General features: G+C 25.0%; 3 protein-coding genes and 1 long non-coding RNA gene across 4 annotated transcripts in view; all 4 read left to right on the top strand.

The window, feature by feature from the left end:
• Positions 1-3064, top strand: part of LOC145838479 (uncharacterized) — a 3583-nt gene extending 519 nt beyond the window's left edge. Inside the window, exons 2-7 of the mRNA XM_082946083.1 lie at positions 69-199; positions 468-723; positions 892-1001; positions 1184-1326; positions 2326-2461; positions 2790-3064. Coding sequence (XP_082802209.1) covers positions 69-199; positions 468-723; positions 892-1001; positions 1184-1326; positions 2326-2461; positions 2790-2945 — 932 coding nt within the window. The 3' untranslated portion in view covers positions 2946-3064. The remainder of the gene's footprint in view (positions 1-68; positions 200-467; positions 724-891; positions 1002-1183; positions 1327-2325; positions 2462-2789) is intronic.
• A 31009-nt stretch (positions 3065-34073) lies between these two features.
• Positions 34074-37701, top strand: LOC145838934 (uncharacterized). Its single transcript, XM_082946553.1, has 8 exons — positions 34074-34104; positions 34401-34426; positions 34685-34787; positions 35290-35391; positions 36624-36817; positions 37015-37101; positions 37409-37575; positions 37680-37701. The coding sequence occupies exons 1-8, from the start codon at positions 34074-34076 to the stop codon at positions 37699-37701; spliced, it is 732 nt and encodes a 243-aa protein (XP_082802679.1).
• An 83-nt stretch (positions 37702-37784) lies between these two features.
• On the top strand, positions 37785-38047 carry LOC145839500 (uncharacterized). The gene is made up of 2 exons (XR_014370068.1): positions 37785-37873; positions 37931-38047. It is a non-coding gene; the product is annotated as an uncharacterized LOC145839500 (long non-coding RNA).
• Positions 38048-38321: 274 nt separating this feature from the next.
• Positions 38322-70724, top strand: LOC145838933 (serine-protein kinase ATM-like). Its single transcript, XM_082946552.1, has 22 exons — positions 38322-38471; positions 38729-38920; positions 39106-39243; positions 39494-39609; positions 41187-41336; positions 41498-41660; positions 42002-42118; positions 42199-42310; positions 42604-42765; positions 43101-43249; positions 43456-43614; positions 43883-44079; positions 44483-44607; positions 45328-45442; positions 46007-46130; positions 46272-46306; positions 46583-46762; positions 66453-66577; positions 67582-67717; positions 68345-68463; positions 68848-68918; positions 70443-70724. Exons 1-22 carry the CDS (start codon positions 38322-38324, stop codon positions 70722-70724), a joined length of 3117 nt encoding a protein of 1038 aa, XP_082802678.1.
• Positions 70725-72089: the final 1365 nt, after the last annotated feature.

Below are 72089 nucleotides of genomic sequence, written 5' to 3'. Positions count from 1 at the left end.
CTCAAGTAAAGTTTTTTTCTAACCTAATTGAAATATATTTTTCATTAATAAGCTTAATAAAATTTCAGGTTTCGATCACCGGCCAGCACAAGCTCCAACGGCGTGTAAGACGCCACTTAGTGGATCAAGTTATTCTCGAAGTTACCCAAAAGCTGTTTACTACCCTGGACAACAAGTAGTAATAGTCCATCCAATGAAGGTTATTTGCTTTTGATACTCAGACCACAAATTTTAAAACAGTTACTTTATTTGTCCAAAACAAGCTTCTATTAGTTGAATTTTTAAATAATATAAAAAAATGTTTTAAAGGTAAGCAACGAGTCTTATGCTAATAAAAAAGTATTTCACTAGCATAATTTTTTTTTTTGATAATTTACAAAACATACGTATAGGTTTTAACGTGCAGAGTAGGTTTTATAAAGTTTTTAATGTTTAGATTTTTTTTGTAAATTTCATATTTTTTTAAGAATCACGGGTCTGGAAAAGACTGTCGCGTGCGCAATGTGGACAACGGCAATGCGATTTACCACGGCAAAGAAGGAACAGACACCAACAAGCCTCTTGCGTACTACAAGCCGTTCCTTGTCGCTGACCTCGGAGTGTCGGATCCCGACCAGGACTCCTTCCCGAGACCGGGATACCAGAATGCACCTGCTTTTTGCGAGAACACTGACAAGTCAATGGGAACTTACAGCTTTAACATTCCCGATGATTTTGAACAAGGTTTTAGCTTAATTTGTATTTAAATTGTTTTCACTCCTTTAGTAATAACTACTAAGCATTTTATTTACCTACCATTTACCTTATAACTTTAGTGTTTTTCATCTTCATTAAATATATTCACGATAATAAGTTACCACAAGCTTTTATTATTATTGGTTTTATCACCAGGCGAGTACACTTTTGTGTGGAGATGGGAATTTAACAAAGGCGAGCTCTACTCAACATGTTTTGACGTCATAATAGCAAGAAACAAACGTGAAAGAGATATTACTCTAATGGTAAAACATACCTATTTTAACTTGATAAAAATTTCTGCAAAAAACATGATAAATTTTTTTTGATTTGATTTGCAATATTAAGTTACCGCGTTTCTAACTTTTTTATAAAAATAGGTATATGATTAATAATAAAGAGTAATCGTTTTATTGCTTCTTGTAATTTTTTTTTTTTTTTTTGACAGAGTAACGGATTTAGTGATATGTCTGTTCCTTGCGGAGGAATATTATCAAACCTAGGAGCAGGTAGCACTGTAGGTTGTGATGGTGTCGTACCAACTCCTGGACCTACTGTGACATTCAAACCTGTGACAACAAAGCTTACAACGTAAGTTAAGTTTTAACACAAATTTATTAAATTAGAAATGCTTGTCTAAACTACTTGTATATATTTTTACATCGACTAATTGCAAGACTTTCTTAATTAAAAACGTAACTTTTAAAATTAATGTTTCAATCGAACTACACTTTTTATAAAAACCTTATATAGAATTACAGAAAAACTTTTAAATAAATCTTATATTTTAGATAATATCAAAAATATTGGTCTTGCAATAAGTTAAGTATAAAAGCATTGTTTTAAGTATTTTCATCAAAGCTTTAGCTAATTAAAATTAAATTTGTTTCTGTAGTTTTAAATGTGAATGAATTAAACTCTTTTTTTTCCAGAATAAACTGTTTTATTTAATTCTAACTAATGCTTATTTTTTATGAGATATTTTTTATTATGACTTATTGTTACAAAAAATTAAACCAAATAAGTTACCTATTAATTCCAAATTAACAAAATCTATTGATTGTTGTGATAAATAGACTGAAAATTAAAGATGAACTAACATTAAAAACTTTTGGAAATTTAATGTTACAGAAATATTTTAAATTACTAAAAATACTCTTTTGATTTATACCAATTAATTTAAAATTACTTCAAAAAGCGGAAAAAACTGTAAAGCATATTTTTATGCCTCGTTCATTGCAATACACTCTTAAAATTTAATAGTTAAACAGTTTTAAATTATTTTAACCATTTACCTTGTAGTTTTAAAATACTTAAACAAATTATCGTAATAAACGTTCAATTCCTTTTAATAAAGTTTAAATATTTCAAAAACTCTACGACTTCAGAACTATATAAACTTAGAATCTTATTTTTTTACTGGACAAGCTTTGTTATATTATCTTTATTTTCAAGAAGTAAGCTAAATAAATTTACCAAAAACTATATATAACATTTTATGTAAATAAAGTTTTGAAAATATTCAGTCTTCCAAATATTTAATTTTTACTTAAAGTAGTTTATCTACTTAAAAAACATATTGATGTTCAGACAACCACCAACAAATGGAAACAATGCAATTATAAATTCTTACCAAATTTCTGGTGAATTAGATTTGGGACAGCCTAACAAAGATGAAAATCAAAGATTAGCAAGAATATTTTTCAACTGTAAAGTAGACGCAAGAGTAAGCTTTTTTCAGTACTGTGTAAATTAACTGTATCAAAAGTATTTTTTTTATTAGTAACATTTTTAGGTAAATGTATTTACAGATAAACTTTACTTTTCGTTAAGTTTTTAAAATGAAATTATTCTAAATGATGAACGTTTTCGACTTTTTGTTTGTACATAAGTACACTACAATCAGTGTGTGTAAAATTTTTATTTTAATGATATTTCAAATAGTATTTTAAAGAAAGGTTAAAACAATTACTTGTTCAGCATGTATTTACAAAGTTGTTGAAATAAAAAATTATAAAATAACTCATTTGAAATAAAACAATATTTGTTTTCAGTTTTGGAATGCACGAGTAGTAAAGAGTACTGTAGATTATTATGATTTAGTACAAGAAACAACAAAACAAATTCTATCAGGAAAAATATATTTCTCAGCAACATTCTTGGAAAACTGTAATGTAAAAAACGGTTTTGTTAATGGAATTTTATTATAATAGCTTTGCTTTTTGATAATTTTGAACTATGACATACATTAACAATTGTGCACTTTTTTTTCTGTTAATTTTACTTAGTTCGTAAAATAATCTACTACAATAAACTTTATACCCATCGTCTTTTAAATTATAAACTTATTAAATTATAGTTTTATACTAACATATTTTAATTAAAGGAAAAAATAAATTACTAAAAAATCAAAACGAGCTAATTTCTATTTAGAAAATTTGCTTATACTTACGAGTTGAACTTTTGAAGTTTACTAAATATTCTTAAAACTTCAAGATAATAATTGTTCAGTTAATGTGTTATACTAAAGTTTACTAAGTATGAAACAAAGGTTTTTTTTACGACAACAACAAATTAATCAATTTTAACACGTTTTTAAACAATATAACTTAGGAAACACGTTTTAGCACTTGACTTTAATCTAATATATATAATCAACACAACGTTTTACAAATACAATTGTTCCATTATTCTGTTAAACGGAATTGATCTTCAGTTTGTTTATTGTGATAGTATTTTAAAACGTAAGTCAAAGTGTACATGAAATTAAGCAATAACTTTAAGGATTGTTGCGTCACTAAGTAAATCATTAAAAAATATAAGACACACTATGATTGCATATATGTTAAAAACTGTTTAAAATAAAAGCTTGAAAAATGTTTACAATTACTAAAAAGTTCATTTTGTTTATTTAAAGCTAGATTTGAGTTTAATTTTGAGATCTCGTGTTTTTCCATATTTCAGAGAGTGCAGCCATGTTTTAAATTGAATTTGTTTTTCGTTCGTGCTAGAATTTCCCAGTTAAAGCTAAAATTTTTATTTCTATCCTTCAAATCCCAGATGTATTTCGATAGCGTAGTTTTTAGTCTGTATTTACTGTTGTTAAAAGAACATTTATGCCGTGTGTACCTACTTTTAAACGATAAACTTGATGAGTTTTGTATATATATACATTAATATTAATGAAACAGTTACAAGTATGTGTACAAATACGGTGTTTGTTAGCTATTTTACCGTCACTTAGAACTTTTAAATGTTAAAATGTTAAATGTAAACCTGCATCACTGTTTTTTAGTAAAAATTAAGCTTAACAGTAGAAAAACGTAGCTCAATTAATAACTTTTCAATACTTTAAAAAGTTTTTATCTGCTGTTTAGAAAGCTCTAAATTAGTTCTCTTATAACTCAAGAGATTATTAAACTTTTAGTTGTATGCTTTAAATATAAGTTTTCTTTTTCTTTCAGTATCTAATCAATAAATCTCAGTAGTGTTGTTTAATGAAAACTATGTGAAAAGTAGTTTTTAAAGAAAAAGAAGATTAAATACTTTAAAAACTAAGTTACCAACAAATATATTTAGTAAATATACGTTATAATTTTTAATAACAAAAAATTTTGAAAACAGAACAAAAAAACTTGTTTGATGCATAGTTTTAGCATAGAACAAATAAAGAAGATTAATGTTCAAAACCGAATGTTTATAGTTTGAGTTTTTTATAACGTATTATTTTAAAGTATTTTACACAACTTTTATTTTGTGCTGTTGTGTTTAGACAATTTTTATAAGACCCAGCAATATAAACTTCTTTCTAACATATTAGGTTTATTTTTTAATTTTGTCTTCTATATTATATACATAATATTTAATCAAAATTCTAGTATTTTTTAGTTTTTTTTTGTTATTCAAAAAATAATTCTTCAAGACAGTTTGGTTTTAAAGCATATAATTATTATTTTTTGAATAGAAATAAGTTAGGAATTTTATTTTTGAATAAATTAAAGTTTTGCAGTAGAAATGAATTTATAACAAATGGTACGGCAAATATATTTAGAGGTAGGTTTAATAAGAAAAAAATTGAATAGAACTTAATTAGAAATATTTTTTTTGCATTGAATAAACTATTATCCAGAAATAAAGATGTTTTTGAATGAACTAAAAAATTATAACAAATTAGAGTTGAAACAGGTAGACGATTTAATTATACTTTGTGCAAATGTCTTTAATTGATTATTAGATTAACTTATTTTTTGTATTATTTGTTGATTTCTTGCTAAATAAAAACTTTTATAAAGTTTTATTTGTCTCTAGAATTAACTCTTGCTTAAAAGAAGGGTCAATTTGAAACAATCGTCTGTTAGTTTCCTCGGATTAAATTTATTATCTTAAACATATCAACCAACGTAAATGAAGATAATTTGAACGGGTTTTTTAGATAGATTAATATAATTTTTAAGTTTTATTCTTAAATATAGTCTCGAAGTTGGTATATGCCTTAAAAAAGATTAAATAGTGGCAGTTAAGAACATAAAAATCTACTTTTGATTTGACTTATTGCTTTTTTCAACTTTGAAATAAGATGTATTTTTTTAATAAACTTGACAAAGTTTATCAACTACAGCTAAAGTATACTTAATTTAGTTTTTGTTTTAATTGTTATAAAATATGAAAACATATTATGCTTAAAAGTCAAACACAACCTTTAATAATAATTAACTTATTTCAAGGCCGAAATCACTCGCGAAAACATCATAATGTTTGTTTTAGTTAACCATTAAACAGTTACGCAACAATCAAATGTATAAAACAGAAGGCAATCAACAAATTGCAATGAACACTGCTTCAACGCGAAGGGCAACTGCACAAAGCAGAATCATTCACTCGACAGAAAGCAAAATAAGGAAGGAAAGAACCAAACTCGCTCGCTAAAACTCTTTTTCAAATTGCTTACTTCACCTCTCAAGTAGACTTTCATATCTACTTGACAAAAAGTTCCCTTCGCAACCGGTCCTTAGGTCTTAGATTTGAGCAACTGCGCTGTCACAAGTTATTTTTTGTGCTAGCAGTAAGTTTAGGATCTCTAGGGCCACCAGGTTTTTTGTTTTAGTTTGCACAACGGTTTAATATATCGTTGGCAAACAAGCAAACTTGTGTGGCTTTCAGAGGAAATCAACAATACTTTGTGGCGAACTGAAGTCAATTAGCGTTTTTAGTCAACGTTATAAAAGTATCCTTAAAATCTTAACGAGCTTTTACCGGTTTATTTATAACTGACTGCAAACTAAATTGAAATTCGAATGCGAAGACAAAATGTTTGTTGATTAAAATACTCTGGTTAAAGCTTTAGTTGTTATTAACTTGACCTACTTTAATATATTTTTAAAAAAAAACTATTCATTAGAAAAATATTATCAGGAAATTTCAAAATATTGTTTTATTAAAAGAATTTTTTTAACTTGCAGACTTAAAAATGCTTTAGACGTAGTTTTTATATTAGGTAATTTGTACTTAACATTTTTTCTAAGGCCAACACTAAAAAATTGCAAAGTTAAAGTTGACAATAAGTTTATATTTAAGAACTGAATTTAAAATAACAAAATACAAAAAGTCAATCTTTTTAAAACTTGTTGAAAAATTTAAAATAAATGTTTATTAGGATGCAAAAGCCTAATACTATAGCAATACAATTAGCTAATCCTGTAAATCAAAGCAAATTAAGTTTTAAAAACAGTTCATGTTGCGCAATATTAAGTAGTTTGAGATTTAAAAATAAAATATGCTTATAATCTTTCAAAATAAAATAACCAAAGTCTAAATTTGTGTTTTTAGACATCATTTAATAATGAAAATTATTAATTATTTTGAAATTGTAATAAGTAAATAAATTTAATTTTTGCTTTTGATATATACTTCATCCTTCATAAGTTAAGTGCGTTTGTGTTTGATTTCGTTATTATGATCATTTTGTAGAGATTAAAGTAAGTCAATTACGAAGGTAATACTTGATGTGTTTAAAACCTTTTTGAAAACGAGTGCCACTTCAAAAACAAATCAATGTAAGGGTTTTGATCATTTACGGCCATACCTGAAAGCAACACAAAGAATGAGTGAGCAAAAAAAAATTAACCAAAGTTTATAAGCAAATATACTACAAGTCAGATCAATTAGGATAATATAGAATTAAAGGTGTTTAAATTTTAAAAATAAAAAGTAGAGTTTAAAACTATAAATAGGGTTTTAAATGATGAATTTATCTCTTTTCGATGATGTTTACTGATTTATCTAACTAGAAAACTATTATCAACAAGTTTAGTTTCTATTAGTCAACGATTGTGTAAAAAACAAGGTTGTCTTAATGGGTGTTACATTTTCAATTTCTTTAAACTCTGTTTTTATACAACTTATCAAATAACTTTACAACTTTATATTATTAGTCAAGAGGTATTTTTTTTTTTGCTTTAAAAATTCTACAAAAAAATTAAAGGTTTTTTAAGCAATTAAAAAACCAATAACTGTATAGATTTTAATTTATTAAAATAAATAAGTTTATAGCTTATTTTGAAATTTTAAACACTTTATGTTAAACTAACTTTATTTTTTCGTATAACAATTTAAAAAAGAATTAAATTGCCAAAAGCTTATGTTTATTATAAGCTGTATATTTCAAAAATTTTTCAAAAGATTAAAGCAAAATTGTTTATGCTCAGTAGCTTTTTAATATACAGCTAAAGTTTCATTCGGATAACTTAAATCAAAGTTATTAACACCGGTCGCAACTGCTAATTGAAATTTATTTTTATAAGTTTTGTCTTTAGTTTTGTTACGTTAATCACTTATAAAAAATTAAAGAATTCCGATTTCCAATGTAATACAGTTCTTAGTCGTGTTTTAGAAACTTTTAAAAGTTTTATTTTAAAAAGTTAATAAAAAAATACAAGTTTAATAACCATTTACGGTCGTACCATTTGTACAGTCGTCATAACTGTCTTTTTTGTTAACTTACTTTAATATTTTTTAATATTTTCAATTTAAACGTTGCAACAGTATAATTTTAACATGTGTTTTATTGAATAATTAGATAACTAAATATTATTCGAACACTGGAACTAGGGTTTAAAAACAATTGTTTATAATCTTGACTTTAATTTAGTTTTTTTTTACCATTAAGAACTATAATTTGTTTATATAGAATTTATTTTAAATCACAAAAATAAAAGGTTTTATAGTTTCGATTCGATTTGTTTAAACTAATTGACTAATCTGACTTCTAGGATTTTAAAACAAAGCGGATCTAACAAAAATGCACAATTTTTTCGTTTTGTTAAATTTTGAGCGTCTACAAAGATATATAAACTAAATAATACTTAGTTATATACTTGGTAAAATTTTAACTAAATTCGTTTTATGAAAAGCCTTGTCAGTAACTTTCAGTAGGCCGTAATACCTAGATCATAGCAACAAGTACTTATAAACATGTTTAAAACAACATCTTACTTTTTTATTTTAGAAAAACGATTTTTTGTTGGAGAACTATTATTGAACTAATGTTTTATAAAAATATAGCAAATACAATGTTATTTAGATAGCAATATAAAATATTCTCTATTCATTTATTTTCAACAGTATACCTGTAAACAAAACGTCATTTTTTTTTAAATCAAAACTTTTAACAAACTAACCTTTTATTTTTACGTTGGTATAACGAAATAAAAACAATACATAAAATTTTAAATTCTACTCTCATCAGAATTTCTTGACACAAGTAAGATACTAATCAAATAGTTTGTTATATAGTTAAAATGTTTACGTTTTTTTGTCAATTTTAATACGTTGGTACTTTTTACAAATAATGTATTCTAATTAAACATTTTTACAAAACTTTAATTTCGAACATTTGTATAATAGTAGTTAAGCTTTTTTTAGTTTGTTTAATAATCCAATTTTCCATTTTATGAGCATAATTTTTTGCCTGAAAACGAGTCATTTTTATTTTAAAGTTTAAACATTATTTGAAAATATATTAACTAACACAAAGATAAAAACCAGCTCAATACCATTGAATTTTGTTTTTTAAGCTTTTAATTAATATTATCATGTTATATAACATGTATTTAAACTTTAAAGCTAAAAAGAAACTTTCTTTCGTACAACAGGTTCAAAAACCAGCTTTTTGAGCGCTTTTTTTATCGTTCAATAAAAAGTATTGATAAACTTTACCACTTCCTAGTAGGATAAAAGGTTATCAAAACTGATGTTTATTTCTTTTTTTTTAACCTTGACAAATGCTATAAACAATAAATTAAATTATTTTTAAGTATTTAGTTTGAGCACGTTTAGTTGTTTTCAGTAAACTAGTATATTTCTCAAGCAATGCTTTTTTTAGACTTTTAAAAATTATTTTCAGTAGTTATAGTTTTTGCTTTTAAATTAACTCTAATTAAGAATTAATTTAAAGTGTAACTTTGTAATTACACAATTTACATCTGCGTTTTAATTACAAATAAATGTACTACTGTACTAAATTTAAGTTTTTTTCTGTTTAGTTATTGTGGTTTTTTGAAATTTTTATTTTAATGTAACACAAAGTATAATTTTTTCGTACACATGTACATTTTGTAGAAAACTAAAGTTATAATAGTAACTTTTTTATAGTCTAATAACTTTTTTAATGAAAAAATGTTAGAAAACCAAGCTTTTCGTTAACATACTTATACATTTGAAAAAAATCAAATAACAAAGCTGTTTAAAATGATTGTTTGACATGACTGTTTCTTAAATAAAAAACTACAAACTTTATTTTAAGCATGCACAAAAGTCATTATTTTTATTTTCTACTAAAACAACATAATTAGTTTTAGGCTACTTGTTTTGACAATTTCAAAAGCTTTATAGCTCATTAATGCTTTTCACTAAGATAAAAACCTTAAAATATTAACAATAAAATTACAGTAATAATTAAAAATCAGTTTATAAAATCTTAGACTAAGTTAAAATGAGATATTTAAAACGATTTGCAAAAAATATTGCAAAAAAAAAAAACTCTTTATCACCAGTCAACGCGACTTGGGTCCACCAAGATCCAAACCGCAAACCGCAAAGCAGAAAGCTGTGTTCTTCGACGTATTTTTTAACTGGAAAAACTTGTACAAAAAAAAAGATCGAATATTTTTGTAACAATTGTTTCAAGTCTTTTGTTAGTTTAATTTTTGTAACTATTTTTTTGTAATAGAACTTTTCTAAGATTTTTTGTCATTTTTTGATAAGTCTGATGCACGATTTTTTTTTATAATAAAGTGACTAAAAAATTTTCCCAAAACTTATTTTATTTTTTTAAGTCCTATCTTAAACAAATAAAATGAATTAAGCTCATAATGAATTCGTCTCACTCTTATAAATTGTTATTAGTTTAATTTGGGAAAAATCTATAAATAGTGGTTTTACATTTTTTTAAGTTTATTATTTTATTGATTAAGAAATTTTCATTCAATAGAATAAAAGCTAATGTAAAATTATTCGAACAAAAAATAAAATAAGATGTTTGTTCAGTTTTTAACGTTTTTAGTAGCTTTGAATGTTAAATTTTTCTGTTGTTTTAATTAATAAAGAAGTTTAATTTAAATTTGAACATGATTATTTTAAAGTTTATAAGTTAAAAATTTAAACAAACAGTGCAAAAAAATTTGATATTTATTTAAATTCTTAAAAACCATTTAATTTAGGTATTTTAAATTGTTGTAATATTTTGTATATTTTTATTTAAATTATATTTTGCGAGGTTGAAATTTAACATGCAGAAAATAAAAATTTACAATACATACTTCACGCATTATAATACAATATAATTATAAATACATTTGTCAGTTTGTTTTAACCATTTAGTTTTAGTTTTTTTTTGTTCAATGAAAAAGAGAAACAAATGAAATTTTTAATCAAAAAAAAAAAAACATTTTAACCCAGCGAAATTCAGATTAAAATGTTTGTTGATTATAATTTTTTTTTGTGTATAACTGTTTAGTTTGTTTTAAAACTATCATTAAAAAAAATTTGATTTTTTTAATACAACAATTTTGTATGTCTTTTTTAGTAATATTCCTGCCTATTGATGTAATATCCGCGACTATTCCTGCCTGATGAGTCCTAATAAGGACGATGCTGTTGTTGTTGATCGTGCGGTGAAGTTCATTGTTTATATTTGATGGTATAAAACATCTCAACTTGTTGACGATGGCCGAAATAAATACTGGCTAAAACTGATAAAACGAGCGTGGAGAGTAAAATCTTACATTAAGCTGACAATGTATAAGACGTTGGGCTGTGAAGATTTGCCTGCGTCAATTTTTCGGACTCTACCCACAAACGGTCGCTTCAGTACTTCGTACTTAAGCCCGCTTCGTTAGATCACAACAGCGGTTTCTCGCGACTATTCCTGCCTAATGAGTCCTAATAAGGACAAAATCGGTCGTAGGATTTTTTTGGATGCTGTTGTTGTTGATCGTGCGGTGAAGTTCATTGTTTATATTATCTTTTTTAGTAAAAAAAAAATATAAATATGTAGTTGAAAATATTTTTTAATTTACCTTTAACTAAAAAAAAAAGTATATGACCATTTTAAAAAGAATACTAAATGATTTTCTTTTTTTCTGCACTTCACCGTTACTTTTATATTTCTGATTTTGTAGTTTTATTTAGTTTTAATGGTTTAGGTACATAACCTAATTTGGTACAACTTGTAAATGGCGGGTGATAAGAGAGATGCTAAAATTTTCACATAGTTTTGACAAACATAAATATCTGCCAACATTTAAACATCGACCAAGCTATTTGAAAAAAAGTTATGGCAGACTTGCTTGAAAAACTTTGCAATGCTTGTCATTATCTTGAATCAGAAAAAGCAACTGAAAGGAAAAAAAGTTTTCAACAGATAAAGAACTTACTTTTAAATGAAAAGGTTTTTATTGAAAATATGGTATTAGGTAAAATAAAAAGCTTTAGAATATTAATAATTATAAAAAGTTAAGCAAGTGATTATTACTTCACTTGACAACATTTTTTGCCAGGTTCCATATAATTATAATAAAAGACTGAAAATATATCTTCAAAATAAGATTTCTATATAAATTACAAATGTTATAATCGTTCTCTTTGGCTAAATTTTCCAAGGCTACTGTGATTTACTAATTTAAAAATTGTTGCACATGAGTAAGAACAACAATTAAAATATTTAATTATGGTAAAACATTACACAACGTGCCCCAAAGTTCTTAGTTTATATATATATATAAATTAAGAACTATGAATAGTATGTGTTAGAAGTCAAACAGGATTAGCTAATATTTTTAAAAAGTGATAAGATTACTTTAAATTAAAGTTATAACTGTTGTGGTTTCAAGAATACATAAAATAGAACTAAAAAAAAATCCTTAACAAAAAATTTTTAAAAAATATAAACTGTTAATACAACAAAAAGTTGTTAATAATTGTGGTAATAATTTATATTTTAAAAAGTTAGTATAACAGTTTTTCATGTAAAAGTAAAGTTGCAAGTAGTTTTTAAAATACATAAGTATAACCAAAATAAAAGAATTCAATTAAAATTAAACTTTAAATAACATTCCTTTTTTTATGGTAGAAAAACATTAGACTTCACTTTACTCTTCACTCTACAACAATAAGCGTTTTATGAAGGTCAAGCAAGCAATTTATCATCACCTGTAATTCTACCTGCCCCTTTAAAATTAACATTAAACTAACCAAAAGATAAATAGTAAACAACTTTCTATTCAACTGAAAAAAAAAATCCCTTGGTGATACGTCAATTGGCAAACACCAACAAGGTTAAAATATTAACACTAAAAACCATTAAGTGTGGCAAAATCATGAAGCTTAAATCCACAAGCAAGTATTTGCCAATGCTGCAACAAAAATACATCAACAATCCAATTGTGTGGATCAATTGGGGGTCACACCTGGAAACTTTTATTTTTTTTGTATAAAGAATAATTTGTATTAGAAGTCAAATGGTTTTAGCTAACAAAATATTAGTCTAGGAAAGTGTATCCCAAAGAGAAATCAATAATTACAACTAATAAAAAAATAATTAAAACAGAAATAAATTATTGTTCACTTAATTTTTACTGTGTAGTAACTAAGTGTAGACTGAATAATTGTTAAATGTAATTGAAGTTTTAACAATTGTATAATGAACAAAGAGTAGTTTACCATAGTAGACAAAACTGAAAACTTTGAATAATAAATATGTGCTTTAAATAAATTTACTACAAAAAGACTTTATTAACAAAAAACTAGTTTCTTCTAATAATAAAATATTAAGTAGTTATTCTTAAAACTAACTATGAAGTAGAAAAAAAAAGTTATTTCAATAAGTTTATACATGTGTTAGAAAAGAAATAACAAATATAACTTGTATAAGATTTAGACATTTTTAAAGCTTTTGATGTTTTTAAAATAAATTGATGGTTTTTTAAAAAGTATTTATTAAAACAAAATTAAATTTCTAAATTTGTACAATACTTTATCATTTTGGTAATAAGGCTAAACTTTTTTTTTTTGTTAAATTGATCTTTTGTTTTATATGGGCCCTTTAAAAAATATTGATGTTAGTTTTTTAAATTGAAGTCTAGGATTTTTGTTTTTACTTAAGTTGTAAAATAAAATGTATATTTATTAAGTTTTATTTTGCAGATTCTTTATGTTTTAGAGAAGAGTTCAAAAAGTAAAACTGGACTTACATATTCTAAGTTATTTAAAACAGTTCATAAGTAAGTAGCTCATAAAGTTTTTTTAATTAAACACTATTACTTGCAACAAAATAAAAAGTAAAATAAATACACACCATTTAATAATTATCTTGTCAACATTTTGTTTTTTTAACTAGAAATTTTATTCAAGTAGAACAATTTAACTTAATAAACTACAGTATTACCTTTATATTTTTGTTTTAGACTAATAAATTATGACAAGTGTTATGTACTCAAAAAATAAATTATGCTTAAAAAGTACCAGTTTTTATAAAATATTTAAAACTAATATAGCTTTAGTATAAAAAATTTAACTTAATAAATATTATTAAAAACCATGTCTAAATAAATAAAACATGTTTCAATAACACTATAGCTTTCATGTAGAAAAAAACTATAATGTACTAATTAAATAATATTTACAATTAATTTTTTTCTGTTTTCACAGTTGTGTTTTATTAGAATGTGAAACTTTGATCAAGAAGTTTGAATATGAAGATATTACTCTTACAAGACGACAGCATCTTATTGATTTGTCTAATTTATCAAAAATAATTGTTCATATGTCTTTTCAATCTTGTAAAGCAAGTTAGGAAAGTTTACTTTTCAATAAGGCAGTATAAATTTTTTAAGGAAAGTTCCTACTTCTTTTAATTTTCCTTGATTTCCATTAATATTGCAGTTGTACTAAAAAGACACTAGATTTCTTTTTAAAATTGTAAAAGAATTATAATAACACTAATTCTTACTTTTATTTTTGCCTAGTCCTGTAATTATTTCAATTATACATACATTTTATGGTGTTTTTTTTATTGTGACTAAGAATAAGATTAGGCCGAAAAAAAAAGATTTCAAAAGCCTTTGAAATTTAGAAAATTTTTCTTTAATATTGAATTTAATGAACTCTACTACTGCACTTGACTTATTATTATAGCTGTTTGAGTTTATAGTAATCACTTTTTGTTGTGTTATTATATGTTCTATAAACTATGTAAAATGTTTAAAAAAGCTATTTTTTCCAAAAGTTATTCTATAAAATTAAGCTTAATTTTTTATAAAAAAAAACTAAAATAATATCTTCTTATATACTGCTATTAAAAGTAATTGATAAGTAAATAAGAACAGAAGCTTAAGTTAATGGTTCTTTAATTTTTAATAATCTGTGCACAGTAGATAGTTACAGAAAAAGTCCTGTGCACAGTTTTTTTTAAAGTAAACTAAATACATTTCCTAAATTATTTTATTAAAAGAAAATATAGCAACAAAAAAAAAATAATTATAATAAATTTAGATAAAAACTGTTTTAAAAATCAGTGCTTTCTCGTGGATACAATTTATTATGAACATTTTAAACTAAATTTCTGTTTTTTAATTTGGATTTAATATTTTTAAATTTTAATTGGAACCCTGTTTAAGGATTTAAATGGTAATCTCAGATTTTAATTTTTAGTTTTAAAACTGTTATAGTATTTCTATGGTACTCAAACAAGTTACAGAAGTATAAAAGTTTTTAATATAAAAAATGTAAAATCAATAGGTAGAAATAAAAAGTTTTGAAATACATGTTGTTTAATTGAAAATAAAAACACATGTTCCCGTGTTTTTAAATTGTTTAAAAATTTTATAAAATTTTTGATTAAAATAAAAATTATGTTAGTTTTAAAATAAAAAATAAAAGTAAGATATTTTTATAAGTTATAATTGAAATATTTTAACAAAAATTACATGATTTAATATTTATTTTACTAGATTATTTAAACTATACTACCGCTATTTTATAAGACATACATGATATTAATCAAAAATTAACTACTTTGTGTTTTTGAAACTATAAAAAAACAAAATGAGGAGGTGTTTTGTAAAATTTTTAACTTTACATACCGCTTTATAATTTTTTACACTATACCATACTATTATTGAAAACCTCTTTGTATCTGCTAAGAAGTAATTAAATTGTTTCATGGAAAATTGTTGAAGGGCCAAGGATTAGTTTTAAAGATGTCCTGACAAGTATAATGTATATATTGAAACGCAAATCTTACAAAAGACTTTGCGGCTCAGTTTATTTTTCAATATTTACAGAAGAGATTCTTAAAAACAAAAGGTACATTTCTTGTGTTTCAGTTGAGCAATTTAAAGGTTAGTAAACCATTTTACTAATATAGTATATTTGTTATTATCATTTACTGTTTTTCAACCAACTTTAAAAATCTCTTTAATAATACTATGTTTAGTTAATGCAGCACTACTTGACTACTAAAGTATAAATTAGTTAAAAAACATTTCAGAAATCACTTCATGGTTAGCATCAAGTTTTGTAGATGGGGATTTAAAGTCTTTTCTAGAGGAGAGAAATGTTTTTGAATCAATTGCATTTTTGATAAAAACCACAAGTCAGTTGTACTGCGCAAATTCTTATTACTTTTTGTTTCCATTCTTTTCAACAGTCTTTGAAACTTCCAGGTTTGTTAGTTCTTGAAATAGTTTTTGATCTTTACAAAAAAAATATTTTTGGTAGTTGTGAACAAGTCTTGATTATTTTTCAACTAGCACACATAACATGTATTACTATAATAGAAATAGTTTCTTTAAAGAATTTTTTTTTAAATATATAATCAAATCTTCAAATAATTTTCTATTGATTGATCTGCTGTCAACAACTTTAAAATTTTAATAGTAATGCACTATAAAACAATTAACTTTTATATTGCAGAATTACTTGAATTTAAAAGCAAATCGGTAATGTAATTAAAAAGTATGTATGTTATAAAAAACATAATTATTTTAATTAGTTTCGTCATAACTTTGACAGGTTTAAAGCTTTAAAATGCCAAGAACAACTGTTAACAGCATTCCTTCTTTTCTCAAACTGGCAACTTAAGTCAAATCCACATGCTTTACACGTTGTTGGACTTGATATTTTGCAGCAATCATCACAGCTGATATCTAAAAAATCCGTGTCAATTAATTTAGTTCAAGTTATTCATGCAATTTGTTGTGACCAAGTTAGTTTGAAATCATTGAAAGCATAGGCATAATTAATGAGTAACTCACATAATAAGTTATGTTTAAATATATGTATATATTTTTGAATTATAACTTGTTAGTTAGTTTAGAAAAAAAAATTGGTTTGTATTATAAAATTCAATTTTACAAAATTTTTGACTCTATTTTCATACCATTCTGAATATTATATTTTACAAACAATATCATCATTTTTATTTAATACAAACATATATTTAATTGAATTTTACTTTTAAAAACCCATGTTAGATTTAGTTAAATTGCATCAGACTGTATTGTTATTTTAATTTATCATTTGAACGATTGAATTTCTTCAATTTAAATTAAAAATTTTATGAATATGTAGTTCAAATTACACTCAGTTATTACAGCTGTCTAATATGTTTTATTTAAAAAAAAAAAAACTACATAACAAACTAGAAAAAAAGTAGTAGTAGCTTAATAGTACTATATCATAGGTTTTTATTTTTCATTTAATAAAGCTGTAAATTACTACTTTAAAAATTATTCTGTGAATAATGAAAGGAATAAATATGTTTTTGTTCAAATATTTTTGTCTGTTTGTTTGTTTTTAACTTTCCATCAGCACTCCAGTTGAATATTGAAGTTTGTTTTTTATTGTTTCTTAACCTTGTAAAATAAAAGTTATAAAGCAAGATAAGTTTTTTATTTAAAACAAAAAGGTATCCTATGAACGTAATATATTGCAATATGTTGCTACTTTATAATTTTATTTTGTTCATCTTAAATTAAAACATTGAAAAAGGAATCTATTAGGTTTAGTATATGTTTTTATTTTATCAATACAGTTCAAATAAATTTTCTTGCAGTTTTATTACAAGATTGCAACGGGTTGCCACAAAACCTGAAATCCTGGAAAAACCTGGAATTTGTCAATTTAGGCTAAAAAACCTGAAAAAACTTGGAGTTTGAATTTTTTTTTTAAATACCTAAAAAAACCTGGAGTTTTAAGAATTTTTACATTTTAAGTCGTAAAATTTTGATTTGACACAACAAATTTATCATATAACTAAATTTGTTTTGTCATAATCAAAAAACGCATTTAAAGTATCTATACAGTATCTTTTCATTAATTTTGTACTACTTAACTCAGTTTTAAATCTTAGACTTAACCTTAAACTAAAAGTAGACCCAAAAACGTGTACTTTCAAAAACCTGGAAGAAATTTCTCGAAAACCAGTGGAAACCCTGATGACAAAAATATTTTTGCAAAATCATAAAAAAAAATATTAACTTTTCTTAACTGTGTGAACTTGTTCATATTTAAAAGATTGTTTTTCAAAAATAGTTATCTAAGAAATTTTGTTTTATTCTTTTAAAAATAATTGGAATTTCAATACATTTAACAGCTAAGTATAGTGGAAGAGTTTATACTTCAGCAAAACAAAGTTTTATGGAAGTTTAGAATGAACAGTATAATTTATACATTGAAGTTGTATCTCATTGGGCTCGACTCATACTTTTTAAACAACTCATTATCTTCCCAAAAAGTAAGTCCTATTTTTAATTCAGGTATATTTTTATTACAATTATTTTAATATTTTTTAGATATTTGAACCATGCACAAAGATTTTCGGAAGAGTTTTTCTATCTCTTCTTCAGCTAATTAAGTTAAATTATGGAAAGCAAGTAAGTTATAAAAAAAAGTTGTCCTCAAAAAATAATGTTGCTTTATTTAGACAGAAAAATAAATTCACAGGACAAAACGGCCGATTTAAATGAAAATGTCATTTGTCGAATGAATTTTAAGAACTTTATAGAGATTGAAAACGTCCTACATCAGCTAAGTAATCCAGACGAAAATCCTAAGCTAACTTGTGTATGGATCAAAGTAAGTTTATACACATAAAATTTATATCTTATAATGAAAATTTTATCTCAAACTTATTTTTCTTAGGTGTTTTCATCAATTGACCTTGCAAGTGTTTCAAACGATGACATTAGTAGTTGTGGTGATAAAATCAGTTTTATTATGGGAAAAAGTAGATCAAACGATGTTATATACAACTGTGTTGTCTGCCTGCTTAATTTAGTTAAATCCTTAAAGACAGGTAACAAATTGTTTGTTTTATAAAATTTACTTATTAACTATATTTCGTTTATTGTTTGTAGTTTTATAACTAAATAAAAACTTTATAGAAAAAACTGAAGTAAGTTTTTTAACTTGGACAAATGTATGGAGGAAAACATGTCAGCTAGCCCATCTTATCTTTAACAGCAGCGTTTTTTCTAAAGCAATTTTTCAGTTACTTACTAGTTTATTAGAACTTTTTTGTCTGACAAAAACAGAAATCGAGTTCAATGAAGGTCTGATACCGCTGCTTGTATGTTCGAAACCTGAAAAGTAATTTTTTTTATATACATCCTAGACATTTTTTTGTAAGTTGTATGGTTTGAAAAAAAAAGCTGTAAACCTTTCTATAATTTCAATGGCAACATTTAAAAAGAAAATATTTTGAGAATGTTAATGTATAAGGTCACATACTTAAAAATATCTAATAACAATGTTGCAGGTACAACATTAAGTTTTTGGTCCAGCTTTTCAAGTATCAATCTACTGGAGAGATAAAAAATACTTTGAAAATAATAAACCTGAGACGGTGGCTGTTTCAGTCTTCATCTAGAGAAACAAAAAACTCAAAAAGAGACGTAAGATATTTTAATGTCCCAAACTTGATTCCAGATCAGAATAACAGTGAGCTATCTGACTGGATTGACTCAAAGGACTTGGCTGACATTTTAAATGTGCATTATCTTTCTATGCCAAATGAAAAAGAGTAAGTTGTTTGGGTTGTATTAATTACTATTTTAACTTTCAAACTTTAATAATGTTTAGTACTAGTTTGAATATAGGGAATTGTCTGTTACATATAGCCTTTTTAAGCAACTGTGTATAAATTCTATGAATTTCAAGTAATATTACCTGCAAACCGCATTCAGTTTTAAGCTATCATCAGGGTTGCTACTAAACCTATAAAAACCTGGAATTTGAGAAATTTTGATCAAAACCTGGAACTTTGAACACAATCACTAATAAACTTGGAAAAACCTCGAATTTTAAACAATTTTTACATGTTAAGTTGTAAAACTTCAATTTTACAAAAAAAATCTATTTTATAGATAAAAATATTCTGTAATCATCAGATTTTTTTTTAGTAAAATACACATTTAAAGTAGGTTTACGGTATCTTTTCAATATTGTTATACTATTTACGACATTTTTTACCTTAAACTTAGTTTCAAACTAAAAATATACCCAAAAACGTGTACTTTTAAAATTCCTTGAAGAAATTCAGAAAGCTGAAAGAAATCTCTCAAAAACATGTGGCAACCCTTTATCATTAGCAACTCAGTTTTAGTATTAAAAAGTAGATTTTAAAGTCACAGAAATTTCAAATAGAGCGTTGCATAAAAAGTAAAGTCATAGTTTTGTTCAAATATTTGGAAGCTAATTTAGTTTAAACAACCAACATTTAATTTATTCTAGCCTAAGGGTGGGCAAGTTTTTTAGTCGGCGGGCCAAGTTTAACAGAAAAGTCTTTCGCAGTCAACACATATTAAAAGATGAAAATTAGTGGACTATGTAATTTAAGAGAGTTATGTTATTTTGTTTAAAAAACTGTATTGAATTGATCAATTAGTAAACACTACTGTGGTACTTAAAATCAAACTAGTACTTCTGAAAATATCTGTTATAAAAAAATTAACTTCAGTATTTTTGCACAAGTTAATTTTAAGCTTGAAATACGTCGAAAGCCAGAGAATTCAGCATTACGTTGCCCATATTTAAATAAGTCCATAATTTAAGGGCATAGGGGGGTTTGCCTTGATTTTTACAAGTTGATCTTATTTTATAGAGTTTTATCTGAGCTATCAGAAATTTTTAACCGCTTGAAAAAATTCAAAGTATTTTTTTTTAATAAGAGCAATCAAAGTAGGTGACCTCAATAGGTTCCTAATGGAAGGTGCAAACTTAAAACGCAAAAAAAGACCATTTCATTAAAAACCTATCTTCTCCTTCATTTTTTAAGCAATTTTCTTGAAATTTTCACAGAAAGTGTATTATTAAATTTTAAAAATATTAAAAGCAGGATTTTGTTTAACTTTGGAAAATGAAATTTTTATAAAAATAAAACTACCTATTTTTTTGTTTTTTTAGTCTAAAATTTTAATTTTTAATATTTTTGAAATTCCAACATTCAAAGTCTTTTAAACTATAAAAGGAATGTTTACTGGAAGTTTGAGGTCTCTAGCTCAAAAAATGAAGGAGATGTTAGATTTTTAGTGATTTTTAAATTTTCCAAGAAAATTGACCCCAAAAAATTTGTGGTCCATATGTTTGTATCGGAGACTTTTTATAAAAATTTCAATATCTCAAAAGTTGAATAAGATTCTTCAATTTTATAAAAACTGGCTCGTAGTTTAAACTACAAGCTTTCATATAAGATCCAATGTTATTTTTAGTAAAAAAAAATGTCAGACCCCCCTATGCCCTTAATTTTCATAAAATGAAAGAAACATAGATTTTCACTTTGTATTTAATATATTTTTTCTATTGGTGAACAGTACCTCTATTCAATAGGCCACCAGGTATATGTTGCTATCGTTTAAGTTTTCACAGACTGTCTTTTTGTTGTAGTTTTAGTCTTTTCTGTATTGTCTATTTTTTTCCTAAATCCAGCTAGAACATAGGCGACAAAAACTAGATATATGAAATTTTTTAATAATAAAAAAGTTTATATTTAAAATCTTAAGTTTATTTACATTTAATTTTATTTACATTTAAATTACTCTTAATTGATGAGGATGTACAAAATTGACAAAATAAACTAATTTATTACAAAAAAAATTGTTGAATGAAAAGTTTTATTGATTACATTTATAATGTATAAATTTAAACTAAGAGAATATTTTCATTAAAAAGACTAGTTTCAAATAATATTGTTAAGTATAAAAATAAAACTTTTTTTTCGATTTAGTGGTCAAATGGTTGGAAGTAGAAGAGAAAATGATGAATTATACCTTAAAATTCAAGAAACAATTGAATCAGTTAAAATAGGCTATAGTAGTAATAGTGAAAAGTTTGGATGCTTTTTTGTGTTTTTACTTCATACGCTTATTAATTCAGAAAAGGGTTTAGTTTTAGGTAAGGTTTACTTTATTTCTTTTATAGTAAGAGGTTTTCATAGAATTTAATTATTTTTAAGAACCTCAACAAACTGAAGGAATTTGCACAAAAGTTTCACAGTTTATGACAAATCAGTTAAAATCTAACTGCTCCATGCGCCTGATTGAAATGCTGACCTTGTTTGTTAACGGTGTTAGTTTCGACACAATCAAACTCAACAAGCCAGTTCTGCTGCTACTTCAGCAAGTTCACATGCAAGTAGTGCTGATGATATCCAACCTGCTCTCCAGAAGCCTGCTTTCAACGCAGCAGGCCAAAAGTTTTTCCATGTCAAAGTCGTTGCTGACTGAAACTGATGCTAAAAGTAAGTGTTTTGTTTTAGTTTTCTATTTACTATGTTGATCAGCTATACTTAATACCTAAAAACATGAAATACTTTTAAAACACTTTTTGTAAAGATATTTTGTTAATATTAACTAAGTATCTATAAAGTTTTTAACTAAGACTTAATAAGTTTTTTTTAATTTTTTAATAGTTTTATGTAAATGATTTTAATTTAGCATACTGTAGAAAAATATTGAAAAAAAGTATAGAAGGTGAAGATCTGTTGTATTTATAGTTTTGTTATTTATTATTCATATTTAAATATAATTATTGTACGTAACTTATTATTTGTATAAGGTTAAAGTAACTTTTGAACTTAAAATACTTTCATTATTTTAAGCTTGAATTAGTAAAAACATATATGTAACTAAACAATGATAGTTGATAAATTTTATGATAAATCAGTTGTGGAAAAGTATATTTTTTGATTCAAAAACAAAAATATAATACTATTTATATAGCTACAGAAAACGATCTAAAGGAAAGTAAAGAAAACTTTGAAACAATGATAAGGTACGAAATTTTGGTGTTCAACAAACTAGAAAAAACTGAGGAAATTACTAATATCTTGAAAAAGTTGAACTTGAATGACGTGTTCCAATGTCAGCTCTATTTTTACTCCGTTGAAGTTATTCTAGTTGTTATTTTTTGTAACCCAAAAAGTTAAACATTTACGTCTTTTCTTGTTATAAAAAAATAAAAACGGAAGTAATGAAAAAGTAGTTTAAACAAATGTTATATTAAAAGCTTTAAATTGAATTTTTTTAAATTAAAAATTTTAGTTATAAGTTGTAGTGAATATAATTACATATCAAATCCTGTTGAAATATTGAATACCTCAATTTAAACTTAATTAATTTATTTATTTAGTTTTAAATACTATATGTAACATTTCTTAGATGGTTATCTAAAAACTATTTGGAAATTTGTAACATAACTTCGTTTTATATAGTATCGTTTTTGTTTTATAAGAATTAGAAGTTTTTTTTTTTTTAGGTAAATATACAATTTAATTAAAATAAAAATAGTACACAATTAGCATAGTTTCTATTGCTGTAGTTTTAATACTTTTTAATCTTAAGTATTTGAAGTAGTTTTTCTATAATAAATATATTTTCCTTAATAATGTTTAAAACATAAAATTTTATGAATTTATTTTTTTAAGATTTATTTTACAAACTAAGTTTCGGTCAAAGACCTCGTCAGTGCTTAAATAAATCTTTCAATATATTTGAACAATGCAATAGCTTTCTTAAACCAAAACATATATTACATAAAATTTTATGACAAATTTTAATTTATTGTCTTTTTTGGTAACAGTTAGACATCAACGAAAAACTATTGCATTTTTACAAAATTAAATCATAACTTTTAGTTTACTTAAAAAATACGTTGTAACTTATTTCGCTGATTTCTAGAAATTGCACGCCAGTTGTACAGTCATTTCGTCGAATACAATTCAAGAGTTAACGTCAATACTTACAAAAATTCTTCAAAATCACTATATTGATGCTACATTTTCATTAAAATCACTTCAAACCCTGTGCTATTTAGTTGAGTTATCTTTAGTCAGCCAAACTGAAACTTTTGATGAAATAGATAATCTAAAAAACAAGCTACCGTTGTAAGTTCTATAGTTTGTTAATGTAGATTATAAAAAACAATACAATGTTTCACTCTTATAGTAAACTATAAGAGATTTTTAGTTATTAAAAACTAAACCTAAATAAGTGTTTGGTCAAATGAATGCAGAAAAAAACCTAATCATCTCCTTATAGCTACATAAATTGTAAACTTTTTTTGATAAATTTAAGATAAATTACCATATAATTGTAACTTTTATTTATATCAGTATCAATAGTATCAATTAATTGTATAAATTTATAAATCTATTGTATTGGTTACCTACTAGAAAATTAGTATTGTTGAACCGCAAGATATTAAAAAAATTCAAGTTTTTTAAATAAAGCTAATTTATTAAACAATTACATTTGTTTTATGTATGTTTTTATACTCAAAAACTTATTCAATATGATCACAGCTTTGAAGATGTTATGTTTTTACTAAATACGTTTTCTGAAGAAATCAATGAGCATACAGCAGCTAAAAACAAAATACTTTTCATCAAATGCCTGCTTTTGGTTTCAAAGTTTTTTAGTATAAAACAAAGCGAATCAGAAGTAGAACTGGGAAATAAAACTTCAAGTAATGTTTAAAGTATAAGTTGTTCTCTAAGAATTAATTTTTTATTTTGTTGTTACTAAAAATAGTAAAAAAAGTTTTTTTTTTCTTAATTAGTAAAACAATTCAATCACTTTAAAATAAGCTAATGTAACTCTGCTCAATTCAAAAAACTTTATAGAGCTTCACATAAAAAATTCAGTGATTCTAAGTTGATTCTAAAACTATAGTTTCGCAATTTAAGAGTAGTTTATTAATTAACTTTACATAAAAATATTCAACACAACCAATTAGTTTTCAATATATATGTAGCCATATGTAGTGATTTTGCAAGTTTATTTTGACTGATGAGCACTGGTAGCAATACCACTGCGAAACTGTAATTTTAAAATAAACGTAGAGTCACTGAGTCCTTTAAAACTATTTTGATAAATTTATAATTATAACTTAAAAATAATGTGTTGTACTTAAAAAAAAAACTTAGTTCTTAATAACATATTTTTTTAGGTGTTAAACTTTAATAGCTTAGCTTAAGAATAGTCTGTTAATATTAATCAAAACATTTATATTTTTAAAAGTTTAAATAAGGTCAATAACTTTTTCTTGTAATTTTAAATGACAGTCATGATTATTTTATTTAAATACTTTTTTTGTTTACTTTGCACAAGTTTTAAAAACCTAACTTTTTCTAGTACTCAAGAAAATATACAGTTTTGTTTTGGAATCTGATTTTACTGTGGCGTATAACGCCTGTGTGACCATCAAGAAAATAATTTCTGAAAACGAATATCAAGTTAGCGATGAAAGAAACCAGTTTGAAAAATTAGCTTACAATTTAGCTATTGAAAGTAAGAGAAAACTGATTTGGCAATCATTTTAATGTTAAACTTATTGTCACTAAGTTAAATAATTAAAAAATTGTAGAGAATAAAGTACCGAGTTTAAAAAATAGGCATAAATGTAACACAAATTTTGAATAGTTTTTATATTAAGGGTTCAAAGTCTTTAAAATATGTACCTAGTAAACTTACTTAAAACAAATTCTGTGTAGAGGATAAAATTTAATTTTAAGGTTTAAATTAGCAAAAAACACTTTTCACTTTAGTTTATTGCATAATGAAAAGAAAAATATATAAGTTTTAAAATTGTCTTTTAAAAAATATACTAACTTTTTAGTACAAAGTAAAACAAACTCTGAGTACAGATGCACACTTTGAGAAGCATTGATATAATGTACAATAAAAACAAAATTAATCAACGGATGACGTACCATCCAACAAGCAAGCATAATATTACATTAGCAATGCATTTTCAGATTTGAATCAAGTGGAATTGAGCAGTTTTGGAAACGACGGCTTGGGCATATATTACCAGTATTTCAGCTGCATGTTTGTATTGTGCTCTACAGCGCAGTATGACGGACATTTTTTGGAGAACTGTGTTTTAATGAAAATCTTAGAAGTATCTTCAGGTCAACAGACGCCGACGTTTTACTCTGTAGTAGCGTCTGCATGGCACCAATCAGCAGGTAAGTCGTGCTTTGTTTGCAAATTGTAAAAAGGTAGCTTGCTGGTAGGATTCGGACTGCAAAACAAAAATTTCTGGCCCGAGACGTATTTTCAGTTTGAAAACAGAATATGCAAAACAATTACTATTTAGCTTTTTTATAACAAGCATGTACTCTTGATTTACAGTAAACAGTAGCTATTGTTAAGTGATTATTTCATAGTTAATAGAATAAATAGTTTTTTGTATAATAATTTCTTAAATTACTCTGTGCTTTAAATACCTTTTGTAATAAATCTGACCCGCCGAATAGAAAGTTGCCCATCCCTATTACAGATTATTAATAACCATTTGCATTGAAGAGGTTAAAAACTAAGATTTTGCTAACATTTTGTTTGGCTATCTTCGTAGATAATATAGATTTGTAATCTATTCTTCGATAAAAAAATGCTACTTTTAAGTGTTTTTTATATAATCATTTTTTGATTATTTTTTATTTGTTTAATATATACATTTATTTTTACTTATTTAAACTTAATTTTACAGATCGTTCATGTCCATTAGAAATGAAGCTAAAAAATAGCTTTGATAGTAAAGCATATTATTACAAAAGTGACCTTTTCAAAGATTTTCCATTCCAACTAATAGGCTTTACTGACAGAAATGATTATATAAAAACTTATTTGTCTGATTTAGTTGTGTTTGCTCTGCAAGATGAAAACTTTGATTTTAGAAATATCAGCAAAAGTAGTATCATCCAAAAACTAGATGAAATAGCAGTAAATGTAATTGTTAATAGTATATATCAAGGTAAGAAAAAAAACTTAAGATATGATAAATTTTGATATGTCAATTTATTATTATTTTTTTCATTGATGTGTTAGTTCATAATTAAATATATTCTTACAAATCTTCAGCTATATGGAATTCTTCATCTTTTAACTCGCAAAGCAAAAAAGTTGAAAATCTGCTACAAAAACTATGCAGTGTCGTAGGAAGCGAAAACTTACTTGACAGCTTGCCTAAGTTATTACCAAAAGTTTTATCAACAACTTTGTTTAAGTTTTCAAAAATTGGAGACTTGAAATTAGAAAATTTTAATAGTAAGTATAAATTTATACATATTTATCTACTTATATGTTAAATAAAAATTAATTTCTTGATAATATAAGATCTGCAATTACAGTCGAATGATATCAAAAAGATAACTTCAAGATTAAAATAATTCTTAAAAATATTTAAAAGTTTTTTCACTAGTTAAATAATTTTTTTGAACTACAATCAAAATTATTTTAAGGTTGTTTCTCTTAAAAAAAAATGCTCAGTTTGAATGTGATGAATTAAGTTATTTTTTTACGAATATTCAGTAACTAATGTAATAATTAAGTTTCCACTCTCTTATTTTACTTTAATATTAATTACTATTTTTATATAAATATTACACATACTATAAATAGTTAGTTGATTTAAAAATGTTACAGGTATTTTTTCATTAGTTCTTAAAGTGTGCCGTTATAAAATCAATGTAAAGAACGATGTAGTAAAGAGTTTGCTGTTCAATTTGAATGAAATACCCGAAGGATTTTTGAATTTTTCATCGAATGTTCAAGAATATCTTTTTAATTCTCATGATGTATATGAAACAGGAAGGCGCCTACAAACATTTAAGTTTGATTTCCTAACTTACACAATACTTCTAAAAAAATTTGGACTAATTTATTTTAATATAAAATTTATTTCTTGACATACATTTATTTTTTGATAGGTTAATAGAACTTTGTTAGTCAGTACATGTAGCTTTATTATTTTTTTTTAATGCATTAAAACCCGAAAAATAGTTTTAGTCACGTTTGAAACATTTAGTATTCAAAAAAGCAAAATTTTGAAGATTTGTAGGAGTAAAGTTAAAGAAATGTGACATTCTTAAAAAATACAGATAAAAAATATTTTTTTTATGTTACCTAAATGATCTCTTAAATAGTTCTCAATTTTTTTTTGTTTTTACATGTAAAGTTTTAATAGGATTGTTTTATACAGGTTTTGATGTTAATATACTATTGAAATTAAAGATTAAGTATGTTAACTTTAAAATAATAAGTTTGTCAAAAGATCATTATCATAATTTTTTTTCTATCGTTTTGAGATTTTTTTTGTGATAGCTTTTTTTTGCAGTACGTTTAAAGATTATGTAGTGTTTTTTTATACATACATAATTCAACACTATCAATTTTTAGAGGACTCTTTAAAACTCTATAAGTATTTTATTATGATATACTGTGATAAATTATTTGTAAATATTGAAAAATAAAGTACAAAATTTTATTCATAGAGTGTATGCTAATTGTCTTTAAAGTAAGTAAATGATTTTTTTTAGTCTTTTAATACTTGAAGTTATTTACATTATACAAGGAACTTTTTTTCAGCCCATTTCTAAAGCTTACAGTAGAGGTGTTTAAAAGTACAGCAAGACAAATATCCAACACAAATGGATTTTTTTATTCGGTGGCGTTCATACTTGTACATCAGCTGAACCGTTATGCAGAAATGGTTGGTAGTATAATACGTTTTTTTTTGGTATACAATTCTGTTTAATATACAACATTTTAAAAATAAACACAATTTTATTGACAATTAAATTTAAATTAAATTTTTATTTACAGTTTTAGGCAAAAAATTTATATCAAAACCAAATCCAAACAGTCTATAAATTTTCTAGCTTTTAATTATTTTATTTATAAGTTATTTAGTCAACTGATTTTTTTGACCAGATAAGCACTTCAAATCCACGCGTTCTGAATGCAATTTCGAAAGGAATCGCTACAATTTTACAATCATTTGTGTGTATCATCAATAATTTAAGTTGCTTGAGCATTATGAACAGCAACATGGTGGTAGTAGAACTGTCTGCTTCGTTACTTAACGTACAAGAAAATTTGAACAACCATCGAGCACAAAAACAAGATTTCGACGAGAAGTTTAAAAATTTCTTGGAGGTAGTTTTGCGAGACAGGTTTTTTTTGTTTTTATTTTTGTTTTTAGTTATGTACTTTTTTTATTTGATTTTTTGTCTTTTTTTTTCAGAAATATCAGCACAAGTTACTACAATGTCTTTAAATTTGCACCTCATGTTCTAAATAAGACGCAATTAGTAAGTTGATTTATAAGTCATTGTTTATCTGCAAAATCTTGATTAAGTCCTTACTAGTCTTTAAACTTTTTTCTGAAGGTTTTACATTGCAATACTATTATATTGAAAAAATTCGCAAAGCAACATTGACTTGAAATTTGAATTAGTCTTTAAACAATTTTTTTTTAATTTTATTTCGTTAAAATTATTAATTAGTTTCTTAAGTTCTTTAGTTTTTCTATACTAGTTACAAATGTTCTCTTTAAAAAAATATTTTTTTTGAGTATGATTTTAGTTTTTATAAATTATTATGTCATAACATTAACACAATTATCAGGGAAGCATTAATAAAGATGAACAATGCAAGTATGATTTTGAAAAACTTACTTGTGCAGTGACTAATGTTTGTAAATTGTATCGCTCTAATAAAGGTTTGTTATAAAGTTAGTACGTAAAAATACTATTATTTAACTGTAAGCTATTATAGCTAAATACAGTTTTAGTTTAGATCAGGGTTTCCCAAACTTTTTTTCAAAAGACCCCCTTTAAATAAATTTAAAGATTCAAACCGCTCCTCCAACATGATTTCTCAAAAAAACTACCATTAAAAACGCCTAAGACCTTTTTTTGCTCTTCAGCATCAACTCAAGAATATCTAGTGTAAGTTTCAAATTATGACCTCATAGCCCCTCTGTGGCCCCTTTACTGCTCATGGCCCCTAAATTTCTGTAATGGCCCCCAAGGTGCCACTTGGCATACTTTGGGAGGGAACGGGTCACTTTTGCACGAGGGAAAACTTTTGCACATGCATCACTTTTGCACGAAGGGTCACTTTTGCACGAGCGTCACTTTAGCACGAGGGAAGACTTTTGCACGGAGGGTCACTTTTGCAAGAGGGGTCACTTTTGCACGGCGTCATTTTTGCACGGTCGTAACTTTTGCACTAAGGGTAATTTTTACACGTCAAAACTTTTACAAGACGTTACAATTGCAAGGCGACATTTTTGCAAAGCGTCACTTTCGCACGGCATTATATTTTCACAGATATACTTATAGACGTGAAGAAGTACAGACGTACTTCACTTTTGCACTCTTTTAATTTTTATTTTGTCAAATTAAAATTTAAATAATTTTTTTTTGTCAACTTAAATAGTATTTGCTTTTAAACGCAAGTTGTTTTGAATGAATAAAGTGTGGTAGTTTTTTAATGAAATTTTAGTGTAAAGTTTTTATAAATTTATTCTTCCAAGAAGTTATTTTACAAACTAAGTTTCGGTCAAAGACCTTGTCAGTTCTTAAATAAAGTTCTTAAATAATTTTTTTTGTTTGAAGTTTTTTACGTAGAACAATATTTTAACGTACCACTATTCATTAATTTATATTATAATCTTAATTTAAATAAACTAGATAAGTATACATTTTTTACTTTTAAATAAAAACAATTTTGAATACATATTATAAAAATAATCTGAATCTTGTTAATTTTTTAACAGAAAGATAAACTTAATTTAGTAAGGCTTTAAAACACGAATTATGAGTATTGTTTTTTACTTATACTCTCTTGATGTTAAAATTAGCATTATATAGTTGTTAAAAAAATATTTTAAATTTATTTTAATTTTAAACAATTGTTAAATTAAAAAAAAAATTATTTAATTTTTGAAGTGTAAAAGTTATTCAGATCTTGCTTGATGTTTATTTTTTATTTTTTTCTTAAATTTAGCATGACAATAAAAAGAGCAATAATATAGCGCATTTTTCATGATTTAAACTTGGGTTATTTCATTACTATAATGTTGCATGATCATAATAAGCTAATGAGAGAGTAACACTAGGAAGTTTGAACTTATGTTCAAAGAAAAAAATATACCATATTAGTCTTCAACCGCTGCAATATTTGAATAATGAGACTTGGCAGAATTCTTTTAATTATCAGTCAGTTGAAATATCGAAAAAACTACCAAATGAACTAGTTTCTTGCAAAAAAATTAAAGAATTATATTAAAGTTAAAACAGTTTTGTCTGAATTATATTTATGTTAGTAAAATTAATAAGTAATTTTTATCAACCGTTAATTTAATAAATAAACTATTTGTGCAAATTTTATTTTTCCCTTATGTGTCTTTCAGTTTAAGTGGTCTAGGTTTTGAAGCCTAGGTCCATCATATGGACAATAAACTTTCAACCGTATAGTAAAATACATAAATAGACATAGTTGTTGATTAATATTTTAAAGTTCAGAATAAAATAAAACAATTTACTTACACTTAAAGAATTTTTTTATCTTAGTTTCTAAATAAATTAAATTTTTTGTCCCTGGTATGAGTTTTTCATAAATAATTTTATTTTATCTTTTCGTTAGTTTGTTTCTAACCTTAACTTATACTATTTAACATTTTAAATCTTTCCTTTTTTTTTTGCCTTCAATATAAGTATGGTATAAAATTTTAGTTTCCAGTTTCTTTTTATGGTAAAGATTTGGTACTAGCTAAAAAACTTTTTACCAAAGTGCAAAACTGATATTCCGTGAGAAAAATTCATCGTGCAAAAATGTCGCTGTGCAAAACTTCATCGTAAAAATGTGACGTTGTGCAAAAGTATAGTTGTGCAGAAATACTGCCGTAAAAAATTGTCATTGTGAAAAAACGTCGAATGACGCCGTGCAAAAATTACCCTGAGTGCAAAAGTGACAACCGTGAAAAAATGACGCCGTGTAGAAGTATCCCCTCGTGCAAAAGGGACCCTCCGTGCAAAAGAGTCGCCGTGTAGAAGTGTCCCCTCGTGTAAAAGTGACTCTCCGTGCAAAAGTGACCCTTCGTGCAAAAGTGACGCTCGTGCAAAAGTGACACCCATCCACTTTGGGAAACCCTGGTTTAGGTCATTGTGATTCTGGTCGATTTAATTAAATAGTAACATTTGAATTGATACAAAAGACTTTTATTAAATTGTTACTTTTGGAGTAAAGGAAAAAACACTTTTATGAGTTGTTAACTTTCTGTTTTATATCTTGCTTTCGTTAAGAACAAAGTTGAATATCAAGCGTTGTCAATTTTTGTCGTAAAACTACCATAACTTTTTTTCTCTAAAATTTATATATTAGCCAAGATAGTTGAAAAACGATCAATGTAAAAATCAAAGTAGAACTTAATAAGATCTAAATAACTAGATTTATTTTTTGGTAAACCAGAAGTGTTTTTAAAGGATATGATGTAATTCTAAAAGGAATGATGAGAGAAATGGAAAAAATGTTGCCTAAGTTGAACAAAATACAAACTCTTCAGGCAGTTAAGGCTTTTTCAAAAGTTAACAGACTGTATAAAGATACTCCTGTAAGAATGGTTTTAAAATTAATTTTAACAAGACTTTAGACCAGCGGTTCTTAACCTCTCATGTGTTACCCCATTTGGAATGTTATTTTTAAATTTACCCCCAATATGCAAAATGGTGTTTAATTCTGAGGAAAACAAACTAGATTTTATGAACTTTAATCTTATTGAATATAAAATTCATTAAAACTCAATGAATTTATTCAAATTTAAAAAGATTACAGTTGAATAAATAACTTATAAGTTAAAAATACAATTAATAAACACTAGTTTACATGACTTGTAATAAAGAAAATTTACCCCCTAAAACAAGGGAATATACCCCCAGGTTAAGAATCACTGCTTTAGACTACCTAATCATCAAATTTTTTTTTAATATTAAATAAGTTAAAATGAATATCTTATAGAAATTAAAGAAAGCTAGGTTTGATTGAAAAACAAGTATTATAAAAATTTTGTTTATAGATTTACTTTATGGATTTTCTTCAAAGCTTAAACAAAAGTGAACTGAAGAGCAATCCTATTATTTCTGCCAAAGGTTTCAATAAGCATATTTTTTTAAATATCTTTTTGTTGTTTTTCATTGATTTTTAATTTTTTTTTGTTATAAAAATTAACTAATAAAATGTTTATTAAACAGTTATGGTATATAGTTTTTATGTTATTTTAAGATTGGGTAGATGAAATGGAGATGGAATTTTTACCTCAGTTGCTGATGCATTTGTGTGTCCAATCAATAAACAATAACCCGAAGATGATTAAGTTGTCAAGAATAACAATGAAATCTATAATCAAGTTTAAGGTTGTTCAAAATTGCATTCGAAACAGTAAAGCGAATAAAAAAATTGTTCTGATATTCGCTGAAACGTTTAGGTTAGTTATTTTAGTTTTATAAAATATCAAAAAAAATATTGTGTTAAAAAAAAAGTTTGAAGAAAACTGTTTCATATAAAGTGAAAAATGTTATAGGGGTAAGTAAAGCTATAGCTTTTTATAATATAAGTAAGAATAAGTTTCTTATTCTGTTAAAACTATTTCGTTTACAATTATAGTCTACTTTAATAGGATGCTAAGTTCTTCCTGTTGTTAAATAAACTTGACGGATTTATAAATAGTTTTTTTTTGTGATATACAAATAAACACTATTTAATAGGCGTATACTTTTAATTTGTCATTTATCAAAAGTTTATTAAACAGATTTACTCAGTTGACAGTGTGTCACCTTAAATCCTTAAAGTTAACAAATTCTTACGTTTATGCTGTGAGGATCCTTTTAGGTGAAACATTGTCAGCTGAGTGATAATCTGTTAAATAAACTTTTAATAGTTAAGCTCTTTAGTTTTTATGTTGATTGTTAAGTTTAATTTGTATAGTTTTTTAACTCATGTTTTTATTAAATATTTTTTTTAGAAACGCTGTTATTGAAAAAAAATGCGTTGAAAGCTTAAATCTTGAAAGTTGTGAAAGTAGCTGGGTATACGAACTCACAAGCAATTTGATAGAAGTAACCAACGTTGACTATCTCGTTGCAATTTTACCTTCTTGCAGGTTCTTATGTAGTATGTATTAGAATAAGTGTTGTTTTGTGTTAAGTGTACAGTTTATTTTTATATAAGATTAATAGAAAATAGGAATTATCCAAAGTTTTATTTCTATTCCTGAAGCAGCATTTGAGTCAATTCTCAACGAAATAAGTGCAGTTTTATAAGATAATTTAAAATTATATTTTAATATTACATTTTTGTTGCATTTAAACAACCTCACTAGATTAAAAAATACTTACAAATTTCAGATTTGACAAACGTTTATGCTGGATCGTTCTTCCTTATCTGGTGACTTCAGTTCTTTCGGCTAAAACTTTATCACGATCAGCTTTGGTTCAAAAAATGAACAAGTTTTTGCTTGATTATGCCAAAGGTAAAACAGTTTATTTATTTCTTTTTTACTTATTTATGAGAATTAATTTTTTTGTGTTAATGTTTTCTCTTTTTTTTAAGAATGTATATATGTTTAACGCAGATAACACCGAAAACTTATCAGCAAACTCAGTGTCAAACATGCTAAAACTGATAGAGTTCGCAAGGCAGTTTCAACTTAGCAAAGGTTTTTTTTATGTATTTTGTTAAAGATGGTGATCTAAGTTTAGTAAGTAAACAACAGATTATCAATATATGTTTTTAATTAATTTTTTAAATATCTATATAACTTTTCAGATATCGACGAGGAAAAGGAAGTAGAGGTATGTAAAAATTAGTATTGCATTTATATTATATATATGTACCAAATAGCATTGTATTTGTACTACAAAGTATAGGTAATTTTTAAATTATAAGTTTAAAATAAAAGCTTTTTTACCTTTTTTATCTTTAAATACTTTAATATCTTTTAATTTAATACTTGTAGTAGTTTTTAAGAACCGATAAAACTGCAAAAAGTTATCACAAAGTTATGTTATCCTACATATTTTTAAAATAAATGACCAATTTAACCATGGCAGATAAACATATTGGATGGTTTAGATTTATTTTTGGTTGCCAAAGTAGCAAGCATGTGCAACGAACATGTATTTTCACTTCTATACTTGGAACTCTATTTACAAGGTTTATGATTGTTTACAATCATCATTAAATTAGTTTTCTTCAATTTCGTTCAATAATTAGTTTTGTACTAGTTCAAATATTTTAGTGTTTTACTTTTTGTAAAAAATTAAGTACATAAAATAATTTAATGTTCATTTAAATAAAAAAAATCAACAAACTTTCATTAAACTTTAAAAAAAAGTTTCATAATAATGGAAAGTTTTTGTAATTTAAAAATCAGAATTTGTTACTTTTCATAATTAACTATAAATTATCTGCGTGTGAGTAAAAAAATATAAATGTTCTTAATTTTTTATTAGTCGTACACGTTATAAATATTTTTTCAGTATGATGTAAAAACTATTTAAAGCTAAAATAAACAAAATATTTGTTACTTAAATTTAACCTTATTTCATTATTTACATTATTTTTTCTGTATTTTTGTGTACTGCTTAGAGAACTATAAAGATAAATCTTTTGAAAGTATGCTTATTGTAGTCCGAATTCAAACATTTTAATTTAGGTTCATTAATAAACAAAAGTTCCAAAACAAGCAAAAACTTACATGACCTTTATCTCTACGGAAGAAAATCAGTTCTTCATATTGTTCAACAAAATAAAAATGGTAGTTTCATTTAAATGTTCATTAGTAAATAAACTGATAACTGTTTTTTTTGAACAAGAAAAATAAAACGCTCCATAAGTTTAGGTTTACAAAAAAACCTTTAGCTTATCGAGTCGTACACCATTTGGATACCTTTTAACGTCTTGTAAAGGACCACATGTTATTAGTTTATCACAAACAACATAATAGAATTAGTAAAAATTTTCTAAATCATTTGATATTTATCTAAAAACACTTGTTACTTGTGCGGTTATTTATCAACAGTAATAAGCATAGTATAAAACATGGTACTCAATAATTAAAAAATAAATATTTGTAGTTTAATAGTTTTATTTGTTTATTTTCTGAATTCTTAAATATTTTGCTTGTTTCTTATTATATTAACCTTTGTTTTTCACCTATTAACTATTAATTTCTATGTATTATATGTGTTTTACGAATATCACATACAATAATAATTTATTGAAATTTAGTTGGTAGGTAACAAACTAGAGTAAAGTTAATGTCAATTTATTTTTTCTTATTTTTTTAAGTAAATCTCTTTAGATATTTGTTATAGTAGTTTATCTTAAGTTAATACAAAATAATGTTTTTATTAAACTAAAAACATTTATAAAAATGTTTTCAAACTTGAAAAAAAGTGTTTTAGTTTTTTTTAAATACTTATAGCAAACACATTTTGCTGAAACATACTGTTACAAACGACTTTTTTAAATAAAACTTTAATCAATGAGAAACAGTTCGAAACAATTTCAATACAATAAAAAGTTATTGTAGTTAATTTTTTTTATCAATACACTTAGTTTATTTGCTTTATTATATAAAAGAAATTCGTTCAATTTAAAGCAAACTGCAATATCAAAAAAGTACACAAAAAATATCGACGGAATAAATTTTAGAATGTTTGCCTAGTTTAGTTTGTGCTTCTGTCAGTTTGTAATGATTGTATAAACTTTGAAGGGTATATAACAGACGCTGTGTGCGATTTTTAGAAACGAATTGTTTTATTATCTTTAGTATGATGATTAATTTCAAGAACAATTTTATTTTTACAAAATTCTGAATATCTAAATAAACAGAAAAACTGTTATTATATTTAAAAACCAATAGAGTTGAAATTGTTTTTACTTTAATAATTTAAAGTTATAATGTATAAGCCCAATAAAAAACGATAGTTTTTAAAAACACATTTTGTCGAACTTTACGATTTAACTGACAGTTCAATTATTTAGAAGAGACAATGGATCTTCTCAACTCCTGCTTGCGTGGAGTCAACGACATCGAAGGATGTAGAAGCCTTTTGACCTACCAACCTTACGACCTGAACAAACTCAATAAACTGTACGAAAACGAACAGGAGTGGCAAAAAATTCTTCATTATAAAAACTTGCAACTAGCCTGCAATAAACACTCAACAGGATCTTTTGTGAGTTGTGTAATTGTTTCTGAAATAACGAAAAAGTCAGTTTAATAAATGTTGTACTTTTATGATTTGAAGGCAAAGTTGTATTGTTTTTATTAACTTCAACACAAATTGATTAGGTTCTAACATTAAATAAAGCAGTTTAAAATTGGATATTTTATAAATATACTTACTAATGATCACTATTTGAATTTTTACAGGAAATGATGCAAACCTTACAAAACTGCTCATTAGACCACGTTGCAGAAGTCTATAAACACTCCGTAAAAAGTACCTACGAAAAAACAGTATGCTACTATATATGTTCTAATAACTTTGTTATTAAAATACTATTTTAACAATTTTGCAGTTTATTTATAACCGACTATTTCATTTTTTATAAAACAAAAAGTATGTGTAGTGTATATTCTGATGAGCACTAGTGATAACTGTAAAAAAAAATATTATGTATATTTTTTTTACCTATGTACAGTTAGACTAATATTACACTTTATTTTAGTTGGTATAGAAATTTTAATTTCGAAAAAATAGTGGTTGCGAACTAATATTTATTTATTAAAAAAAAAACTTTATAAAAACAAAGCTTACTGATAGGAATGGAGTTACAGAAATGCTTGGATGAATGGAGATTGGAATTTGAGTACTGGGAGTAAGGAAAAGGAAGGTTTCCAACAACAGTTGTTCAAAACAATGAAAAATCTGAAAAACAACGAAACCGAGTTATACGACGTGACTTCCTCTTATGCAGCTAACCTGTGCTTGTATGTAACTTTTTTATCTGGTGTTCAAAAGTATTTTATTTAACGACATTTAAAGAAATTTTTCGGCTAACACTTCTCAAATACAAACATAAGCAAACAAAAAGAGCGAACGCAACTAGTAACTAGCAAAGTAATGATCTAACAAGTAAATTTGTTGTTTTTTCATGTAATATTTTATATTGTCTGAAAATTGCAGAAAACTCATTGCCAGCGAGAAGCATTTCTTTTCGAGCAAAACTTACCAGGAAGTTCTTTGCAAGCTGACTTCATTACAGGATGTAGAAAACATCAAGAAGAAGTAAATGCTTTTATTTTTTATCAAATATTTAACATTTTTAATTATTTTATTTTACAGGATACATGATCCAACATTTGATACTAACTTGTTCCACTGGAATGAGAATCAAACTGTTGAAGAGCTTGAATTTTGCACTGATGTTAAATTCTCATTGTTTGATATACTCACTAAAGTGTAAGTTTATTAGAATTTGTTCAACTTATGTTTCTAAGTATATTTATTACTTTTATCTTCGAAATCTTGTTACTTGTAAAAAATTGTTTAAGTCAGTTTAAGAAAAAAAAATCTGAAAACTCTTTTTGTTTTTGAGATGAAAGTTGTAATAATTTTAATAAGATATGTATAATCATTACCTGCTTAATTAGTCTACTGTATTTAAATAATTACAATGAACAGAAAAAACAACAAGAATAATAAAGAAAAACTTGATACTAGTTATCAACATTACATGTTCAACTACATAAAAATTCTACGCGAGAACAGTAAATTGTGCAAAGCGCAAAAAGTACTCGATAAAATCGAGAAAACTTGCATCAGCTCAAACCTAACAAGAACAAAAGTTCACTTTGAAAGATGCCAGCAACTGTGGTTTCAAAAAGTAAATATCCAGAAATTTTTGTAAAATAAGTCAATTTCTAAGGACCAATGTTATTTGTTTAATAAAAATTCACAATCTTAAATTTAATTATCAATTCTTATATGTAATTGTTTATTTTCAAAATATTTTCAAATGTAAATTTTATAAACAGTTAGTTAAAAAGTAGTTTTAATGATTAAGTACACTTTCTACTTGAAGTTTTTTGATAAGTTGATATTATAGCAATGCAATTTACTAAGTTATTTATTTAAAAACAGGAGGAAAAACTAGCAGTTTCAATGCTTACCAAAATAAACCGACTGCTGAATGAAAACATAAGCAAAGTTCATGGAAAAAAAAACAAGGAGTACAGTTTGTTTCTGGCCGTTTGCTTGAAAACTCTAGGTTGTTGGTTGAGTGATTCCAAACTGCAGGGTCCGCGATACATTCTTGAAGATTGTTTCAAACCTGTTAGCAACTGAAAATAAGTATTGATATATGTATATATAAATAGATTTCAAATAGAAGTATAGTTTCTGACTCAAATAATTTTATAAAATAATTGGTAAAACTTTGATCAGTTTCTGACTTCAATAAATCTTTTTATGACTTCTAAATTTGATTATCTGTGAAGTGTGTTTAAAATAATTTTTAGGCGGTTAAACTGGCTGATGTAGTTCTGAATTCTTCGCAAGATATGTTTGATGAAAATACAGTGAAAAGCAACAATGTTAAGAAAGCAGTTGAATGTTACCACTGTCTCGCTTTATTTGCTGACAATCAGTATCAACAGGTTGGTTTTTATCTAATTAAATAAAAACAGACTGTATTTATTGAAAATATGTTAAATTAAATTACAGAGTTGCAAAGTTTATAAGATGTAAAAAGAAAATGTTAGTTATATAAAAAGTTAAATATGTAATTAAATAAAAAAAGCGTGTTTATAAAAAGTAAATTGAGTTAAATTACAAAGTTAGCAAGGTTGAAAAGATTTTAAAAGCATATGTTATTTATATGTAAAAATATTTGGATTTTTATTTCAGGTGAAAAATTACAAAAAATCACCAGACTATTTGTTGAAAAAGAAACTAACCAGTGAATATACAGAAGAATTGCAGAATAGAAAAAGATCTGTAAACACAACTAGAGAACTTCAACGGTATAGTTTTTGCATTGTTTAAACGATTTTAATAACCTCACCCCTATAGTTTATTGAAAGAAAAAAAACTCTCAAAGTTTTTGGTCTTGCATGAAGAACCTTTCGGTTATCGAGTCGCACACCTCTTGGATACCTATTAACGTCTTGTTCAGGACCTTACCTAATTAGATAAACTCCATTTTAATTTTTTTTATGGTATAAAATCGTCTACAACTGCATTAAATGTTTATTTTCTAAAAATAGCATAAACAATTAACTAATACTAATATAAAAATACACATATTACAGTTATTACTAAGTAGTTTCGATAGAAACATTATTTCACAAGTATCATTGTTTATTACCTATAAAATGAGGTCAATTAATATATTTTAATAATCATCTTATGTATTAATATCTTAAATGATCAAATGAAGTTTGGTATTTGAAATATTTGTTTTTTTAATTATATCAAATCTGTAATTTTAAAAGTCTTTTAATTTTTTTTCAACTCGTTATACTCTGTAATTTATATTGAATTATATTATACATTTCGTATCACATTAGTTCTAAACAAGTAATTTTTAATACTATAAATAATTTAACTTAATTTGCTGTTTTTTTTGTTCTGTCCTAACATTAACTTTAAGTTTGTCTCATAAAATTTACTACAGTAACCTCTTGCATCTTTACGCACTCGTGACGTTACGCACTCTCGTTTAGTTACGCATTTTAGAATTCTAAAAAATTCAAAAAATGAAAATTTTAATTTTTTTAATATTACACAAATTAGGTTTATTGTATATTTTTGATCTAAAATATGTTTTTAAATACTAAATCAACTCTCTATATCTCTATACCTCAGTATTAACATTTTTCTTATACTTTATATATTTTTGTTCAAAAAAAGAAATCCATTACAGCACTAAATGCATATTTTTGTAAAAGGCTATAGAAACAAATTTTAGTATTGATACCAAACCATTTATTAATTGTAAACAAATGCTTAATTATAAATTGAATTTTCTAAGTAGAGTAGAACATAAATGTTAAGTACCAAATAAGTCACATATAAAAAAAGATAAAATCTTCTTATTATTAAAATTATTAAAATATTTCTACAAGTAATTACTATTGTATATAAACTTAAATTATTTTTTTTACTGTATGTATAGTTTTATCTTTTGTTTTCATATTAATAAATTAAGTAAACAAATTGTTAAAAGTGAGTAAATCCCTAGTCTGTTTTTAACTAAAAGCAATATCAAAAAACAGTCATTATAGTAAGTATATTTGGTACCCCTCGTATCTTTACGATCTCTCGCATCTTTACGCATTTTTTCTGTGGACACAATGTGCGTAAATAAGCGAGAGGTTACTGTTGTTACTTTTTTAATATTTAATCTTGAACATGTAAAGGTGTATATTTTTACCAATATTTACAGTATCAAAAATGAGTTTAAATATCTTGCTATTATTATTTTGATAGAAATTAGTTTCATGCAAAAAAAAATAAAAAAATTATAATTAAATTTTCTTTATGTATAGTCTTTACATTTATTTTGAACTGTTGTTTTCATTTGTTATTTTTTATTTAGAACTGAAGTGATAGTCAAGAAAAATATGAATATTGATAATTCTTCCTTCAACAAAACAGAAGAAAAGTTACTTTCCTTTCTAAATTCAGCCCTTGACAGCTACATATCTTGCCTTCAGTTTTCTTCAAAATACAACCTGGTCATATATAGGTTGGCAATCTTTAAATGTTTTTCAACTTTATTAAGATTTTGAAAACTTAATTTGTTAATAAGTATAGTTAGTATAGTTATTTCACTATTATAACTACCCCGTTAAACATTTTTCTTATAAACTTATTGCTATACCATATAGTTTGTTTATTTGCATGCAGGCTTTGTACTTTATGGTTTGAAAACGACACAAACGGATTGACCAGCAAGTCAATGACGGTGGCAAGTAGCAAGGTGAATGTTAAGAAATTTCTACCGCTGGCATACCAACTATCGGCGAGACTCAATCAAGACGACTCTGGATTTCAAAGAATGTTGAAAAAGGTTATTATTGTATTTTAAAATTATAAATTTTAAGTAGGTAATGTTATTGTTGTTGTTTTTTATATAAATACTTATTTTTCAAATGTTTTCTAAATTTTAGTTAAATTTAAAATTAGTTTAAATTTGTTGAGATTCTACAGTGGTTCACGTTGTTAAAGAAACATGAGTAACTTTTTTTAGTATAAAAAAACGTTGCATTTGTTTAACAAATAAATTGCTTAGATATATAAACTCTACACATTAATCTAAAATTCTATACACATACAATTTTATATGTGTTTAAAGTCTTACACAAAATAAATATAAAAACTTGTATTAGTTATATTTAACATTACTTCCAGATTATGCTAAACTTATGCAAGGAGTACGTTTTTGACGTTCTACCAATTGTTCTTTCTCTTGTAAATTCCAACAAAGACAAGTTTTACGAGGAACCGCCTAAAAAGAGAGCCAAGAAGGTTAAAAAAATAAGTTACACATCATTTTTTATTTTAATCTAATTTATGTGTATGCAAAAAAATACCTGTTACGATTTCAGAACCGAGACCTGTCTCAAAGAGGCGAAGCGGCACAGCTAATTTTAAATCAAGTGGTCAAGCACAACCCGAAACAAGTCAACAATATGATTTCGTTGAGTGATCTCCTTATAGGTATTTTATATTATTGTATGAGCTTTATTATCTTAAAAGAAATTGCTGTATGATATTTTATAACAAATTAGTAGTTGTTTTAATTGAAAAAATTGTTGTTAAAAATATGAAATCAGCACAAAGCAGTCTAAATGTATCTAAATTAAAATTTAACCTCGGCTAACTATTCTTTTATAAATGTTAGTTAAATTTTATAGTTTTTAAAATATTGTATATTAAAGTAAAACCATTAAAATAAATTTGTATGACCTGGATACAAATTTAAACAATTTACCAACACTTATTACCTTTAGAATTTGCTAACTTTGACGCGAGCCCATGGAAGAACCGACCGTTCGAAGAAATTGTCATTCCCAAATCAACGACAATAAGCAAACTGTGCGAAGTTACTTCCAAACTGAATTACCAAATGCAGGGACAACCGTTGCCTTTTGTGAACTCCGAGAATGGATTCGGTTAGTTGTGCTTAAATTATAATTTTTATTTTGACAGGAAAATTAAAAAAAAAATGTTAATTTAATTTAGTTCTCGTTTTAAAAATATTTCTACAACAAGTAAATAATTCCTGTAAGTACCAAGAGGAAACCAAAGACTTTTTGTAATTTTTAAATAATTTTCAATAGATTAAACATTACAATAAAATAAAAAATTTTATTTAATTTATACTTTATTTTTCTGAAAAAACTTTATAACATTCATTTGATTAAATAAAAGCTTTGTTGAAAAAATTACTTAAGTTAAATTAAAAAAAATTGTAAACAATATTCTAAACAGTTAGTTTTTTTTGCAGTTCAGTTTGGGCAACTGAAGCCTCATTTTCAGACAGTCGGAGGTTTAAACTTACCCAAAGTTCTCGTGATAGTGACTACTGAGGGAAAGAGTTTGAAAATACTGTTAAAAGGAAAAGATGATTTGCACCAAGATGCAGTTATGCAGCAGGTAAAAGTTTAAAAATACATTAGATTAAATCAAACATTTTACTTAAGTTTTGGTTTAAAAATATATTACATACGACTAAACTGACTTTTAACAAAGTTTTTTTATACACTCTAACAGGTAAAATTTTGAAATTGCATTAAATTTAACAAATAAATTCAAAAGTTTGCATGCTCTACATTCCAACATTTTTGTTCTAATCTCAACAGGTGTTCGAAACCGTGAACACTCTTTTGCGCAAGAACCGAGCGACGAGCAACTTGAAGATGCGCACGTACAAAGTGGTGCCCCTCTCGCAGAGGAGCGGCGTGCTGGAGTGGTGCAACGGAACAGTTTCAATCGGAAGTTACTTGATCGGATCTCCCAGTGTTAGTGAGGAATTGTTTCTTTACAGGTTGTTTTGCAGAAAAATGTTAAAACATTTGATTTTTTTTCTGTCTGTCACTAAAATAGAGTTTTTCTTTGGCATTCATTGTCAAAACATGTTTTTTTTTTTGTAAAGGATTTGTTAATTTTTTGTCTTGATTGATTTCAATGACGGTAAAATCTGGTTAAAAAAAAAGTAAAATCAAATGATTGTGTCTAAATTTGTTTAAAAAAACTACATAATATTTCTTCAACACCATTCGTTCGCAGGGCTTGGGCGCGCATCAGAGATACCGTCCGAATGATTGGTCGGTTCGTCAGTGCAGAATGGAGATGAGTCACGTGAGAGGTGGCAATTTGAAGACGAAACTGCAGAAGTACCTGCAAATTTGCCTCAACCTGCGTCCCGTCTTCCATCACTTCTTCATGGAAAAGTTCTTGGAGTCCAATGAGTGGTTTTTGAAAAGGTATTTGTTACAATGCAGTTTTTGTGTAGTTAAAGGGAAACATTTAAAATGAATTGTTGTATGACTTTAAAAAAAGTACAGTTTAAAGTTATTACACACATGTGAAAACATAGTATCAAAACGTTTTACATACTTATGACTTTTTAAAGTATGTACTGAGATATAAAAACTTTTACTCAATACGTAAGTCTGTTTGAATTTTTTGAATTATGTTTAAACATATTTTAGTTTTACGTCTCATTTTGTAAAAAAAAAATACTCGTATTTCTAAAAACGAAAGTTTAGACATAACCTTAAATTACAATTGTGTGCCTTTCTAATAATCTAGTGGACTTTTTTTCAATGATATTGAATTGTTATCAAAAAGAACTTATAATTGACTAATTTTCAATACTTTTTGCAGGCGAGTGTACACAGAAAGCGTGGCGGTTTCTTCTATAATTGGGTACATTCTAGGACTAGGGGACAGGCACCTTCAAAATATTCTTATCGATTACACGAGTGGCGATATCATACACATCGATCTCGGTATGTTTCTTCTTTGAAGTAACATTATTTTACTTTTTAAATGTACTTAATAAAAAAAAACACTTATTGATTTCCATGTACTGGCAATCGAGTACCGTAAAAAAAATTAGTTAAAATAGTTTACTTTTTTTTTAATTATTATTACTATATAATAATCAGGGTTGCAACAAAACCTGGAGTTTAAAAATTTAGGCTAAAAAACCATTGAATTTTAAACATTTTTACATGTTAAGTAGTAAAGTTTTAATATGACATGAAAAATATATGATATAGATAAAACATCATCATCTTTTTTTAAATAAAACATTTAAAAAAGGTTAACAGTATCTTTTCAATGTTTTTATACTTTTTAACACAGTTTTTTACCTTAAACTTATCTTTAAACTAAAAACAGACACAAAAACATGTACTTTTAAAATCTTAGAAGAAATTTAAAAAACCTGGAATAAATTTCTCAAAAACCAGTGCCAACCCTGATTAATAAAACAAAAGTATATATTTTATCATATTTAAGTATCAGCGAAGAGATTAAATGTTGACATTTATTTTTTTTTTTGCATAGTAAAATACTGTCAGAAAGTAAACCTTTAACATGACTAAATTTTATTTTCCAGATTTTTTTGTGTTGTTGAGCTGATTGAGCGAACACTGTTTGCCTTTTTTTTCTAAATGTAACAATTATAAATTTAATAACTAACAAAATAAAAATTTTGATAATAGGAGTTGCTTTCGAGCAAGGGTTGTGCCTACCAACTCCCGAAACAATTCCCTTCAGACTGACCCGCGACATAGTAGATGGTATGGGAGTTATGGGTTACGAAGGTCAGTTCATGAGGTCAGTTTGTTTTTGACGATATTATCTCTGCAAGAAGAAAGCAATTATTTTTAAATGATGTTGACAAAGCGAAATCTGAAAAAAAACTTGACCCTGCAATCGTTTTAACTTTTAAGATTAAAAAAACGTAATGAACAAAGTTAGAATTTTTATGATGAAGACAATTTTTAAACTTCCTTTACTATTTGAAATTAAGTATTAAATTGAAAATAAACGACATTAATTATTTTTTTACATTTATAAAACTTAGAAATTACTTTTGACGATATTATCTGTACTGGAGAAAAACAAAATTTCAAATGATGTTTACAAAGCAATAAAAAAAGATACTTAACTTTTTAACTATGTTACTTTTGAGGATTGAAAAAAATGTAAAGAAAAAAGTTATAAGTTTATTAATGAACATAATTTTTTAACCTCCCTTGTTGTTAAAACTTAAATATAAAACTTTTAAATACACGGCCTGTTTTTTAAACATTGGTAAAACTTAGAAATCTGTACACTTGAAAGAATTTTCATTAAAGTTATCCGTGATATTTAGTTCAAACGTTGTGATTCTCACAGATCTTGTGAGCGAACAATGGAACTGATGAGAAAATCCTCACATGTTGTTTCGACCATCGTTGAAGTTTTACTTTACGACCCTCTGTACGACTGGACCATATCACCTGATCTAATACAAAACCAGGTTTGAAGTTTTTATTATTAGTTGTCTTCGTAATACTTAAAACAATTTAGTGGTATTGTGTAAAGTCGTTGTGGTAGATGATTGACAAATTTTGAAATTAATAATTTTCAAGATTTTTTTTTAATAATTTATGTTTTTCAGAAGTCAATAAGTTTCATGGATTCGTCAGAAACAAAGTTAGTTTTTATTAGATATAGTTTTGTAAATTTAAGTTTTGCTAAAATAGTTAATACATGTATATGCAATAATTTTTTTGTATAAAAGTTACAGATAATGAATTATACTGAACAAGACATTTATTTATATTTAAATAAATTTTATAACAACTTATCGTTTAGCGTTTTGAAAAAAAAAATTCTAGATTTTTTTATATACAGTATAATTTTTATTATATTTTTTTCTAAAGTAATAATATAAAAATAGAATTTCTTAATTTAAACTCATGTTAAAAGGAACAAGGAGAAGCAGACAAACAAATTAGCCGAGCGCGCGCTGCTCAGATTGCAGGACAAGTTGAAGGGGATAGAAGACGGATCGACCCTGAGCACGAACGGTCAGGTGAATATGTTGGTTCAACAGGCCACAGACCCGCAGCTGTTGTGCCAGTTATTCAGCGGGTGGCAGGCTTATTTGTGAGAATTTTTATTGTAATTTTTCAAAACTGTTTAATGCAGTATTTTTTGTGATCATACCTTTTTTTTGAATTGTATTTGTTAGGTTATTTTATGTTGTTAACAAATTATACAGTTTGTGAGAAACAAAATAAAGTTGTATAAAAAAGTATTTGTTTTTAAACTACTATCGCCTAGAGTAAATTTAATTAATAAATAAACTGTTGAAGAAGATATTAAACGGTTTAGTGAAATAAAAAACGTTTTTATAATAATTTGTTTTTTAAACAACTAGTAAAACTTACTAAAAAACCGTTAGGAATTAGTAAAACAGTTACTTATGTAGATATCGTCCGCTTTTTTGTAAGTATTCTAAAAGTAAATTCGCTAAATATGTTAATATTTTAAGTTATTTGATATTGACATATTTAGCTTATCTAATTATCATAAATCTAATTAATAAAGTTATCTATTAAAATAATCTACTTAAAATATTATTTTATTGTAATAACTTTTATTTTTATCTGATTTTTTTTTTCTGTAAATATAATCTTAAAACTGGTTAAGAACTGTCAAAAATTTTCACACTTATAAAAACTAAGATACAGAATGGGCCACTTGAACTTATTCAATAACGGTGAAGTAGCAACAACTTAAAAATGTTAAACGTTATCACTAGTGATCTACCGAATCCGAAATGCGGATATTGTTTTATAGATCCGGATACAAATGTGAAAAATGATCCGGATCTCAGTTTGAAAAAAATAATATCAAAATCCCATAGCTAAAATACTAAAATAAAAAAGTTTGTTCTAATAACTACTAAACAAAAGTTATGTTTGTAGTGTTTTAAAAACATATTAAAGCTTGTAAAAGCCAAAGTATGGTAGTAAGTTAGAAATCTTAAAGGTTTACGGAAAACGTAATAGACGTAAAAATACTTATTGAATAATTTAACATTCATGATGAAATTTCGATACATAAAAACAAGAAGTTTCAAAATTTTTAATAAGTTTGTTGATGGAAGACAGAAGCTACTATGCTTTAAATTTTTAAATTAGCTGAGTACATTTAATAAAAACGAAAATGATTTTGCAAAGATTTTAAAATTAAAAGTTTTTATTTTTCAAATTAACTAATAGATTTAGAATTTTATATTGGCTGAACAGCTTATGAATCTAAACTTGGCAGACAATTGCTATTGCTTCCAAAGATGTTTCAATTAGGTTTTTATTAGATACAGGGTTGCCACTTTACCTGAAATTTGACAATTTAGGCAAAAAAAACCTAGAATTTGGGAAATTTTGAAAAAAACCTGGAATTTTGAACATAAATCACTATAAAACCTGTAATTTCAACAATTTTCACATGTTTAGTAGTAAAATTTCGATTTGACTAAAAAAATATATCATAAAAATAAATTACCATCATCAAATTTTTTTTTTGTTAAAAAGCATATTTAAAGTAGCTTTACAGTACATTTTCAATGTTGTTTTACTATTTTACACACTTTTTTACCTTAACTTTAAACTAAAAATAGACCCAAAAATGTGTACTTTTAAAAACCTGGAAGAAATTTAGAAAATCTAAAAAAAAGTTTGAAAAAACGAGTGGCAACCCTGTAGATAGACAAGGTTTTTTTTCAAAAATTTAAACCAGGTTTAGATATTAATTACGCACAATAGTTTTTGGGTTTAACCATTAAAAAAAAGAATTCATACCATTTATCATGTATTTTTTATAATACAACTTGTACATAAGCAATGATTATATATTTTTAGATACGTGAAGTATTTTCATTAAAGTTTTTATTAACACTTATTTTCTATCGTTGCAAATTATTAGTGATGGTTTTTCATTAAAAAAAAAATTATTTAAAACTGCTTTTATGCCTTTTTCAGTTTTAACTAATTACATTTTTACTATCTTTTTTTACATTTTGTCTAAGAGTTATTAAGAATTGTATATTTTAAAGTTTCTTCAAATACTATGCACACTTAAGTTATACTAGCCTATCATAATTAGTTTTTAAGACTAGTTGTAATTTACTATTGGAAACAACTCTTCTATTGATACCTAAGGAATAAGTACTTTGAATCAGTGATGCTCGAGCTGTACAGTGACTTAAAAAGTAAGAAAGCCCAAATGATATAATTTTATTTTAAAACATAACTACAAAATTTGATTGTATTCAATTAAAACTCTAGCTCGAACTTTGTACTGAAAAAAAAAGTTTGATTGAGTAAACTTTTACTTAATAAAATAAGTTTCATTTTAACTATAGTAAAAGTTTGAAGCAGGGTTTCTAAGACTTTTTTTATAAGGCCCTTTTTGAAAAAAATATAAAAAACTATGTTCCCCTCTGATAAAATTTCTTAAAACTACCATTTATACTCATGAACCTTTTTTTGATCTTCATCATTAAGTCCAGAATATCTAGTGTATCTGACTAAATGTTATGACCTTTTTTCTCCCCTTTTAACATGTTATAGCCTACTAAATTTCTAAAACTTTCCAACAATATCTAATAAAAGTTTAAAAACTACGCTTAAAAACACTTATGATCTTTTTTTATGCGCTTTGTCATGAACTCCAGAATATTTAGTGTAAGTTTTTTTTTAAATATGGCCTCATTGCTCCCTGGTGGCCCCTTTGTTGCATATGGCCCCCAAGGGTTGGTTTAACGCATCTTTAAATTTATATAGTTAAATCTTTAATGTCAGTTTTGATCTATGGAAAAACGTTCTCATACATGTGCTATTATTGATTGTATGAAACAAAGTTTACATAAACACAAAGTTTGTTTTCTTTTTATGTACTTTTGAGTTAATAAAATTTAAACAATTAAAAAGTACAGTTTAAAGATGATTTACATATTGTATCGACAACCTTAAGCTTTATACTTACTTTCACAGCATTTAAATGCTATTTCTTACCAAATTGAGCATTAACATCATGGTTGATATTTATTAATTTATGATTTTATGCAGCTTTACCGTTTATAAAACTTCGAAATATTTAAACAAGCCACATTAATAACTTGATTTGCAAGTTTCTGTATTTTGTTATATTTTTTTTTTTAACTTTTTTAGATGATTGCTATTAGTTTGAACATAAACGATGTAGCGTCTCCAACAAGGATTTCACCAACAGCAACCTTTATTGCCTTCTTCTGTTACAGAATTTTCAGAATTAGATCTTTGTAGCAGTTTGCATCTTCGTTTTGTGCCATACCAGGAAAAAGCTAAAAACTGTTCTTTTAGAAGAAGTATAATTTTCTATTGTAGTTTTACTTACAGTGCTTTAAGATCAGGTGCTAGGTTAAGATTTTCTTGTCAAATTTATTATAAAATGAAAAAGTAATCCTAATTTTGAAAAGTACAAGTCTAAAAGTTGATAGAGTAAAAAATATAAATACATAAAAATAAAACAAACTTAGTCTAAATCCAAATAGTAAGTGTAATTATAACATATTTTTAATGATATTTTGATAACTAAGTCGTCAGACTACATTGCATCTTTTATCAAAATGCTTAAACAAATAAAGTTTTTTTTTATCAAGTTAACATTTAAACACAACAAGTATTTCATAAACTGATATCTACAAGTATGAAGCTATAAATGTTATCTGAATAACATTTATGACTGCTTCTAATGGTTTAAATATTAAAAGTTAGGTATATTTTTACTTAAAAAGCTGTTTAAAAACTTTGAGTATTAAGTATTTTGAATATTTTTGCAAAGTAGTGCACTTTTACACCTTAAGCTATAGTTATGTATACAATTATTAGTACACTAACGCTTCTTTTTAAATTAAAACATGAGAAAACCTTGCTAATTTTTAATAATTTTTTATAGCCTTTTAAAACTTTGCAGTTTAATTAGTTTGTTAAAAACTAGGTTTTTGTACTAAGTAAAACTAAGAAGTTTATACGGTTAAAGTTTAAAAAGTTAGTGTTTTAAAAAGTTATGAAAAACTAAAATATGGGTTTGAAAAGAATAAGCAGTTTTTTAAATAACAATTTTAAACTATTTAAAACTAAATTTATGTTGAAATAAAACGAACGAGAATACAATACGTCACCGATGAACATTATTCACTTTATAGTCTTTACAGCACCAACAACATCTTTTTTTAAATAATATTTTTAATAGTTTTGTAATTGTAATTAAGGTGTACGTTGAATAACTTTCAACATTTAGTAAAAAATTGAATTTTTAAACGTATCAATAATCTATATTTAATAATTTAAATCTATGCATTGTTATGATTTATTGTTTCGAACATGTATATAAAATAAAACTAAATGTTTTTTCATATTGTCTATGGAAAAATAAAAAAATTAAAATAATATACTGTCCCGGACTATACTGTTTGGTAAGTAAAAAGTATCCGTGGTATACGACTTAATAACCGAATGGTTTTTTGTTACACCAGGTCCTTGAACCAAACTTTTTGAGCGCTTTATTTGTCGTTCAATAAACTATTGCAGTTATACCAAAACTAAAATAACAAGTTTGACAATATAGGTATAAATTCCTTATATAAGTACACAAGTATGACTAGTAAACGTTAGAAGTTTTAAAATTTTTCTTCATAAAACTTTAAAAGGGAGCTTTAATAATTTTAGTTTTACTTTAATAAATCAAAAATATTTAAAACCAAAAATTGGTAGTCTTAATTCTTAAAAAAAATAAATGAACAATGAAATAAATAATCCATGATCAGTAAAAATAGTTCATATATTTTAACAAGTGCAACCCGTAATTTTTACAAACTAAGTAATGTAATTATGTAGCTAACTGAACAGGGTGAAATTAAAAAAATTAATTGATTAGCATAATTTTCTCATATGCAGTAAAAGATAATATTTAAAAAAATTAGTAACTTTGATAAACATCACTTAGTAGTTTGATAATTTCATTCAAAGCAATTCCTTGGCAAAAACTTTTCCGATATAAGTATTATGTAGATGAATCAGCATAGGACAATAATTTAACTTCAACTAATTATATTTGTTCATAATGTACTAGAGTCCTTTTAGAATTTTAGTATACCAGTTACATATAATTCAAGTGAATATACTTAGTTAAATGTTAAATAAAGTATATACAAAAAATTAAAAATAATAGATTTTTCATATTTTATATAATATGAATAAATCATAATAAACTTATCTCAAAAATTTCATCATCATTAAAACACTAACTTTTTTACCAAATTTTTTTATAAACTGCTTGTAGCTTATTTACACAGTTGTACAGTTTTTCTTAATATTAACTCAAACATACAAAGTTATTTTGGACTGTATAGAATAAACTATCCGCGGGCTTTAGTTATTCTAAATAGTTGTAATCATGAATACAAATACGGTATTTTAAACAAAATATGCTTTTAAATAAGCAGCAGTAAAGCACTAGTTACTAATATATTAAAACCTAGTTGTAAATTTTTAACAGAAAATCTCTTTTTTATACCTTAAAAAAAGTATTTTTTAAATGAAAATTTATTTATTGACCGCAAAATTTTGCTTTTCGGGCTGCAGTCTGGTATTGTGTTTAAGTGTGCTACTATTTGTCAGAGTAAGATTACTGATTAACTGCATAAATTATAATGTTTCATAAGCTGATTGTTAGTTTTTCTATAAAACAGTTTAATTGTATTTTATAACTTTGTACTTTTATTTCAAACCTAAGAATACCTTGTGTAAGTTGTTACCAAAATTACTTTTTTTTGCCACCTTACTAGTTAATGGTCAAAAACTATATAAAAAACTAAAATTAGTAAAACAGCAAGATAAAAGGGAAAATTCGATTATTAATCAAAATTTCAAAGTAGCCCCCTCGACTTACTATAACTGCCCAAAAAGAGGCGATACAGCTCCATTTAAGAAACCCTGGAATGGAGCTGTATTTTCAGGGTGCTTAGTGTTTTAAACTTTTATATGTCGCAAAAAATAAACAAAAAGATTAAAAGGATTTTTTAAATGATGTTTCGTAGCATAATTAAGTTGTAAAACTAAGATTACTTATAATTATATAATAACACATAAAGTTAGCAAGACAATTGTAGTACAGTAAAAATATCATTTAACTTAAAAATAGTAAGTTTTATAGAAAAATATTCAAAAATAATTGAATATTACGTAATATGAAAGAATTATATTACACGTTTTAGATATTTTTTAAAAGCAAGAAACTAACTTCATTGTACACATTAATTTAGTATGATTTTCAGGAAGCGTAAAGTATATCAAAAACAAGCCTAAAGGGAAAAACTATCTTTTAAATACTAGAAACAAAGAATTTAAACAGGAAGTTTGTTTTTAAAAACTCATAAAGTTAGACTTGTGAGTCCATGAAAAAGTTATAAAAGGACTTTCTCACTGCTTTAGAACAAAAGTTTTTTTTTACGCATAAAGTTTCATATTAAAACTCAGAGTATGTATAATGTAACAGCAGTCTAACGTTAAAAAAAATAGTTAGCTTTAGTTTGATATTAATGTAGGTCAAATATATGCTATGAAAATATTGTTTTAAAATGTTTTGCGTAGTATGTTAAGATATAAATGTTGTTCAGTTGCTTTTAAACAACATAAGTCATTTTTTTACAGACAGTTTACTAATATTGGAACTTCTGTAAATATTAAATGTATTCACAGCGTTATAAAATGTTATATAGCTTTCTGCTATAACTTTATTAAGTTTGTTTTCAAGTTACTTATAAGAAATATTGTGCGTAGTGTTGTATTTTTGTTTTACTTTCGTTATTTGTTCAGTTTTTGAGCTTAATAAAAGTTTTCAACAGTAAGTTTTCAACAAATTACAACTTCTGTGTAGTTTAATTTTTTATTATTAACTAGTAATAATAAATATGATAATATTTTGACAACCTAATTAAATGCCTAAAAAATTAAACCACATAATTAAGAAACAACAACTTATAATTCTTATGAAAATTAGTAATTTAAACTAATGAATAAAATTATAATGCTGTTTATTAATCGTTTATTAAAATAACTGTTTGTTCCTTATAATCAATTGTAGTTAGATAATTATAATCCTTACTAAGTGAAATTAAGAACACTAGCACTCACAGTGCACAGCAATTAAAAGTTGTTTCACTTGCATATAAAATAAATCTCATAAAAGTTAATACACAGTACTTGCAGGTTAAAAAGTAGAGCAGTTGCATACTAAAAACGCTTTGAAACTAACTTAGTGTTAGAACTTAAAAAGCTAATTTATTTTAATAAAAATACTTAAAACCCTTCAAAAACTTGTAATTTTGCAGTTTAAATCAGAGTATAAAAGTAAAGAGTTTAATAAAAGTATATGTATTAAACTTTCTTTTTACAAGATTTATTAAGATTTTAGTATAATTATCAAAAAACAAGTAGTGTTTAATACTAGTTTGTTTTTGTTAGTAAATGAGAAGTTAGAGCGCCAAAAGTATGTCTTATGAGGTATTATAGTAGTTAAGGCTTTAAAACTCGAAAAAATATACTTTCCCTTATAAAATTAAAGTCGTTTACATCAATTAACATACTAAAAACTTTTTGTTAGTTGAGTTAGGCTATTTCTGACGACTCTACATTTAAGAAGTCTAGTTTTCTTTTTTGTTATTACTTTAATAAATGTAAATACGTGATAGTGTAGTAAATAATGCATTAGATAAAGTGCCTATCGCCAAAGAAATATTTAAACCTTTTAATTGTTCAACTAAATAAGTAACTGTGAATACAAACTATTTAATCTATGTACATTTTTTAGGCACCAAATTATTATGAATAATAATATTTATTGTTATTATTCTTCAATCTATTTAAAAGTTTCTATTACTTCTATATAATCAGGTTAAAACTAAGAATCATGTGTTACCGTATTATTTAAACTTTAGTGTTATATTATAACTAGCTATTGAAGTTCTTTAATTTTGTTTAATAATTCTGTGTAAGCTACCAACACTACTACAGCAAGATTTATTTGCTTAATTTTAGTTAACAATAATCTATAATGGAATATAACTCACTTGAATTTGTACAATTAAAATTATATAATTAATAATTTTTTATTGTTAAAAATGCTTAATGAAGTAATAATAATTCAAAATACTGATTAAATCTCTAATTTAGTTTACTTAATAAGCGCATAAAACCGTTTAATGCTCATTTAAAATAAAAATTATAATTACAAACAGTTATGGCCAGTTAAACTGCTTATTATCTGAACTTGTTTGAATGATTATTAGTGATAAGATAATTGCAAATCTATTTTAACTTCAATTTTATTAAATTCGTACTCACAGTGCAAATTAATTCAAACCAATTTCGCTAGCATATAAAAACGTTGGAAGAGTTGTAAAATGAACAGAAACAAACAGCAGTTGTACAATGAACAGCTTAAAAATAAGTGTTTATGTTTACTTCTTTAAAGATTTTTATTCTTTATTCAGTACAAATTGAAAAGCAAAAAAAAGAATTTTGATACACATTAATTTTTTATTTAAGATATTTGTTATGAGATTTTTTGAAACAGTTTTATAAAAAAAAACTTTCTAAATTAGTACAAATAAGTGTAAAAGTTATTGTTTATGCAATCTTATATGTTTCTTTATATAAAATACAAATTATTAGTCACTAACAGCTTTTGAGTAAAAGATAGTTTTTTGTTAAATATAACCTTTGTTGTAAAACTTAATTTTCTTATTTCTTAAATTGTTTTTAACTTTTGTTAAACTTATAACAAAACTGGTAGTTCTATGTTAAATTATAGTTAAAATAACTTTAAAAGTTTATATAAATATTTACCACTTTTTAAATTAATGTAAAAACTTAAGTTATAACGGTATAAACAATAAAGTTAACTTTATTATAATAAAGTCGTAAAATTAAGATTATTACCTTAGTAAATTCGAGCCTGAGTTTGTTAAAACAAAGTGTTTAAGGTAGCTTCTACACTATTTAAGTACAATTTAAGCAACATATCTCTCACAGTGCAGTATAATTATAAGCTTATTATGCTGCACTGTTATTTTGCCAATGTATAAAAGCGTAGTTCAAAAAAAATTTCATAACTTTCAGATACAAAGTTGGTGCGGACATGTACTGTAAACGATTTCTAATATATTTTCAAGCTTTAAGTTTGTTGAGTGTATGTATGTTGATATTAAAAAGTGCTTTTAAAGTTTAAGTTTTATGCAAATAATAATAAGAAATTGCTTTAGATAAATAATCAAATAAAGTTAAATTATAGTTTTTGTATTTAGAATTGCTAAAAGAAATGTTTTTTTACATAAAAAAGTATATAAATAAACTCAGTTGTACAAGCAGTGTAACTAATATAAAGCTTAATTTATTTTGAGACATATTCAGCTTACTGTGAAACTACTCAATGTATCTTATATTCGAAATTATAAATCAGTTACCACATTTCTATGAATCTAAAATAACTATATTTTAGCTTATATAATTTTGAGAATAAATAAGACAACTATTTTTGTTATGTAGATAATGCGAAAGAACGAAAGTGAGAACAAAAGATTGGTAAGTAAATCTTTTTTTTTGCTAAATATACACTATTTGATCTGTTTTATACGATTTAAAGTTATCAAACAGGACCAATAGTGTTAATTTAACAAAAACTATCAACAAAATCACTATTTTCTAGAAGAAAAAAACTAATTTTTGTTAAATTTACACTATTTGATCTGTTTTATGTTATAAAGTTATCAAACAGGCCTAATAGTGTTAATTTAGCAAAAACTATCAACAAAATCACTATTTTCTGGAAGAAAAAAAACTATTTTTTGTTCAATTAACGCTATTTGATCTGTTTTATACTATATAAAGTTATCAAACAGGCCCAATAGTGTTAATTTAACAAAACCTATCAACGAAATCACTATTTTCTAGAAGAAAAAAACTAATTTTTGTTAAATTTACACTATTTGATCTGTTTTATACTATATAAAGTTATCAAACAGGCCCAATAGTGTTAATTTAACAAAAACTATCAACAAAATTACCATTTTCTGGAAGAAAAAAACTAATTTTTGTTAAATTTACACTATTTGATCTGTTTTATACTATATAAAGTTATCAAACAGGCCCAATAGTGTTAATTTAACAAAAACTATCAACAAAATTACCATTTTCTGGAAGAAAAAAAATAATTTTTGTTAAATATACACTATTTGATCTGTTTTATACTACATAAAGTTATCAAACAGGCCCAATAGTGTTAATTTAACAAAACCTATCAACGAAATCACTATTTTCTAGAAGAAAAAAACTAATTTTTGTTAAATTTACACTATTTGATCTGTTTTAGACTACATAAAGTTATCAAACAGGCCCAATAGTGTTAATTTAACAAAACCTCTCAACAAAATCACTATTTCTAGAAGAAAAAAACTATTTTTTGTTAAATTTACACTATTTGATCTGTTTTATACTATATAAAGTTATCAAACAGGCCCAATAGTGTTAATTTAACAAAACCTATCAACAAAATCAATATTTTCTAAAAAATATTGACTAATTTTTGTTAAATTTACACTATTTGATCTGTTTTATACTACATAAAGTTATCAAACAGGCCCAATAGTGTTAATTTAACAAAACCTATCAACAAAATCACTATTTTCTAGAAGAAAAAAACTATTTTTTGTTAAATTTACACTATTTGATCTGTTTTATACTATATAAAGTTATCAAACAGGCCCAATAGTGTTAATTTAACAAAAACTATCAACAAAATTACCATTTTCTGGAAGAAAAAAACTAATTTTTGTTAAATTTACACTATTTGATCTGTTTTATACTATATAAAGTTATCAAACAGGCCCAATAGTGTTATTTTAACAAAAACTATCAACAAAATTACCATTTTCTGGAAGAAAAAAAAAAATTTTTGTTAAATATACACTATTTGATCTGTTTTATACTACATAAAGTTATCAAACAGGCCCAATAGTGTTAATTTAACAAAACCTATCAACGAAATCACTATTTTCTAGAAGAAAAAAACTAATTTTTGTTAAATTTACACTATTTGATCTGTTTTATACTACATAAAGTTATCAAACAGGCCCAATAGTGTTAATTTAACAAAACCTCTCAACAAAATCACTATTTCTAGAAGAAAAAAACTATTTTTTGTTAAATTTACACTATTTGATCTGTTTTATACTATATAAAGTTATCAAACAGGCCCAATAGTGTTAATTTAACAAAACCTATCAACAAAATCAATATTTTCTAAAAAATATTGACTAATTTTTGTTAAATTTACACTATTTGATCTGTTTTATACTACATAAAGTTATCAAACAGGCCCAATAGTGTTAATTTAACAAAACCTATCAACAAAATCACTATTTTCTAGAAGAAAAAAACTAATTTTTGTTAAATTTACACTATTTGATCTGTTTTATACTATATAAAGTTATCAAACAGGCCCAATAGTGTTAATTTAACAAAAACTATCAACAAAAATACCATTTCTGGATAAGAAAAATCTAATTTTTCTTAAATTTACACTATTTGATCTGTTTTATGCTACATAAAGTTATCAAACAGGCCCAATAGTGTTAATTTAACAAAACCTATCAACGAAATCACTATTTCCTAGAAGAAAAAAACTAATTTTTGTTAAATTTACACTATTTGATCTGTTTTATACTATATAAAGTTATCAAACAGGCCCAATAGTGTTAATTTAAAAAAACCTATCAACAAAATCAATATTTTCTAAAAAATATTGACTAATTTTTGTTAAATTTACACTATTTGATCTGTTTTATACTACATAAAGTTATCAAACAGGCCCAATAGTGTTAATTTAACAAAACCTATCAACAAAATCACTATTTTCTAGAAGAAAAAAACTAATTTTTGTTAAATTTACACTATTTGATCTGTTTTATACTATATAAAGTTATCAAACAGGCCCAATAGTCTTAATTTAACAAAAACTATCAACAAAAATACCATTTCTGGAAGAAAAATCTAATTTTTCTTAAATTTACACTATTTGATCTGTTTTATGCTACATAAAGTTATCAAACAGGCCCAATAGTGTTAATTTAACAAAAACTATCAACAAAAATACCATTTCTGGAAGAAAAATCTAATTTTTCTTAAATTTACACTATTTGATCTGTTTTATGCTACATAAAGTTATCAAACAGGCCCAATAGTGTTAATTTAACAAAACCTATCAACAAAATCACTATTTTCTAGAAGAAAAAAACTATTTTTTGTTCAATTAACGCTATTTGATCTGTTTTATACTATATAAAGTTATCAAACAGGCCCAATAGTGTTAATTTAACAAAACCTATCAACGAAATCACTATTTTCTAGAAGAAAAAAACTAATTTTTGTTAAATATACACTATTTGATCTGTTTTATACTATAAAGTTATCAAACAGGCCCAATAGTGTTAATTTAACAAAAACTATCAACAAAAATACCATTTTCTAGAAGAAAAAAAATAATTTTTCTTAAATTTACACTATTTGATCTGTTTTATACTACATAAAGTTATCAAACAGGCCAAATAGTGTTAATTTAACAAAACCTATCAACGAAATCACTATTTTCTAGAAGAAAAAAAAAATTTGTTAAATATACACTATTTGATCTGTTTTATGCTACATAAAGTTATCAAACAGGCCCAATAGTGTTAGTTTAACAAAAACTATCAACGAAATCACTATTTTCTAGAAGAAAAAAAACTATATTTTGTTAAATTTATGCTATTTGATCTGTTTTATACTACATAAAGTTATCAAACAGGCCCAATAGTGTTAATTTAACAAAACCTATCAACGAAATCACTATTTTCTAGAAGAAAAAAACTAATTTTTGTTAAATTTACACTATTTGATCTGTTTTATACTATATAAAGTTATCAAACAGGCCCAATAGTGTTAATTTAACAAAACCTATCAACAAAATCAATATTTTCTAAAAAATAATGACTAATTTTTGTTAAATTTACACTGTTTGATCTGTTTTATACTACATAAAGTTATCAAACAGGCCCAATAGTGTTAATTTAACAAAAACTATCAACAAAATTACTATTTTCTAGAAGAAAAAAAATAATTTTTGTTAAATTTACACTATTTGATCTGTTTTATACTATATAAAGTTATCAAACAGGCCCAATAGTGTTAATCTAACAAAAACTATCAACAAAATCACAATTTTCTAGAAGAAAATAACTAATTTTTGTTAAATTTACACTATTTGATCTGTTTTGTACTACCTAAAGTTATCAAACAGGCCCAAAAGTGTTGATTTAACAAAACCTATCAACAAAATCACAATTTTCTAGAAGAAAATAACTAATTTTTGTTAAATTCACACTATTTGATCTGTTTTGTACTACCTAAAGTTATCAAACAGGCCCAATAGTGTTAATTTAACAAAACCTATCAACAAAATCACTATTTTCTAGAAGAAAAAAACTATTTTTTGTTCAATTAACGCTATTTGATCTGTTTTATACTATATAAAGTTATCAAACAGGCCCAATAGTGTTAATTTAACAAAACCTATCAACGAAATCACTATTTTCTAGAAGAAAAAAACTATTTTTTGTTAAATTTACGCTATTTGATCTGTTTTATATCATAAAGTTATCAAACAGGCCCAATAGTGTTAATTTAACAAAACCTATCAACAAAATCACTATTTTCTAGAAGAAAAAAACTAATTTTTGTTAAATATACACTATTTGATCTGTTTTATACTATAAAGTTATCAAACAGGCCCAATAGTGTTAATTTAACAAAAACTATCAACAAAAATACCATTTTCTAGAAGAAAAAAACTAATTTTTCTTAAATCTACACTATTTGATCTGTTTTATACTACATAAAGTTATCAAACAGGCCAAATAGTGTTAATTTAACAAAACCTATCAACGAAATCACTATTTTCTAGAAGAAAAAAAAAAATTTGTTAAATATACACTATTTGATCTGTTTTATGCTACATAAAGTTATCAAACAGGCCCAATAGTGTTAGTTTAACAAAAACTATCAACGAAATCACTATTTTCTAGAAGAAAAAAAACTATATATTGTTAAATTTATGCTATTTGATCTGTTTTATACTACATAAAGTTATCAAACAGGCCCAATAGTGTTAATTTAACAAAACCTATCAACGAAATCACTATTTTCTAGAAGAAAAAAACTAATTTTTGTTAAATTTACACTATTTGATCTGTTTTATACTATATAAAGTTATCAAACAGGCCCAATAGTGTTAATTTAACAAAACCTATCAACAAAATCAATATTTTCTAAAAAATAATGACTAATTTTTGTTAAATTTACACTGTTTGATCTGTTTTATACTACATAAAGTTATCAAACAGGCCCAATAGTGTTAATTTAACAAAAACTATCAACAAAATTACTATTTTCTAGAAGAAAAAAACTAATTTTTGTTAAATTTACACTATTTGATCTGTTTTATACTATAAAGTTATCAAACAGGCCCAATAGTGTTAATCTAACAAAAAATATCAACAAAATCACAATTTTCTAGAAGAAAATAACTAATTTTTGTTAAATTTACACTATTTGATCTGTTTTGTACTACCTAAAGTTATCAAACAGGCCCAAAAGTGTTGATTTAACAAAACCTATCAACAAAATCACAATTTTCTAGAAGAAAATAACTAATTTTTGTTAAATTTACACTATTTGATCTGTTTTGTACTACCTAAAGTTATCAAACAGGCCCAATAGTGTTAATTTAACAAAACTTATTAATAAAATCACTATTTTCTAGAAGATAATGACTATTTTTTTTTAATTTACACTGTTTGATCTATTTTGTGCGATTACAAGTTATCAAACAGGTCCGATAGTGCTTACTTAACAAAAACTATCAATATAAATATCAATTTTTAGAAGAAAATAACTAATGTTCGTTAAATTTACTTTGTTTAATCTGTCTTATGCGAATAAAAGTTATCGAACAGGCCTAATAGTGCTAATTTAACAAAAACTGTCAACAAAAACATCATTTTCTAAAATAAAATACTTAATTTTGGATGAGTTTCTTGTTATTGATCTGTTTTATAGGACTAAAAGTTATCAAAAAAGCCCAATAGTGTTAATTTAACAAAAACTATCAACAAACAATCATTTTCTAGAAAAAAGTAAACATGTTTTGTTAAATTTACAATATTTGATCTGTTTCATACAAATTGTAGTTATCAAAAAGACCTGATAATGTTAACTTAACAAAAATTGTCAATTTGGCTACAGATATGTTGTCAAAAAAAATGAAATTCAAGTACTTTATGAACTTTTGGTATAACTTAAAAGATCTTGCTCGAGTAATCTTTGGCCAAACGGCAAATGGCAACTAGCAGTTGCGTTGCTTAGAATTTTTGCTAGGGGGTGCGAAAAATTAAAAATTTTCTCAAACCTTGATTCAAAATAATTAAAAATTCAATATAATTGCATGTACTTTCTTAAACTTTAAACCCTGAATTTACAAAATAAAAATGTCATTAGAATAGAGTACCTGGCAATCAGTTGTAACTTTTAATAGAAAATATCTTGTTGCTTCATGATAATCTAATAGTTTATGAGAGAAAATTTGTAAAAGAAAACCGTTCACTAGTTAGCATAAAGTTTTGTACTGAGAGTGCGCAGTGGCTGAAAAGGGAAGAGGGGGTCAAGCGTCAATCTATAAAAGGTAAAAAATTTTAGTTAACAAAAACCAAGACCAGGTGTCATAGAGATTTAGATAGATAACAATTTTAGGTTTTCAAAACAACTTTTATTTCTTTTTGATTTTAGTTACTTAAGAATTTGTTTAAGTATAAATTTTACAAGTTATCTCTATTTTTAGCTAAAAAATTACTAGAAATTCTTCATATTTTTTGTCAAATGGTGAGCTGCAAAATTAAAATACAACTATATAACTATGTACTTAGCTATAGCTAATCTTTTCACCGTTTTTATTATTTGTGGTGTAGGTGTCTTTAAAAAATTAATATTAGATGTTTAAAAATACAAAGTTTAATAATTTTTATTCTTTTAAAATTATTTTTATTCATAAATAAATGTAACTATTCTTCAAAAGATTGCTTACAAAATTCTTAAAAAAAGATTTTTTCTTAAAAACTAAAACTTGTAAAAAACTTCGCTGTAGCTTCTTTACAGTATTTGTTCTAGCCTGATCGAAATAAAAAGAGATCTTTTTTAGGTTTTTGAGATATATGACCCTTAGTATTCCCTAAAAATTCCCAAGAAACTCCCCTGAATTTTCCATAAAAAATGGTAGTTTTAAAGACCTAAAAAATTTAGTATACTCTTAGTTTCTAAATAGTTTTAGTTAATGTTAAATAGATACCACACCATATCATATAAAACCGGTAAAAAATTGTATATGTGATATTTCAGGTAATTTTGTGCAGTTGTTGTAAGCTTCAATTTTAAGTTATAATTAAAGGATACTTCAAGTACGTTTTAAACAAAAAGTTACAAAAATTGGCTGCGTTTAGACTTACAGAAATTTTAAAACATTTAAAGCAGAAAAAAAGTTAAAAAAAAAAGAAACCAAGATCTATTCAACAATGTATAACTCTAAGTATTTGCCTCAGCCTATTCGGGAAGATGATGCACTTCTGGCCAGCGACATAGTTTTTTGTCCAATAAGACTTGGAAATAACCAACGTAAATTTTTTTTTTGAACAAAATACCATATTGAATAGTCTAAATATTAACTAACTTTTTTTTTGTTTTCATACTTTTAAAAAAAATGTGTCTATGTTTTACAAGTTATCTTTTTTTTTTCGTTTAGTTGCATTTTTTAAAAACTAAACATTTATATATGTTTTATTTGGCTACTATTAGTAGATATTTGGATTATAGCACACTTATTTTTTTAAATATCTTTAAACTACACCTTTGGCTTTCATAAGCTTAAAAAAATATCTATGAAGTATTGTTATTTTAATAAAATTTCAAAACACAAGGTAATTTTAAAATGAAATGGTTTTACTTTCAGATATTGAATACATATATCTATTCAAAAAATCTCAATTAACAATAAAAAAAATTAAAACAAAGTCCGCACTTTAAAAATATTAACTGTTTTTCGGAGTTGTAGTTTTGTTTACTTATCTTTAAATGTTTACTTCATTATTGTTTAAAGATTGTAAAAGTATTATTCAAATAATGTATCTAAAACATTTTTTTTGCATATAAAAAAATTAGACTTGAGAAACATATTTAAAACTTATAATGTTTTTGTGGACCAAACGTAGTATATATACTTTTGTTACAGATGTAGATTTTATGTAGTTTTAAACTATAAAGTACTCTTATTGTAAACAATGTTTATTTTTACTTTTGTTGCAAAAAAATTGATGAAAAACTTTTTAAACTTTAATATAATAAAAATACTCAAGCTTAACAAAAAAAAAAACACTTTTTTTTATATGGCGTCCCCGAGTGGATAATTGGAATGAGGGGTAACAGAGATAAAAAAAGTATATATACATACATTAAAAAAAAAAGATGTAGAATAAAAAAATTACTGACCAAGGGTAAAGGTTAGTGGTAACAGTAATAGTAAAAATGCAAAAAAAAGTTTAAAAAAAATTTCAACCCGTGCAAAAGTGTCTTCGTTGAAAATTAAACCTTCGTGCAAAATTTTCACTTAGTGCATATTTGACTTATAGTCGGAATAAATATAGATAGCTGTAAGTTTAACTTCACCATTAAAAGTTTGTTTATTTTTCTGCTTTTACAAAACTATTTTTGCTGATAGATTTATTATTTATCGACTTTAAAGCTGTAATTGTTTTCCAATATAAATTGTTATTTATAATTTATTAACTGGTAGCATTTTATATGTTTTCCTTGAGACTAACTTCTTATTTGACTATTTTAATTATAAACATTAAAAGAATTTAACAAAGATTAACAACATATTTTTATTGTTTGTTTTTTATTTTAAGTTGAACTACCTCTAAATAAAGAAAGTCTATAAAATTTTATAGGCAGTACAACGAAGATTACAAACGGTAAAGTAGTGAAACTTATTTATTTGTTTACTGACACAAATCGATTGTAAATAATTTAACTAAACAAAGTTTTTCCTTAATAAAATTTAATTGTACTCCAAACAGGTGCTAGAGATTAGTAAAACACAGTAAATAATATTTTTGTTGCAAATTCAATTTTTTGATTTTTTAAGCTGTTATGTTAGGTGTTGGTTTTGTAAATAAAGCTACAAACTAATTTTTAGAATAGAAATTAGCAAAATTTTATAAACAATGATTAACTTTTTTCTTAAGATGGTAAACCTTAAAACTAAATAACCGAAAGGTTCCTTTGTACACTAGGTCCTTAAACCAAACTTTTTGAGCGCTTTTTTTATCGTTCAATAAACAATATATATGTATACTGTCAGAATATCAGAAGAATTGACATTTTAAAACTGTTTACTATTTTTAAGAGCGTTTTTATTCTTAATTTCGCTTTTAAGTGAATATTGTTGCAATGGCAACTATTATACATACTTTTACGTTATTAGGCGGCTAAGAAAAATCAAAAATAAACTGCTTAAATAAAACTATCTTAAGTTTAAATAAGTCATACATAAACACTTTTTTAAGAAGTTTTCGATCAAAACACATTTAGTTTAAAAATAAAACAAAGGTGAGATGCAAACATTTAATGGTAAAAAATACTTAAACAAATTATTATGTTAAAAATATATTTCAAACATAAGTATTAAAATAAAATAAAAACAAAACATAAAAATATGCTATCAAAACAGTATTTAAGCAGTTAAGTTTTATTGCAAATTGTTCTAAAAGTAGTATTTTGCGTTTTAAAGTTTCGTAACATTTGCTTTAAGTTACCTTAGTTTAAATTTTATTTTTTCTAAATTCAGTTTAAAGTAAAACTTTAAATGAGCAAATAGTAATAATAGTTTACAAAAAATATCAATTTTTCTACTCACAGTAATGTAGGGTTTGATTATGATTTATAAAATAAACAACAACCTAAATTACTTTTTTAAACCTATAGTTGTTTATTAAAAACAATTGACTTTTTCTTTGTAGTCTTAACTAAACGGATATATTTTTAATAATGCTCGTTATTTTTTAGAGAAATGTTGTTTTTTTTAGTTTAGATATTAATCAGAAAAATGACAGATATAGCTTTAAGAAATGCTAACATCATATCCGGTTTTACTACGTAAGTTGATTTTGTTTTATTTAAAATGAAACAATAAGCAAATAATTCAATAAAAACTTTATGTTTTATAAGTTCAAGTTCAAATTTTAATACTCTACTGTAGAACAAAATATATTACATATTTTTGAAGAAATCAACGATTAATTAGCTTTAAGCAATTGATCACTTAACTTTTTAACTCTCAACTTTAGTTTTTTAGCTATTTAATCAATAAGTCTTAATTTTAACCTGTATTTTTAACATGTTAATCCTAACACTTAAATCTAACTTTTTAAACTTAAATACATTTATTCCAAACACGTTATCTATACCACTAGACTTTATAATGTAAAGTGACAACCAGTGTTATACTGTCTTGTTCCTTGCTTTTATTTATCAATTATTACAATCTTACAAAATGTTTGCTTTTTTTTTGATTATTTAGTAATGTTTTTTTTTAAACTACTGTTTAACAGTGGTATTACTGCAGTTGGGATGCTAGGAGTAGGAGCAACAACTGACTACCGAACAATAATAAAATATTTAAAGCAACCTGCATCTTTTTTAACCGGTGTTTTAACACAACTACTACTAGTTCCATGTTAGTTTGGTTTTAATATTATTATATGCTCAAAGTCAAATTTCTTTGTTTGTTTTTTTGATTGTTATTATATATGACTGTTTATATTTTTTGAATATAATTTAAGTGTTTTAAAATAAAAAGTGATATTGAAGATGATTACTACTGCTCTAACTTAAACTTTTATTCAGTTGTTGCTAAATGTCTGATTTAAAACTTTTTAAAACTTATTTTAAATATAAAAAAAACAAAGTTTTACGTTTGATTTAAAACAAAGCTTTTTTCAATGTAGTTATTTTGCACGAATGCATTTTAAAAAAATATTAAAAATTTCGTAGATTATTTTCTTAATTGCTTTTGTTTAGTTAGCTAATGACACTGAACAACTAAAAGAATTTATCTATCGATTTTTTCTAAATTAAACTTAAGTATAGAGCTGTTTAAGAATCAAATTTACTTTTTTTTTCTATTTAAACAAAATTCAAATTTCACACTGTGGTAATCATAGTTTAAATCATTTTAGTTATTATTCAAAGTACTAAAAGCTCCTTTATTTTTTGGAGACAACGTTACAAAAAATAAAAAAGCATATTCTTTAAGCTAATATTGTAGATCACGGTTTCCAATTTTTTATTTCAAATTGCCCCCTTTGAAGAAATTGAAAATGCTACTGCCCCCTCCAACATGACTACCATTTGAAACACCTTTTAAAACACCTTTTTTTGCTCTTCATCTGCAAATCAAGAATATCTAGTGTAAGTTTCAAAATTTTTAAATCGCCCTCCCCCCTCTTTGGCCCCTTTGCTAACTATTGCCCCTCAACTTACTAAAATCTCCGCCAGGGGGCGGTACCGCCCACTTTGGGAAACCCTGTTGTAGATGCTTAAGGTGTAAAAATTTTTAGTTACAGAAAAGGCTAATGATGTAATATTAAAATACTTAGCTTTTAATCATAAAAAGAAAAGTTTTAGTTTGATTATTTGAAGTCTACAAAAAAAATCTATTTTGTTTAACTTTGTAAACAGTAATTGCATGGGGTATAACTGAGTTATTTCAAATGGGAGAAATAACCCAATTGGCAGTCATGATCCAGGGATGCTGTCCCGGAGGAAGCACTTCAAACATGGTTGTTTATTGGATGGGAGGTTTAGTAGATTTGAGGTTTGTAGCACTTTTTTAAACAATTTTAACGTTTCATTTTTTTTTATTTGTTTTGTTCCTGGTGTATTTTTTATATTTGTATAGTTTCGATTGTTTTAATTTCTTTTATACTTTATTACAGATACGTTCTCTTAATTCAAGGTTTGCCTAAAATTTCAAACCATTAAGTTTAAAAGTTTAGCATTTATAGATGAATGTTTTTAAAGAGTTTATACAAAAATGAAAAAACTATCAATCAGTTGATAGTCTCTGTTAAAAATAGTGTAAACTGGATGAATTTTGTTTTTTAAACAACGAATATTGGTGTTTATCAGCAATGAGAAATTACAAAGCAACAAAACAACTAATTATTTGTATTTAGACTATAGTTTGTACAATATTTTATAAAGTTAGTTTTAAGTCTGAATAAAAATGTTACAACAGTAAAATTGATATGTATAATTAAGTATCTACATCAAGAAATATTATAAATAAAAGTAAAATAGCGATTTTATGTTTAAAATTTAAACAGTATGAGTAATATTTTGTGAAATAAATATTTAAAATCAACAAACTCCAGTGTAAGCCATAATTTTTTAAATTTCATAAATTACTCAAAACTATTTATAAAATATTTAAAAATTTCAGTATTGCAATGACAGCTACTACTTCTATACTAGCGTTAGGTACAATGCCTTTTTGGCTGTTCGTTTATTCAAAAGTTTCCAATCCCGATAAGGATCTTGTAATACCTTTCGACTCCTTAGGTTTGTAAATGGTTTATGTTTAATTTTTTGTATGTATTGCCGGGACGTAGATTTATCTGAAAACGCAAAGCTGCAAAAAAAGCTTTTGTATAAAGCTTTTATAACTTATTTTGCAGCGTGTTTTGACGTAATGAAAATTCTTAAAAATTCCAGAATCCATCAAAAATAGTCTACTTTACATATATTTTACAAAACGGGCTTCACAGCTTTTGCTTTTCAACGAAACTTAATTTATTAAGTGTAATAAAAAAAAAATATTAATAAAAGCATAAACTTTATTTACTTGTAAGCACAAGTGACAAACTTAGTATAAGTAAGTTTCAAGTAGATCAAAATCTAGTTAACGGTTTTAAGATTTGCTAAACTTATATACTTCTTCAACAGGTATAACTTTAGGTAGTTTGTTTCCTCCTATTGTGGTCGGATTGCTTATAAACTGGAAGTTTTCTGAAAAGGTTTCAAGATATGTTGCTAAGGTTCTTATTTTTATTTTTTTAATTAACCGACTCGAACTAAAACCTAAATAAACTATTCAACAGTAATTAGCAGAAATCAAGTAAAGTGCTCTAAATTTTTGTTCGACAAGCTAACAAGCCTACTTTAGATAATAAAAGTACAAGTTTTGTTGGATTCAATTTTTTTAGTTTTAACCTAAAGAAAATGTACTATATACTTTAATTTAGTTTTACTTTTCATGCTTTACAGTTTTTTGCCACAACTTTTAGTTATATATTTTTTTAAATAAATTATTTGAAAATAGTAAGGTTGACAGTTTGTTCAAAAATATAGGGTTGCATTACATTCGGATCTATCGGAACATTGATAATAACGATTGCAGACTATACTGTTAACAAGCTCACATGGTATATCGACTGGAAAATTGTAGTAGTAAGTTTACTATTCTAGGTAAGAATTTAAATCAACTTATCTACTTTTGAAAACGTCTTGTATGAAAAGTTTGCAAAAATATTTTTTATTAACCACATTGTACATTCAAAGACCAAACTGCTTAGTTACATTTACTAAAAAACTTAAATATATACACTTTTAAAATTTTTAAGTTTGCCGAAAACAAATTAATCAAAAACATTTAATTTCGAAAAAGTATTGTTAACAGCTTTTGAATTTTTATTTAATTTTTTTTTTTAATCAGTTGTTTACTGAATATTTTTTCAATTGACTTTAATCGTTTAAAATCATTTTAACATTTAAACCAGAGGTCGACAGCCTTTTACGAAGAATGGAAAATTTTTAATTAATAAGATTTTTACTATACATATAAAAACGATAAAGTATTTCCGGGCCATAACATTTTTGAAAAACATACATATTTAATAAAGAGTTATATATAACCAAAGTTGTAATGAAATAAACACAAAAAATACAGCACATAAGCAAAAAAAAGTTACTTACAAAAAAGGTTTTATTACTAAAAGTTAAAATTTGTTTCTCAACATTAACTGCTTTTTTAAGCTTAAATTTAATTTTTGGATAAAAATTTTACTACTATTTTTAAAATTATAACAGAAAACTTACATGTTAATTATTGTACGTTTATAACTTCTTTTTAATTTTGTTTTATATATTAGTTTGTTGAACAAAAACGAAAAATTGCTCAAAAATGTTTTCAATTTTGCTCAAAATTTTTTCAATTTTGCTTCAAAATTGCTAAAAAATATAGCTTAAATGTGATCGAAAAAAGTATAAGTTATTTAACTAATTTTTTTCTGAAGATAAGTATTTAGAAAAATTTGTTTTCTTTGATCCAAATAATCAACTGTTAAAGAAATAAAGTATGTTGACCAAAAATTTAACCCAATCAAGCAAAAACTTAAGGCATTTGTTTTAAAACTTTGAATCTATACTGTTTGTAATTTTTAACATGGTGTCTGTTGTAAAAGTTTCAGTCTTAAACACACTATTAAAAAAACTCTAGTAATATTTAACATTTAGCTAAAATGTGGTATTGAATAAAACAGGTGGCCATAATTTTACCACTAGTTGGCTTTGTCTTCGGTTACCTGCTTACAAGAATTCCGTTTTTAAAACTGTCGACCAAAGTCGGAAGAACAGTCGCTACAGAAGTGGCGCTGCAAAACGTTCTTGTTTGTTCCGCGGTCATCCAGAGGTCTTTTTACGATCCTGAAAACATGAAAACTCTTGAAGTGATGATAGTGTACCCCCTTCTTTATTACGTAACACAGATCGCCTACTCTCTGCTGTTCATATTGCTTTATAAACGCGTTAAAAGGAAGGTTTGATTAATTTGTTTTTACTTAACTTGTAACTTAAAAGTGTGGACCAATTAATATAAAGTCAGTGTCAGTTTGCTGTGTTTAATGTTGGTAAATAAAAATATAAACATTATATGTATGTAGTTTACAGTAGAGTAGAAGGTATGGTTATATGAACTACTTTACAAATAAATATGCGAGTAAAACTAAACATATGTTTTTGTTTTTTTATTTAATATATGATATGTTACAGAATACGTAATATTAAAAGCTGCATCTACTTTTGTGTTTTTAATTAAAACTAGTTGTTAATGTTCAAAATACTTATATTTAAAAAAAAGTATTATTTACTTGTTAAACTACTTTTTAGTATAAAAATATAAGTATAATGATAATTAAATGTATATAAAATTAATGAAAAATAAATCAAACACCTTTTTATTTCGTTTCAAACTGTAGGTAGCGATTATACCAATAAAAACCATAAAATTTACTGTTTAGACTTTATAAAATCTAGCTAGTTTTTGTAGAATCTTTTTATTTCAGCTTAAGACTTAAGCCTTAAGTAAAAAAGGCAACTTTTTTTCTTTAAAAATATAGCATAAAAAAGTACTTGTTGATTGCTTTTCTGGTATGCAATACAAAATATGTGCTTAAAAAAGACGTTAGTTTTACAAAAACCAAAAGCTGTTCTCTAATATCAGTAATACTTTTTAAAACAAAACTATAAAATCTTATTTTATCACCATGATCGTAAGCGTTACATATACTTGTTTTTAAATGTCACAGGAGTAGAGTTAAAACTAATACTTATAAGTAGCTATTGAATTGCAATACATAGCTTTAATCTAAATCTATCAAAGTTTTATATTTATCTGTATAGGCAATTGAAAGAAATGAGAACACAATAGAGACAGAAGATGAAAAAACTGAGAATATCAGCGTCAATACCATTGCTACCAGCTTTTCTAAAAAAAATTATTCAGAGACACATATTTTTTGAAAACCCCTAGCTAAAAAATAAAGTTTAATTTCTTTTTAATTTTATGGGTGATTTGTACAATTACTATACATAAAGTACGTTTAATTGTTGTTCTAATTAAGTCTACAGTATCATTATTACTTAAACCTAGTTTATTTTTAGGAACGTTGTTTTGTATTTTGTTTATTTGCACACTCATGTAATTTTTTTATTAAATTTGTGCTTTAATTATTTTTAATTCAACTTCTATATACTTTGTATAGCAAAAAATATCAATTAAGTAAATTATAAAAGTACCTTTTGTTTGTTTGTTAAGAAAACCTTAATTTGTATAACTTGTGTAATCTAATTATTTTAAATATAATCTAATAAGGTATTGATTTTTTAAATCTGATTTAGTTTTAGTTTTT

Source organism: Thalia democratica, chromosome 6 (assembly GCF_965202585.1).
Source record: "Thalia democratica chromosome 6, ktThaDemo2.hap1.1, whole genome shotgun sequence".
Lineage (NCBI taxonomy): Eukaryota > Metazoa > Chordata > Thaliacea > Salpida > Salpidae > Thalia > Thalia democratica.
The sequence above is the reverse complement of the archived record's forward strand: the minus strand, read 5'-3'. Positions and strand labels throughout refer to the sequence as shown.

Bases quoted from the DNA above. Each gene is read 5' to 3' on its own strand.
- LOC145838934 (XM_082946553.1), top strand. From the start codon at position 34,074: ATGAACAAGTTTTTGCTTGATTATGCCAAAG. The intron at 34,788-35,289 runs GTTTATGATTGT...ATTTTAATTTAG, and splicing joins CTTGGAACTCTATTTACAAG to GTTCATTAATAAACAAAAGT. The intron at 37,576-37,679 runs GTATGTAACTTT...GCAAACAAAAAG, and splicing joins TATGCAGCTAACCTGTGCTT to AGCGAACGCAACTAGTAACT.
- LOC145838933 (XM_082946552.1), top strand. From the start codon at position 38,322: ATGTTCAACTACATAAAAATTCTACGCGAGAACAGTAAATTGTGCAAA. The intron at 44,080-44,482 runs GTATTTGTTACA...TACTTTTTGCAG, and splicing joins AATGAGTGGTTTTTGAAAAG to GCGAGTGTACACAGAAAGCG. The intron at 68,464-68,847 runs GTTTGTAAATGG...CTTCTTCAACAG, and splicing joins AATACCTTTCGACTCCTTAG to GTATAACTTTAGGTAGTTTG.